The sequence below is a fragment of the Ovis canadensis genome, chromosome 5 (genome assembly GCF_042477335.2).
Source record: "Ovis canadensis isolate MfBH-ARS-UI-01 breed Bighorn chromosome 5, ARS-UI_OviCan_v2, whole genome shotgun sequence".
NCBI classification, from domain to species: domain Eukaryota; kingdom Metazoa; phylum Chordata; class Mammalia; order Artiodactyla; family Bovidae; genus Ovis; species Ovis canadensis.
In genome coordinates, this window is record NC_091249.1 from 12,937,082 (window position 1) to 13,008,113 (window position 71,032).

Here is a 71,032-nt window from a genome sequence, read left to right on the forward strand (position 1 = left end):
ACGTGATTTCCGGGTGGGGCCCACGTGATTTCCGGGTGGGGCCCACGTGATTTCCCCGTGGGGGCCACGTGATTTCCGGGTGGGGCCCACGTGATTTCCGGGTGGGGCCCACGTGATTTCCGGGTGGGGCCCACGTGATTTCCGGGTGGGGCCCACGTGATTTCCGGGTGGGGCCCACGTGATTTCCGGGTGGGGCCCACGTGATTTCCCCGTGGGGCACACGTGATTTCCGGGTGGGGCCCACGTGATTTCCGGGTGGTGCCCACGTGATTTCCGGGTGGGGCCCACGTGATTTCAGGGTGGGGCCCACGTGATTTCCTTGTGGGGCCCACGTGATTTCACCTGGGGGCCCACGTGATTTCCGGGTGGGGCCCACGTGATTTCCGGGTGGGGCCCACGTGATTTCCGGGTGGGCCCACGTGATTTCCGGGTGGGGCCCACGTGATTTCCGGGTGGGGCCCACGTGATTTCCGGGTGGGGCCCACGTGATTTCCGGGTGGGGCCCACGTGATTTCAGGGTGGGGCCCACGTGATTTCCGGGTGGGGCCCACGTGATTTCCGGGTGGGGCCCACGTGATTTCCGGGTGGGGCCCACGTGATTTCCGGGTGGGGCCCACGTGATTTCCCCGTGGGGCCCACGTGATTTCCGGGTGGGGCCCACGTGATTTCCGGGTGGGGCCCACGTGATTTCCGGGTGGGGCCCACGTGATTTCCGGGTGGGGCCCACGTGATTTCCGGGTGGGGCCCACGTGATTTCCGGGTGGGGCCCACGTGATTTCCGGGTGGGGCCCACGTGATTTCCGGGTGGGGCCCACGTGATTTCCGGGTGGGGCCCACGTGATTTCCCCTGGGGGCCCACGTGATTTCCGGGTGGGGCCCACGTGATTTCCGGGTGGGGCCCACGTGATTTCCCCGTGGGGCCCACGTTATTTCCGGGTGGGGCCCACGTGATTTCCGGGTGGGGCCCACGTGATATCCGGGTGGGGCCCACGTGATTTCCCCTGGGGGCCCACGTGATTTCCGGGTGGGGCCCACGTGATTTCCGGGTGGGGCCCACGTGATTTCCCCTGGGGGCCCACGTGATTTCCGGGTGGGGCCCACGTGATTTCCGGGTGGGGCCCACGTGATTTCCGGGTGGGGCCCACGTGATTTCCGGGTGGGCCCCACGTGATTTCCGGGTGGGGCCCACGTGATTTCCCCGTGGGGCCCACGTGATTTCCGGATGGGGCCCACGTGATTTCCGGGTGGGGCCCACGTGATTTCCGGGTGGGGCCCAAGTGATTTCCGGGTGGGGCCCACGTGATTTCCGGGTGGGGCCCACGTGATTTCCGGGTGGGGCCCACATGATTTCCCCTGGGGGCCCACGTGATTTCCGGGTGGGGCCCACGTGATTTCCGGGTGGGGCCCACTTGATTTCCGGGTGGGGCCCACGTGATTTCCCGGTGGGGCCCACGTGATTTCCGGGTGGGGCCCACGTGATTTCCGGGTGGGGCCCACGTTATTTCCGGGTGGGGCCCACGTGATTTCCGGGTGGGGCCCACGTGATTTCAGGGTGGGGCCCACGTGATTTCCCCTGGGGGCCCACGTGATTTCCGGGTGGGGCCCACGTGATTTCCAGGTGGGGCCCACGTGATTTCCGGGTTGGGCCCACGTGATTTCCGGGTGGGGCCCACGTGATTTCCGGGTGGGGCCCACGTGATTTCCGGGTGGGACCCACGTGATTTCCGGGTAGGGCCCACGTGATTTCCCCGTGGGGCCCACGTGATTTCCGGGTGGGGCCCACGTGATTTCCGGGTGGGGCCCACGTGATTTCCGGGTGGGGCCCACGTGATTTCCGGGTGGGGCCCACGTGATTTCCCCGTGGGGCCCACGTGATTTCCGGGTGGGGCCCACGTGATTTCCCCGTGGGGCCCACGTGATTTCTGCGTGGGGCCCACGTGATTTCCCCGTGGGGCCCACGTGATTTCCGGGTGGGGCCCACGTGATTTCCGTGTGGGGCCCACGTGATTTCCGTGTGGGGCCCACGTGATTTCCGGGTGGGGCCCACGTGATTTCCGGGTGGGGCCCACGTGATTTCCGGGTGGGGCCCACGTGATTTCCGGGTGGGGCCCACGTGATTTCCGGGTGGGGCCCACGTGATTTCCGGGTGGGGCCCACGTGATTTCCGGGTGGGGCCCACGTGATTTCCGGGTGGGGCCCACGTGATTTCCGGGTGGGGCCCACGTGATTTCCCCGTGGGGCCCACGTGATTTCCGGGTGGGGCCCACGTGATTTCCGGGTGGGGCCCACGTGATTTCCCCGTGGGGCCCACGTGATTTCCGGGTGGGGCTCACGTGATTTCCGGGTGGGGCCCACGTGATTTCCGGGTGGGGCCCACGTGATTTCCGGGTGGGGCCCACGTGATTTCCGGGTGGGGCCCACGTGATTTCCGGGTGGGGCCCACGTGATTTCCGGGTGGGGCCCACGTGATTTCCGGGTGGGGCCCACGTGATTTCCCCTGGGGGCCCACGTGATTTCCGGGTAGGGCCCACGTGATTTCCGGGTGGGGCCCACGTGATTTCCGGGTGGGGCCCACGTGATTTCCGGGTGGGGCCCACGTGATTTCCGGGTGGGGCCCACGTGATTTCCGGGTGGGGCCCACGTGATTTCCGGGTGGGGCCCACGTGATTTCCGGGTGGGGCCCACGTGATTTCCGGGTGGGGCCCACGTGATTTCCCCGTGGGGCCCACGTGATTTCCGGGTGGGCCCCACGTGATTTCCGGGTGGGGCCCACGTGATTTCCGGGTGGGGCCCACGTGATTTCCGGGTGGGGCCCACGTGATTTCCGGGTGGGGCCCACGTGATTTCCGGGTGGGGCCCACGTGATTTCCGGGTGGGGCCCACGTGATTTCCGGGTGGGGCCCACGTGATTTCCGGGTGGGGCCCACGTGATTTCCGGGTGGGGCCCACGTGATTTCCGGGTGGGGCCCACGTGATTTCCGGGTGGGGCCCACGTGATTTCCGGGTGGGGCCCACGTGATTTCCGTGTGGGGCCCACGTGATTTCCGGGTGGGGCCCACGTGATTTCCGGGTGGGGCCCACGTGATTTCCCCGTGGGGCCCACGTGATTTCCGGGTGGGGCCCACGTGATTTCCGGGTGGGGCCCACGTGATTTCCGGGTGGGGCCCACGTGATTTCCCCTGGGGGCCCACGTGATTTCCGGGTGGGGCCCACGTGATTTCCGGGTGGGGCCCACGTGATTTCCCCGTGGGGCCCACGTGATTTCCGGGTGGGGCCCACGTGATTTCCGGGTGGGGCCCACGTGATTTCCGGGTGGGGCCCACGTGATTTCCCCTGGGGGCCCACGTGATTTCCGGGTGGGGCCCACGTGATTTCCGGGTGGGGCCCACGTGATTTCCGGGTGGGGCCCACGTGATTTCCGGGTGGGGCCCACGTGATTTCCGGGTGGGGCCCACGTGATTTCCGGGTGGGGCCCACGTGATTTCCGGGTGGGGCCCACGTGATTTCCGGGTGGGGCCCACGTGATTTCCGGGTGGGGCCCACGTGATTTCCCCGTGGGGCCCACGTGATTTCCGGGTGGGGCCCACGTGATTTCCGGGTGGGGCCCACGTGATTTCCGGGTGGGGCCCACGTGATTTCCGGGTGGGGCCCACGTGATTTCCGGGTGGGACCCACGTGATTTCCCCGTGGGGCCCACGTGATTTCCGGGTGGGGCCCACGTGATTTCCCCGTGGGGCCCACGTGATTTCCGGGTGGGGCCCACGTGATTTCCGGGTGGGGCCCACGTGATTTCCGGGTGGGGCCCAAGTGATTTCCCCTGGGGGCCCACGTGATTTCCGGGTGGGGCCCACGTGATTTCCGGGTGGGGCCCACGTGATTTCCGGGTGGGGCCCACGTGATTTCCGGGTGGGGCCCACGTGATTTCCGGGTGGGGCCCACGTGATTTCCGGGTGGGGCCCACGTGATTTCCGGGTGGGGCCCACGTGATTTCCGGGTGGGGCCCACGTGATTTCCGGGTGGGGCCCACGTGATTTCCGGGTGGGGCCCACGTGATTTCCCCGTCGGGCCCACGTGATTTCCGGGTGGGGCCCACGTGATTTCCGGGTGGGGCCCACGTGATTTCCGGGTGGGGCCCACGTGATTTCCCCTGGGGGCCCACGTGATTTCCGGGTGGGGCCCACGTGATTTCCGGGTGGGGCCCACGTGATTTCCGGGTGGGGCCCACGTGATTTCCGGGTGGGGCCCACGTGATTTCCGGGTGGGGCCCACGTGATTTCCGGGTGGGGCCCACGTGATTTCCGGGTGGGGCCCACGTGATTTCCCCGTGGGGCCCACGTGATTTCCGGGTGGGGCCCACGTGATTTCCGGGTGGGGCCCACGTGATTTCCCCGTGGGGCCCACGTGATTTCCGGGTGGGGCTCACGTGATTTCCGGGTGGGGCCCACGTGATTTCCGGGTGGGGCCCACGTGATTTCCGGGTGGGGCCCACGTGATTTCCGGGTGGGGCCCACGTGATTTCCGGGTGGGGCCCACGTATTTTCCCCGTGGGGCCCACGTGATTTCCGGGTGGGGCCCACGTGATTTCCGGGTGGGCCCCACGTGATTTCCGGGTGGGGCCCACGTGATTTCCGGGTGGGGCCCACGTGATTTCCGGGTGGGGCCCACGTGATTTCCCCATGGTGCCCACGTGATTTCCGGGTGGGGCCCACGTGATTTCCGGGTGGGGCCCACGTGATTTCCGGGTGGGGCCCACGTGATTTCCGGGTGGGGCCCACGTGATTTCCGGGTGGGGCCCACGTGATTTCCGGGTGGGGCCCACGTGATTTCCGGGTGGGGCCCACGTGACTTCCGGGTGGGGCCCACGTGATTTCCGGGTGGGGCCCACGTGATTTCCGGGTGGGGCCCACGTGATTTCCCCGTGGGGCCCACGTGATTTCCGGGTGGGGCCCACGTGATTTCCGGGTGGGGCCCACGTGATTTCCGGGTGGGGCCCACGTGATTTCCGGGTGGGGCCCACGTGATTTCCGTGTGGGGCCCACGTGATTTCCGGGTGGGGCCCACGTGATTTCCGTGTGGGGCCCACGTGATTTCCGGGTGGTGCCCACGTGATTTCCGGGTGGGGCCCACGTGATTTCCCCGTGGGGCCCACGTGATTTCCGGGTGGGGCCCACGTGATTTCCGGGTGGGCCCCACGTGATTTCCCGGTGGGGCCCACGTGATTTCCGGGTGGGGCCCACGTGATTTCCGGGTGGGGCCCACGTGATTTCCCCGTGGGGCCCACGTGATTTCCGGGTGGGGCCCACGTGATTTCCCCGTGGTGCCCACGTGATTTCCGGGTGGGGCCCACCTGATTTCCCCGTGGGGCCCACGTGATTTCCGGGTGGGGCCCACGTGATTTCCGGGTGGGGCCCACGTGATTTCCGGGTGGGGCCCACGTGATTTCCGGGTGGGGCCCACGTGATTTCCGGGTGGGGCCCACGTGATTTCCCCGTGGGGCCCACGTGATTTCCGGGTGGGGCCCAAGTGATTTCCGGGTGGGGCCCACGTGATTTCCGGGTGGGGCCCACGTGATTTCCGGGTGGGGCCCACGTGATTTCCGGGTGGGGCCCACGTGATTTCCGGGTGGGGCCCACGTGATTTCCGGGTGGGGCCCACGTGATTTCCGGGTGGGGCCCACGTGATTTCCCCGTGGGGCCCACGTGATTTCCGGGTGGGGCCCACGTGATTTCCGGGTGGGGCCCACGTGATTTCCGGGTGGGGCCCACGTGATTTCCGGGTGGGGCCCACGTGATTTCCGGGTGGGGCCCACGTGATTTCCGGGTGGGGCCCACGTGATTTCCGGGTGGGGCCCACGTGATTTCCGGGTGGGGCCCACGTGATTTCCGGGTGGGGCCCACGTGATTTCCGGGTGGGGCCCACGTGATTTCCGGGTGGGGCCCACGTGATTTCCGGGTGGGGCCCACGTGATTTCCGGGTGGGGCCCACGTGATTTCCGGGTGGGGCCCACGTGATTTCCGGGTGGGGCCCACGTGATTTCCGGGTGGGGCCCACGTGATTTCCGGGTGGGGCCCACGTGATTTCCGGGTGGGGCCCACGTGATTTCCGGGTGGGGCCCACGTGATTTACTTGTGGGGCCCACGTGATTTCCCCTGGGGGCCCACGTGATTTCCGGGTGGGGCCCACGTGATTTCCGGGTGGGGCCCACGTGATTTCCGGGTGGGGCCCACGTGATTTCCGGGTGGGGCCCACGTGATTTCCGGGTAGGGCCCACGTGATTTCCGGGTGGGGCCCACGTGATTTCCGGGTGGGGCCCACGTGATTTCAGGGTGGGGCCCACGTGATTTCCGGGTGGGGCCCACGTGATTTCCGTGTGGGGCCCACGTGATTTCCGGGTGGGGCCCACGTGATTTCCGGGTGGGGCCCACGTGATTTCCGGGTGGGGCCCACGTGATTTCCGGGTGGGGCCCACGTGATTTCCGGGTGGGGCCCACGTGATTTCCGGGTGGGGCCCACGTGATTTCCGGGTGGGGCCCACGTGATTTCCGGGTGGGGCCCACGTGATTTCCGGGTGGGGCCCACGTGATTTCCGGGTGGGGCCCACGTGATTTCCGGGTGGGGCCCACGTGATTTCCCCTGGGGGCCCACGTGATTTCCGGGTGGGGCCCACGTGAATTCCGGGTGGGGCCCACGTGATTTCCGGGTGGGGCCCACGTGATTTCCGGGTGGGGCCCACGTGATTTCCGGGTGGGGCCCACGTGATTTCCCCGTGGGGCCCACGTGATTTCCGGGTGGGGCCCACGTGATTTCCGGGTGGGGCCCACGTGATTTCCGGGTGGGGCCCACGTGATTTCCGGGTGGGGCCCACGTGATTTACGGGTGGGGCCCACGTGATTTCCGGGTGGGACCCACGTGATTTCCCCGTGGGGCCCACGTGATTTCCGGGTGGGGCCCACGTGATTTCCGGGTGGGGCCCACGTGATATCCGGGTGGGGCCCACGTGATTTCCGGGTGGGGCCCACGTGATTTCCCCGTGGGGCCCACGTGATTTCCGGGTGGGGCCCACGTGATTTCCGGGTGGGGCCCACGTGATTTCCCCGTGGGGCCCACGTGATTTCCGGGTGGGGCCCACGTGATTTCCGGGTGGGGCCCACGTGATTTCCGGGTGGGGCCCAAGTGATTTCCCCTGGGGGCCCACGTGATTTCCGGGTGGGGCCCACGTGATTTCCGGGTGGGGCCCACGTGATTTCCGGGTGGGGCCCACGTGATTTCCGGGTGGGGCCCACGTGATTTCCGGGTGGGGCCCACGTGATTTCCGGGTGGGGCCCACGTGATTTCCGGGTGGGGCCCACGTGATTTCCGGGTGGGGCCCACGTGATTTCCGGGTGGGGCCCACGTGATTTCCGGGTGGGGCCCACGTGATTTCCCCGTCGGGCCCACGTGATTTCTGGGTGGGGCCCACGTGATTTCCGGTTGGGGCCCACGTGATTTCCGGGTGGGGCCCACGTGATTTCCGGGTGGGGCCCACGTGATTTCCGGGTGGGGCCCACGTGATTTCCCCGTGGGGCCCACGTGATTTCCGGGTGGGCCCCACGTGATTTCCGGGTGGGGCCCACGTGATTTCCGGGTGGGGCCCACGTGATTTCCGGGTGGGGCCCACGTGATTTCCCCGTGGGGCCCACGTGATTTCCGGGTGGGGCCCACGTGATTTCCGGGTGGGGCCCACGTGATTTCCGGGTGGGGCCCACGTGATTTCCGGGTGGGGCCCACGTGATTTCCCCTGGGGGCCCACGTGATTTCCGGGTGGGGCCCACGTGATTTCCGGGTGGGGCCCACGTGATTTCCGGGTGGGGCCCACGTGATTTCCGGGTGGGGCCCACGTGATTTCCGGGTGGGGCCCACGTGATTTCCGGGTGGGGCCCACGTGACTTCCGGGTGGGGCCCACGTGATTTCCGGGTGGGGCCCACGTGATTTCCGGGTGGGGCCCACGTGATTTCCCCGTGGGGCCCACGTGATTTCCGGGTGGGGCCCACGTGATTTCCGGGTGGGGCCCACGTGATTTCCGGGTGGGGCCCACGTGATTTCCGGGTGGGGCCCACGTGATTTCCGGGTGGGGCCCACGTGATTTCCGGGTGGGACCCACGTGATTTCCCCGTGGGGCCCACGTGATTTCCGGGTGGGGCCCACGTGATTTCCGGGTGGGGCCCACGTGATATCCGGGTGGGGCCCACGTGATTTCCCCTGGGGGCCCACGTGATTTCCGGGTGGGGCCCACGTGATTTCCCCTGGGGGCCCACGTGATTTCCGGGTAGGGCCCACGTGATTTCCGGGTGGGGCCCACGTGATTTCCGGGTGGGGCCCACGTGATTTCCGGGTGGGGCCCACGTGATTTCCGGGTGGGGCCCACGTGATTTCCGGGTGGGGCCCACGTGATTTCCGGGTGGGGCCCACGTGATTTCCGGGTGGGGCCCACGTGATTTCCCCGTGGGGCCCACGTGATTTCCCCGTGGGGCCCACGTGATTTCCGGGTGGGCCCCACGTGATTTCCGGGTGGGGCCCACGTGATTTCCCCGTGGGGCCCACGTGATTTCCGGGTGGGGCCCACGTGATTTCCGGGTGGGGCCCACGTGATTTCCGGGTGGGGCCCACGTGATTTCCGGGTGGGGCCCACGTGATTTCCGGGTGGGCCCCACGTGATTTCCGGGTGGGGCCCACGTGATTTCCCCTGGGGGCCCACGTGATTTCCGGGTGGGGCCCACGTGATTTCCGAGTGGGGCCCACGTGATTTCCGGGTGGGGCCCACGTGATTTCCGGGTGGGGCCCACGTGATTTCCGGGTGGGGCCCACGTGATTTCCGGGTGGGGCCCACGTGATTTCAGGGTGGGGCCCACGTGATTTCCGGGTGGGGCCCACGTGATTTCAGGGTGGGGCCCACGTGATTTCCGGGTGGGGCCCACGTGATTTCCGGGTGGGGCCCACGTGATTTCCGGGTGGGGCCCACGTGATTTCCGGGTGGGGCCCACGTGATTTCCCCTGGGGGCCCACGTGATTTCCGGGTGGGGCCCACGTGATTTCCGAGTGGGGCCCACGTGATTTCCGGGTGGGGCCCACGTGATTTCCGGGTGGGGCCCACGTGATTTCCGGGTGGGGCCCACGTGATTTCCGGGTGGGGCCCACGTGATTTCCGGGTGGGGCCCACGTGATTTCCGGGTGGGGCCCACGTGATTTCCGGGTGGGGCCCACGTGATTTCCGGGTGGGGCCCACGTGATTTCCGGGTGGGGCCCACGTGATTTCCGGGTGGGGCCCACGTGATTTCCCCTGGGGTCCCACGTGATTTCCGGGTGGGGCCCACGTGATTTCCGGGTGGGGCCCACGTGATTTCCCCTGGGGGCCCACGTGATTTCCGGGTGGGGCCCACGTGATTTCCGAGTGGGGCCCACGTGATTTCCGCGTGGGGCCCACGTGATTTCCGGGTGGGGCCCACGTGATTTCCGGGTGGGGCCCACGTGATTTCCGGGTGGGGCCCACGTGATTTCAGGGTGGGGCCCACGTGATTTCCGGGTGGGGCCACGTGATTTCCGGGTGGGGCCCACGTGATTTCCCCGTGGGGCCCACGTGATTTCCGGGTGGGGCCCACGTGATTTCCGGGTGGGCCCCACGTGATTTCCGGGTGGGGCCCACGTGATTTCCGGGTGGGGCCCACGTGATTTCCGGGTGGGGCCCACGTGATTTCCGGGTGGGGCCCACGTGATTTCCGGGTGGGGCCCACGTGATTTCCGGGTGGGGCCCACGTGATTTCCGGGTGGGGCCCACGTGATTTCCGGGTGGGGCCCACGTGATTTCCGGGTGGGGCCCACGTGATTTCCGGGTGGGGCCCACGTGATTTCCGGGTGGGGCCCACGTGATTTCCCCTGGGGTCCCACGTGATTTCCGGGTGGGGCCCACGTGATTTCCGGGTGGGGCCCACGTGATTTCCGGGTGGGGCCCACGTGATTTCCCCGTGGGGCCCACGTGATTTACGGGTGGGGCCCACGTGATTTCCGGGTGGGTCCCACGTGATTTCCGGGTGGGGCCCACGTGATTTCCGGGTGGGGCCCACGTGATTTCCGTGTGGGGCCTACGTGATTTCCGGGTGGGGCCCACGTGATTTCCGGGTGGGGCCCACGTGTTTTCCCCGTGGGGCCCACGTGATTTCCGGGTGGGGCCCACGTGATTTCCGGGTGGGCCCCACGTGATTTCCGGGTGGGGCCCACGTGATTTCCGGGTGGGGCCCACGTGATTTCCGGGTGGGGCCCACGTGATTTCCCCGTGGTGCCCACGTGATTTCCAGGTGGGGCCCACGTGATTTCCGGGTGGGGCCCACGTGATTTCCGGGTGGGGCCCACGTGATTTCCGGGTGGGGCCCACGTGATTTCCGGGTGGGGCCCACGTGATTTCCGGGTGGGGCCCACGTGATTTCCGGGTGGGGCCCACGTGACTTCCGGGTGGGGCCCACGTGATTTCCGGGTGGGGCCCACGTGATTTCCGGGTGGGGCCCACGTGATTTCCCCGTGGGGCCCACGTGATTTCCGGGTGGGGCCCACGTGATTTCCGGGTGGGGCCCACGTGATTTCCGAGTGGGGCCCACGTGATTTCCGGGTGGGGCCCACGTGATTTCCGTGTGGGGCCCACGTGATTTCCGGGTGGGGCCCACGTGATTTCCGTGTGGGGCCCACGTGATTTCCGAGTGGTGCCCACGTGATTTCCGGGTGGGGCCCACGTGATTTCCCCGTGGGGCCCACGTGATTTCCGGGTGGGGCCCACGTGATTTCCGGGTGGGCCCCACGTGATTTCGCGGTGGGGCCCACGTGATTTCCGGGTGGGGCCCACGTGATTTCCGGGTGGGGCCCACGTGATTTCCCCGTGGTGCCCACGTGATTTCCGGGTGGGGCCCACGTGATTTCCCCGTGGTGCCCACGTGATTTCCGGGTGGGGCCCACCTGATTTCCCCGTGGGGCCCACGTGATTTCCGGGTGGGGCCCACGTGATTTCCGGGTGGGGCCCACGTGATTTCCGGGTGGGGCCCACGTGATTTCCGGGTGGGGCCCACGTGATTTCCGGGTGGGGCCCACGTGATTTCCGTGTGGGGCCCACGTGATTTCCGGGTGGGGCCCACGTGATTTCCGGGTGGGGCCCACGTGATTTCCCCGTGGGGCCCACGTGATTTCCGGGTGGGGCCCACGTGATTTCCGGGTGGGGCCCACGTGATTTCCGGGTGGGGCCCACGTGATTTCCGGGTGGGGCCCACGTGATTTCCGGGTGGGGCCCACGTGATTTCCGGGTGGGGCCCACGTGATTTCCGGGTGGGGCCCACGTGATTTCCGGGTGGGGCCCACGTGATTTCCCCGTGGGGCCCACGTGATTTCCGGGTGGGGCCCACGTGATTTCCGGGTGGGGCCCACGTGATTTCCGGGTGGGGCCCACGTGATTTCCTTGTGGGGCCCACGTGATTTCCCCTGGGGGCCCACGTGATTTCCGGGTGGGGCCCACGTGATTTCCGGGTGGGGCCCACGTGATTTCCGGGTGGGGCCCACGTGATTTCCGGGTGGGGCCCACGTGATTTCCGGGTGGGGCCCACGTGATTTCAGGGTGGGGCCCACGTGATTTCCGGGTGGGGCCCACGTGATTTCCGGGTGGGGCCCACGTGATTTCCGGGTGGGGCCCACGTGATTTCCGGGTGGGGCCCACGTGATTTCCGGGTGGGGCCCACGTGATTTCCCCGTGGGGCCCACGTGATTTCCGGGTGGGGCCCACGTGATTTCCGGGTGGGGCCCACGTGATTTCCTTGTGGGGCCCACGTGATTTCCCCTGGGGGCCCACGTGATTTCCGGGTGGGGCCCACGTGATTTCCGGGTGGGGCCCACGTGATTTCCGGGTGGGGCCCACGTGATTTCCGGGTGGGGCCCACGTGATTTCCGGGTGGGGCCCACGTGATTTCCGGGTGGGGCCCACGTGATTTCAGGGTGGGGCCCACGTGATTTCCGGGTGGGGCCCACGTGATTTCCGTGTGGGGCCCACGTGATTTCCGGGTGGGGCCCACGTGATTTCCGGGTGGGGCCCACGTGATTTCCGGGTGGGGCCCACGTGATTTCCGGGTGGGCCCCACGTGATTTCCGGGTGGGGCCCACGTGATTTCCGGGTGGGGCCCACGTGATTTCCGGGTGGGGCCCACGTGATTTCCGGGTGGGGCCCACGTGATTTCCGGGTGGGGCCCACGTGATTTCCGGGTGGGGCCCACGTGATTTCCGGGTGGGGCCCACGTGATTTCCGGGTGGGGCCCACGTGATTTCCCCTGGGGGCCCACGTGATTTCCGGGTGGGGCCCACGTGATTTCCGGGTGGGGCCCACGTGATTTCCGGGTGGGGCCCACGTGATTTCCGGGTGGGGCCCACGTGATTTCCGGGTGGGTCCCACGTGATTTCCGGGTGGGGCCCACGTGATTTCCGGGTGGGGCCCACGTGATTTCCGGGGGGGCCCACGTGATTTCCGGGTGGGGCCCACGTGATTTCCGGGTGGGGCCCACGTGATTTCCTCGTGGTGCCCACGTGATTTCCGGGTGGGCCCCACGTGATTTCCGGGTGGGGCCCACGTGATTTCCCCGTGGGGCCCACGTGATTTCCGGGTGGGGCCCACGTGATTTCCGGGTGGGGCCCACGTGATTTCCGGGTGGGGCCCACGTGATTTCCGGGGGGGCCCACGTGATTTCCGGGTGGGGCCCACGTGATTTCCGGGTGGGGCCCACGTGATTTCCGGGTGGGGCCCACGTGATTTCCGGGTGGGGGCCACGTGATTTCCGGGTGGGGCCCACGTGATTTCCGGGTGGGGCCCACGTGATTTCCGGGTGGGGCCCACGTGATTTTCCCTGGGGGCCCACGTGATTTCCGGGTGGGGCCCACGTGATTTCCGGGTGGGGCCCACGTGATTTCCGGGTGGGGCCCACGTGATTTCCGGGTGGGGCCCACGTGATTTCCGGGTGGGGCCCACGTGATTTCCGGGTGGGGCCCACGTGATTTCCGGGTGGGGCCCACGTGATTTCCGGGTGGGGCCCACGTGATTTCCGGGTGGGGCCCACGTGATTTCCCCTGGGGGCCCACGTGATTTCCGGGTGGGGCCCACGTGATTTCCGGGTGGGGCCCACGTGATTTCCGGGTGGGGCCCACGTGATTTCCGGGTGGGGCCCACGTGATTTCCCCTGGGGGCCCACGTGATTTCCGGGTGGGGCCCACGTGATTTCCGGGTGGGGCCCACGTGATTTCCGGGTGGGGCCCACGTGATTTCCGGGTGGGGCCCACGTGATTTCCGGGTGGGGCCCACGTGATTTCCGGGTTGGGCCCACGTGATTTCCGGGTGGGACCCACGTGATTTCCTCGTGGGGCCCACGTGATTTCCGGGTGGGGCCCACGTGATTTCCGGGTGGGGCCCACGTGATATCCGGGTGGGGCCCACGTGATTTCCCCTGGGGGCCCACGTGATTTCCGGGAGGGGCCCACGTGATTTCCCCTGGGGGCCCACGTGATTTCCGGGTGGGGCCCACGTGATTTCCGGGTGGGGCCCACGTGATTTCCGGGTGGGGCCCACGTGATTTCCGGGTGGGGCCCACGTGATTTCCGGGTGGGGCCCACGTGATTTCCGGGTGGGGCCCACGTGATTTCCGGGTGGGGCCCACGTGATTTCCGGGTGGGGCCCACGTGATTTCCGGGTGGGGCCCACGTGACTTCCCCGTGGGGCCCACGTGATTTCCGGGTGGGCCCCACGTGATTTCCGGGTGGGGCCCACGTGATTTCCCCGTGGGGCCCACGTGATTTCCGGGTGGGGCCCACGTGATTTCCGGGTGGGGCCCACGTGATTTCCGGGTGGGGCCCACGTGATTTCCGGGGGGGCCCACGTGATTTCCGGGTGGGGCCCACGTGATTTCCGGGTGGGGCCCACGTGATTTCCGGGTGGGGCCCACGTGATTTCCGGGTGGGGCCCACGTGATTTCCGGGTGGGGCCCACGTGATTTCCGGGTGGGGCCCACGTGATTTCCGGGTGGGGCCCACGTGATTTCCGGGTGGGGCCCACGTGATTTCCGGGTGGGGCCCACGTGATTTCCGGGTGGGGCCCACGTGATTTCCGGGTGGGGCCCACGTGATTTCCGGGTGGGGCCCACGTGATTTCCTTGTGGGGCCCACGTGATTTCCCCTGGGGGCCCACGTGATTTCCGGGTGGGGCCCACGTGATTTCCGGGTGGGGCCCACGTGATTTCCGGGTGGGGCCCACGTGATTTCCGGGTGGGGCCCACGTGATTTCCGGGTGGGGCCCACGTGATTTCCGGGTGGGGCCCACGTGATTTCCGGGTGGGGCCCACGTGATTTCCGGGTGGGGCCCACGTGATTTCCGGGTGGGGCCCACGTGATTTCCGGGTGGGGCCCACGTGATTTCCGGGTGGGGCCCACGTGATTTCCCCGTCGGGCCCACGTGATTTCCGGGTGGGGCCCACGTGATTTCCGGGTGGGGCCCACGTGATTTCCGGGTGGGGCCCACGTGATTTCCGGGTGGGGCCCACGTGATTTCCCCGTGGGGCCCACGTGATTTCCCGGTGGGGCCCACGTGATTTCCGGGTGGGCCCCACGTGATTTCCGGGTGGGGCCCACGTGATTTCCGGGTGGGGCCCACGTGATTTCCGGGTGGGGCCCACGTGATTTCCGGGTGGGGCCCACGTGATTTCCGGGTGGGGCCCACGTGATTTCCCCGTGGGGCCCACGTGATTTCCGGGTGGGGCCCACGTGATTTCCGGGTGGGGCCCACGTGATTTCCGGGTGGGGCCCACGTGATTTCCCCTGGGGGCCCACGTGATTTCCGGGTGGGGCCCACGTGATTTCCGGGTGGGGCCCACGTGATTTCCGGGTGGGGCCCACGTGATTTCCGGGTGGGGCCCACGTGATTTCCGGGTGGGGCCCACGTGATTTCGGGGTGGGGCCCACGTGATTTCCGGGTGGGGCCCACGTGATTTCCGGGTGGGGCCCACGTGATTTCCAGGTGGGGCCCACGTGATTTCCCCATGGGGCCCACGTGATTTCCGGGTGGGGCCCACGTGATTTCCGGGTGGGGCCCACGTGATTTCCGGGTGGGGCCCACGTGATTTCCGGGTGGGGCCCACGTGATTTCCGGGTTGGGCCCACGTGATTTCCGGGTGGGACCCACGTGATTTCCTCGTGGGGCCCACGTGATTTCCGGGTGGGGCCCACGTGATTTCCGGGTGGGGCCCACGTGATATCCGGGTGGGGCCCACGTGATTTCCCCTGGGGGCCCACGTGATTTCCGGGAGGGGCCCACGTGATTTCCCCTGGGGGCCCACGTGATTTCCGGGTGGGGCCCACGTGATTTCCGGGTGGGGCCCACGTGATTTCCGGGTGGGGCCCACGTGATTTCCGGGTGGGGCCCACGTGATTTCCGGGTGGGGCCCACGTGATTTCCGGGTGGGGCCCACGTGATTTCCGGGTGGGGCCCACGTGATTTCCGGGTGGGGCCCACGTGACTTCCCCGTGGGGCCCACGTGATTTCCGGGTGGGCCCCACGTGATTTCCGGGTGGGGCCCACGTGATTTCCCCGTGGGGCCCACGTGATTTCCGGGTGGGGCCCACGTGATTTCCGGGTGGGGCCCACGTGATTTCCGGGTGGGGCCCACGTGATTTCCGGGGGGGCCCACGTGATTTCCGGGTGGGGCCCACGTGATTTCCGGGTGGGGCCCACGTGATTTCCGGGTGGGGCCCACGTGATTTCCGGGTGGGGCCCACGTGATTTCCGGGTGGGGCCCACGTGATTTCCGGGTGGGGCCCACGTGATTTCCGGGTGGGGCCCACGTGATTTCCGGGTGGGGCCCACGTGATTTCCGGGTGGGGCCCACGTGATTTCCGGGTGGGGCCCACGTGATTTCCGGGTGGGGCCCACGTGATTTCCCCTGGGGGCCCACGTGATTTCCGGGTGGGGCCCACGTGATTTCCGGGTGGGGCCCACGTGATTTCCGGGTGGGGCCCACGTGATTTCCGGGTGGGGCCCACGTGATTTCCGGGTGGGGCCCACGTGATTTCCGGGTGGGGCCCACGTGATTTCCGGGTGGGGCCCACGTGATTTCCGGGTGGGGCCCACGTGATTTCCGGGTGGGGCCCACGTGATTTCCGGGTGGGGCCCACGTGATTTCCGGGTGGGGCCCACGTGATTTCCGGGTGGGGCCCACGTGATTTCCGGGTGGGGCCCACGTGATTTCCGGGTGGGGCCCACGTGATTTCCGGGTGGGGCCCACGTGATTTCCGGGTGGGGCCCATGTGATTTCCCCTTGGGGCCCACGTGATTTCCGGGTGGGGCCCACGTGATTTCCGGGTGGGGCCCACGTGATTTCCGGGTGGGGCCCACGTGATTTCCGGGTGGGGCCCACGTGATTTCCGGGTGGGGCCCACGTGATTTCCTTGTGGGGCCCACGTGATTTCCCCTGGGGGCCCACGTGATTTCCGGGTGGGGCCCACGTTATTTCCGGGTGGGGCCCACGTGATTTCCGGGTGGGGCCCACGTGATTTCCGGGTGGGGCCCACGTGATTTCCGGGTGGGGCCCACGTGATTTCCGGGTGGGGCCCACGTGATTTCCGGGTGGGGCCCACGTGATTTCCCCTGGGGGCCCACGTGATTTCCGGGTGGGGCCCACGTGATTTCCGGGTGGGGCCCACGTGATTTCCGGGTGGGGCCCACGTGATTTCCGGGTGGGGCCCACGTGATTTCCGGGTGGGGCCCACGTGATTTCCCCTGGGGTCCCACGTGATTTCCGGGTGGGGCCCACGTGATTTCCGGGTGGGGCCCACGTGATTTCCGGGTGGGGCCCACGTGATTTCCCCGTGGGGCCCACGTGATTTCCGGGTGGGGCCCACGTGATTTCCGGGTGGGTCCCACGTGATTTCCGGGTGGGGCCCACGTGATTTCCGGGTGGGGCCCACGTGATTTCTGTGTGGGGCCTACGTGATTTCCGGGTGGGGCCCACGTGATTTCCGGGTGGGGCCCACGTGATTTCCCCGTGGGTCCCACGTGATTTCCGGGTGGGGCCCACGTGATTTCCGGGTGGGCCCCACGTGATTTCCGGGTGGGGCCCACGTGATTTCCGGGTGGGGCCCACGTGATTTCCGGGTGGGGCCCACGTGATTTCCCCGTGGTGCCCACGTGATTTCCGGGTGGGGCCCACGTGATTTCCGGGTGGGGCCCACGTGATTTCCGGGTGGGGCCCACGTGATTTCCGGGTGGGGCCCACGTGATTTCCGGGTGGGGCCCACGTGATTTCCGGGTGGGGCCCACGTGACTTCCGGGTGGGGCCCACGTGATTTCCGGGTGGGGCCCACGTGATTTCCGGGTGGGGCCCACGTGATTTCCCCGTGGGGCCCACGTGATTTCCGGGTGGGGCCCACGTGATTTCCGGGTGGGGCCCACGTGATTTCCGGGAGGGGCCCACGTGATTTCCGGGTGGGGCCCACGTGATTTCCGTGTGGGGCCCACGTGATTTCCGGGTGGGGCCCACGTGATTTCCGTGTGGGGCCCACGTGATTTCCGGGTGGTGCCCACGTGATTTCCGGGTGGGGCCCACGTGATTTCCCCGTGGGGCCCACGTGATTTCCGGGTGGGGCCCACGTGATTTCCGGGTGGGCCCCACGTGATTTCCGGGTGGGGCCCACGTGATTTCCGGGTGGGGCCCACGTGATTTCCGGGTGGGGCCCACGTGATTTCCCCGTGGTGCCCACGTGATTTCCGGGTGGGGCCCACGTGATTTCCCCGTGGTGCCCACGTGATTTCCGGGTGGGGCCCGCGTGATTTCCCCGTGGGGCCCACGTGATTTCCGGGTGGGGCCCACGTGATTTCCGGGTGGGGCCCACGTGATTTCCGGGTGGGGCCCACGTGATTTCCGGGTGGGGCCCACGTGATTTCCGGGTGGGGCCCACGTGATTTCCCCTTGGGGCCCACGTGATTTCCGGGTGGGGCCCACGTGATTTCCGGGTGGGGCCCACGTGATTTCCGGGTGGGGCCCACGTGATTTCCGGGTGGGGCCCACGTGATTTCCGGGTGGGGCCCACGTGATTTCCGGGTGGGGCCCACGTGATTTCCGGGTGGGGCCCACGTGATTTCCGGGTGGGGCCCACGTGATTTCCGGGTGGGGCCCACGTGATTTCCGGGTGGGGCCCACGTGATTTCCCCGTGGGGCCCACGTGATTTCCGGGTGGGGCCCACGTGATTTCCGGGTGGGGCCCACGTGATTTCCGGGTGGGGCCCACGTGATTTCCTTGTGGGGCCCACGTGATTTCCCCTGGGGGCCCACGTGATTTCCGGGTGGGGCCCACGTTATTTCCGGGTGGGGCCCACGTGATTTCCGGGTGGGGCCCACGTGATTTCCGGGTGGGGCCCACGTGATTTCCGGGTGGGGCCCACGTGATTTCCGGGTGGGGCCCACGTGATTTCCGGGTGGGGCCCACGTGATTTCAGGGTGGGGCCCACGTGATTTCCGGGTGGGGCCCACGTGATTTCCGTGTGGGGCCCACGTGATTTCCGGGTGGGGCCCACGTGATTTCCGGGTGGGGCCCACGTGATTTCCCCGTGGGGCCCACGTGATTTCCGGGTGGGCCCCACGTGATTTCCGGGTGGGGCCCACGTGATTTCCGGGTGGGGCCCACGTGATTTCCGGGTGGGGCCCACGTGATTTCCGGGTGGGGCCCACGTGATTTCCGGGTGGGGCCCACGTGATTTCCGGGTGGGGCCCACGTGATTTCCGGGTGGGGCCCACGTGATTTCCGGGTGGGGCCCACGTGATTTCCGGGTGGGGCCCACGTGATTTCCGGGTGGGGCCCACGTGATTTCCGGGTGGGGCCCACGTGATTTCCCCGTGGGGCCCACGTGATTTCCGGGTGGGGCCCACGTGATTTCCGGGTGGGGCCCACGTGATTTCCCCGTGGGGCCCACGTGATTTCCGGGTGGGGCCCACGTGATTTCCGGGTGGGCCCCACGTGATTTCCGGGTGGGGCCCACGTGATTTCCGGGTGGGGCCCACGTGATTTCCGGGTGGGGCCCACGTGATTTCCCCGTGGTGCCCACGTGATTTCCGGGTGGGGCCCACGTGATTTCCCCGTGGTGCCCACGTGATTTCCGGGTGGGGCCCGCGTGATTTCCCCGTGGGGCCCACGTGATTTCCGGGTGGGGCCCACGTGATTTCCGGGTGGGGCCCACGTGATTTCCGGGTGGGGCCCACGTGATTTCCGGGTGGGGCCCACGTGATTTCCGGGTGGGGCCCACGTGATTTCCCCTTGGGGCCCACGTGATTTCCGGGTGGGGCCCACGTGATTTCCGGGTGGGGCCCACGTGATTTCCGGGTGGGGCCCACGTGATTTCCGGGTGGGGCCCACGTGATTTCCGGGTGGGGCCCACGTGATTTCCGGGTGGGGCCCACGTGATTTCCGGGTGGGGCCCACGTGATTTCCGGGTGGGGCCCACGTGATTTCCGGGTGGGGCCCACGTGATTTCCGGGTGGGGCCCACGTGATTTCCGGGTGGGGCCCACGTGATTTCCCCGTGGGGCCCACGTGATTTCCGGGTGGGGCCCACGTGATTTCCGGGTGGGGCCCACGTGATTTCCGGGTGGGGCCCACGTGATTTCCTTGTGGGGCCCACGTGATTTCCCCTGGGGGCCCACGTGATTTCCGGGTGGGGCCCACGTTATTTCCGGGTGGGGCCCACGTGATTTCCGGGTGGGGCCCACGTGATTTCCGGGTGGGGCCCACGTGATTTCCGGGTGGGGCCCACGTGATTTCCGGGTGGGGCCCACGTGATTTCCGGGTGGGGCCCACGTGATTTCAGGGTGGGGCCCACGTGATTTCCGGGTGGGGCCCACGTGATTTCCGTGTGGGGCCCACGTGATTTCCGGGTGGGGCCCACGTGATTTCCGGGTGGGGCCCACGTGATTTCCCCGTGGGGCCCACGTGATTTCCGGGTGGGCCCCACGTGATTTCCGGGTGGGGCCCACGTGATTTCCGGGTGGGGCCCACGTGATTTCCGGGTGGGGCCCACGTGATTTCCGGGTGGGGCCCACGTGATTTCCGGGTGGGGCCCACGTGATTTCCGGGTGGGGCCCACGTGATTTCCGGGTGGGGCCCACGTGATTTCCGGGTGGGGCCCACGTGATTTCCGGGTGGGGCCCACGTGATTTCCGGGTGGGGCCCACGTGATTTCCGGGTGGGGCCCACGTGATTTCCCCGTGGGGCCCACGTGATTTCCGGGTGGGGCCCACGTGATTTCCGGGTGGGGCCCACGTGATTTCCGGGTGGGGCCCACGTGATTTCCCCTGGGGGCCCACGTGATTTCCGGGTGGGGCCCACGTGATTTCCTCTGGGGGCCCACGTGATTTCCGGGTAGGGCCCACGTGATTTCCGGGTGGGGCCCACGTAATTTCCGGGTGGGGCCCTCGTGATTTCCGGGTGGGGCCCACGTGATTTCCGGGTGGGGCCCACGTGATTTCCGGGTGGGGCCCACGTGATTTCCGGGTGGGGCCCACGTGATTTCCGGGTGGGGCCCACGTGATTTCCCCGTGGGGCCCACGTGATTTCCGGGTGGGGCCCACGTGATTTCCGGGTGGGGCCCACGTGATTTCCGGGTGGGGCCCACGTGATTTCCGGGTGGGGCCCACGTGATTTCCGGGTGGGGCCCACGTGATTTCCGGGTGGGGCCCACGTGATTTCCGGGTGGGGCCCACGTGATTTCCGGGTGGGGCCCACGTGATTTCCGGGTGGGGCCCACGTTATTTCCCCTGGGGGCCCACGTGATTTCCGGGTGGGGCCCACGTGATTTCCGGGTGGGGCCCACGTGATTTCCGGGTGGGGCCCACGTGATTTCCGGGTGGGGCTCACGTGATTTCCGGGTGGGGCCCACGTGATTTCCGGGTGGGGCCCACGTGATTTCCCCGTGGGGCCCACGTGATTTCCCCGTGGGGCCCACGTGATTTCCCCGTGGGGCCCACGTGATTTCCGGGTGGGGCCCACGTGATTTCCGGGTGGGGCCCACGTGATTTCCGGGTGGGGCCCACGTGATTTCCCCGTGGGGGCCACGTGATTTCCGGGTGGGGCCCACGTGATTTCCGGGTGGGGCCCACGTGATTTCCGGGTGGGGCCCACGTGATTTCCCCGTGGGGCACACGTGATTTCCCCGTGGGGCACACGTGATTTCCGGGTGGGGCCCACGTGATTTCCGGGTGGGGCCCACGTGATTTCAGGGTGGGGCCCACGTGATTTCCTTGTGGGGCCCACGTGATTTCACCTGGGGGCCCACGTGATTTCCGGGTGGGGCCCACGTGATTTCCGGGTGGGGCCCACGTGATTTCCGGGTGGGGCCCACGTGATTTCCGGGTGGGGCCCACGTGATTTCCGGGTGGGGCCCACGTGATTTCCGGGTGGGGCCCACGTGATTTCCGGGTGGGGCCCACGTGACTTCCGGGTGGGGCCCACGTGATTTCCGGGTGGGGCCCACGTGATTTCCGGGTGGGGCCCACGTGATTTCCCCGTGGGGCCCACGTGATTTCCGGGTGGGGCCCACGTGATTTCCGGGTGGGGCCCACGTGATTTCCGGGAGGGGCCCACGTGATTTCCGGGTGGGGCCCACGTGATTTCCGTGTGGGGCCCACGTGATTTCCGGGTGGGGCCCACGTGATTTCCGTGTGGGGCCCACGTGATTTCCGGGTGGTGCCCACGTGATTTCCGGGTGGGGCCCACGTGATTTCCCCGTGGGGCCCACGTGATTTCCGGGTGGGGCCCACGTGATTTCCGGGTGGGCCCCACGTGATTTCCGGGTGGGGCCCACGTGATTTCCGGGTGGGGCCCACGTGATTTCCGGGTGGGGCCCACGTGATTTCCCCGTGGTGCCCACGTGATTTCCGGGTGGGGCCCACGTGATTTCCCCGTGGTGCCCACGTGATTTCCGGGTGGGGCCCGCGTGATTTCCCCGTGGGGCCCACGTGATTTCCGGGTGGGGCCCACGTGATTTCCGGGTGGGGCCCACGTGATTTCCGGGTGGGGCCCACGTGATTTCCGGGTGGGGCCCACGTGATTTCCGGGTGGGGCCCACGTGATTTCCGGGTGGGGCCCACGTGATTTCCGGGTGGGGCCCACGTGATTTCCCCTTGGGGCCCACGTGATTTCCGGGTGGGGCCCACGTGATTTCCGGGTGGGGCCCACGTGATTTCCGGGTGGGGCCCACGTGATTTCCGGGTGGGGCCCACGTGATTTCCGGTTGGGGCCCACGTGATTTCCGGGTGGGGCCCACGTGATTTCCGGGTGGGGCCCACGTGATTTCCGGGTGGGGCCCACGTGATTTCCGGGTGGGGCCCACGTGATTTCCCCGTGGGGCCCACGTGATTTCCGGTTGGGGCCCACGTGATTTCCGGGTGGGGCCCACGTGATTTCCGGGTGGGGCCCACGTGATTTCCTTGTGGGGCCCACGTGATTTCCCCTGGGGGCCCACGTGATTTCCGGGTGGGGCCCACGTTATTTCCGGGTGGGGCCCACGTGATTTCCGGGTGGGGCCCACGTGATTTCCGGGTGGGGCCCACGTGATTTCCGGGTGGGGCCCACGTGATTTCCGGGTGGGGCCCACGTGATTTCCGGGTGGGGCCCACGTGATTTCAGGGTGGGGCCCACGTGATTTCCGGGTGGGGCCCACGTGATTTCCGTGTGGGGCCCACGTGATTTCCGGGTGGGGCCCACGTGATTTCCGGGTGGGGCCCACGTGATTTCCCCGTGGGGCCCACGTGATTTCCGGGTGGGCCCCACGTGATTTCCGGGTGGGGCCCACGTGATTTCCGGGTGGGGCCCACGTGATTTCCGGGTGGGGCCCACGTGATTTCCGGGTGGGGCCCACGTGATTTCCGGGTGGGGCCCACGTGATTTCCGGGTGGGGCCCACGTGATTTCCGGGTGGGGCCCACGTGATTTCCGGGTGGGGCCCACGTGATTTCCGGGTGGGGCCCACGTGATTTCCGGGTGGGGCCCACGTGATTTCCCCGTGGGGCCCACGTGATTTCCCCGTGGGGCCCACGTGATTTCCGGGTGGGGCCCACGTGATTTCCGGGTGGGGCCCACGTGATTTCCCCTGGGGGCCCACGTGATTTCCGGGTGGGGCCCACGTGATTTCCGGGTGGGGCCCACGTGATTTCCGGGTGGGGCCCATGTGATTTCCGGGTGGGGCTCACGTGATTTCCGGGTGGGGCCCACGTGATTTCCGGGTGGGGCCCACGTGATTTCCCCGTGGGGCCCACGTGATTTCCCCGTGGGGCCCACGTGATTTCCGGGTGGGGCCCACGTGATTTCCGGGTGGGGCCCACGTGATTTCCGGGTGGGGCCCACGTGATTTCCGGGTGGGGCCCACGTGATTTCCCCGTGGGGGCCACGTGATTTCCGGGTGGGGCCCACGTGATTTCCGGGTGGGGCCCACGTGATTTCCGGGTGGGGCCCACGTGATTTCCGGGTGGGGCCCACGTGATTTCCGGGTGGGGCCCACGTGATTTCCGGGTGGGGCCCACGTGATTTCCCCTTGGGGCACACGTGATTTCCGGGTGGGGCCCACGTGATTTCCGGGTGGGGCCCACGTGATTTCCGGGTGGGGCCCACGTGATTTCAGGGTGGGGCCCACGTGATTTCCTTGTGGGGCCCACGTGATTTCACCTGGGGGCCCACGTGATTTCCGGTGGGGCCCACGTGATTTCCGGGTGGGGCCCACGTGATTTCCGGGTGGGGCCCACGTGATTTCCCCTGGGGGCCCACGTGATTTCCGGGTGGGGCCCACGTGATTTCCTCTGGGGGCCCACGTGATTTCCGGGTAGGGCCCACGTGATTTCCGGGTGGGGCCCACGTAATTTCCGGGTGGGGCCCTCGTGATTTCCGGGTGGGGCCCACGTGATTTCCGGGTGGGGCCCACGTGATTTCCGGGTGGGGCCCACGTGATTTCCGGGTGGGGCCCACGTGATTTCCGGGTGGGGCCCACGTGATTTCCCCGTGGGGCCCACGTGATTTCCGGGTGGGGCCCACGTGATTTCCGGGTGGGGCCCACGTGATTTCCGGGTGGGGCCCACGTGATTTCCGGGTGGGGCCCACGTGATTTCCGGGTGGGGCCCACGTGATTTCCGGGTGGGGCCCACGTGATTTCCGGGTGGGGCCCACGTGATTTCCGGGTGGGGCCCACGTGATTTCCCCTGGGGGCCCACGTGATTTCCGGGTGGGGCCCACGTGATTTCCGGGTGGGGCCCACGTGATTTCCGGGTGGGGCCCACGTGATTTCCGGGTGGGGCTCACGTGATTTCCGGGTGGGGCCCACGTGATTTCCGGGTGGGGCCCACGTGATTTCCCCGTGGGGCCCACGTGATTTCCCCGTGGGGCCCACGTGATTTCCGGGTGGGGCCCACGTGATTTCCGGGTGGGGCCCACGTGATTTCCGGGTGGGGCCCACGTGATTTCCGGGTGGGGCCCACGTGATTTCCCCGTGGGGGCCACGTGATTTCCGGGTGGGGCCCACGTGATTTCCGGGTGGGGCCCACGTGATTTCCGGGTGGGGCCCACGTGATTTCCCCGTGGGGCACACGTGATTTCCGGGTGGGGCCCACGTGATTTCCGGGTGGGGCCCACGTGATTTCCGGGTGGGGCCCACGTGATTTCAGGGTGGGGCCCACGTGATTTCCTTGTGGGGCCCACGTGATTTCACCTGGGGGCCCACGTGATTTCCGGGTGGGGCCCACGTGATTTCCGGGTGGGGCCCACGTGATTTCCGGGTGGGGCCCACGTGATTTCCGGGTGGGGCCCACGTGATTTCCGGGTGGGGCCCACGTGATTTCCGGGTGGGGCCCACGTGATTTCCGGGTGGGGCCCACGTGACTTCCGGGTGGGGCCCACGTGATTTCCGGGTGGGGCCCACGTGATTTCCAGGTGGGGCCCACGTGATTTCCCCGTGGGGCCCACGTGATTTCCGGGTGGGGCCCACGTGATTTCCGGGTGGGGCCCACGTGATTTCCGGGAGGGGCCCACGTGATTTCCGGGTGGGGCCCACGTGATTTCCGTGTGGGGCCCACGTGATTTCCGGGTGGGGCCCACGTGATTTCCGTGTGGGGCCCACGTGATTTCCGGGTGGTGCCCACGTGATTTCCGGGTGGGGCCCACGTGATTTCCCCGTGGGGCCCACGTGATTTCCGGGTGGGGCCCACGTGATTTCCGGGTGGGCCCCACGTGATTTCCGGGTGGGGCCCACGTGATTTCCGGGTGGGGCCCACGTGATTTCCGGGTGGGGCCCACGTGATTTCCCCGTGGTGCCCACGTGATTTCCGGGTGGGGCCCACGTGATTTCCCCGTGGTGCCCACGTGATTTCCGGGTGGGGCCCGCGTGATTTCCCCGTGGGGCCCACGTGATTTCCGGGTGGGGCCCACGTGATTTCCGGGTGGGGCCCACGTGATTTCCGGGTGGGGCCCACGTGATTTCCGGGTGGGGCCCACGTGATTTCCGGGTGGGGCCCACGTGATTTCCGGGTGGGGCCCACGTGATTTCCGGGTGGGGCCCACGTGATTTCCCCTTGGGGCCCACGTGATTTCCGGGTGGGGCCCACGTGATTTCCGGGTGGGGCCCACGTGATTTCCGGGTGGGGCCCACGTGATTTCCGGGTGGGGCCCACGTGATTTCCGGTTGGGGCCCACGTGATTTCCGGGTGGGGCCCACGTGATTTCCGGGTGGGGCCCACGTGATTTCCGGGTGGGGCCCACGTGATTTCCGGGTGGGGCCCACGTGATTTCCCCGTGGGGACCACGTGATTTCCGGTTGGGGCCCACGTGATTTCCGGGTGGGGCCCACGTGATTTCCGGGTGGGGCCCACGTGATTTCCTTGTGGGGCCCACGTGATTTCCCCTGGGGGCCCACGTGATTTCCGGGTGGGGCCCACGTTATTTCCGGGTGGGGCCCACGTGATTTCCGGGTGGGGCCCACGTGATTTCCGGGTGGGGCCCACGTGATTTCCGGGTGGGGCCCACGTGATTTCCGGGTGGGGCCCACGTGATTTCCGGGTGGGGCCCACGTGATTTCAGGGTGGGGCCCACGTGATTTCCGGGTGGGGCCCACGTGATTTCCGGGTGGGGCCCACGTGATTTCCGGGTGGGGCCCACGTGATTTCCGGGTGGGGCCCACGTGATTTCCCCGTGGGGCCCACGTGATTTCCGGGTGGGCCCCACGTGATTTCCGGGTGGGGCCCACGTGATTTCCGGGTGGGGCCCACGTGATTTCCGGGTGGGGCCCACGTGATTTCCGGGTGGGGCCCACGTGATTTCCGGGTGGGGCCCACGTGATTTCCGGGTGGGGCCCACGTGATTTCCGGGTGGGGCCCACGTGATTTCCGGGTGGGGCCCACGTGATTTCCGGGTGGGGCCCACGTGATTTCCGGGTGGGGCCCACGTGATTTCCGGGTGGGGCCCACGTGATTTCCCCGTGGGGCCCACGTGATTTCCGGGTGGGGCCCACGTGATTTCCGGGTGGGGCCCACGTGATTTCCGGGTGGGGCCCACGTGATTTCCCCTGGGGGCCCACGTGATTTCCGGGTGGGGCCCACGTGATTTCCTCTGGGGGCCCACGTGATTTCCGGGTAGGGCCCACGTGATTTCCGGGTGGGGCCCACGTAATTTCCGGGTGGGGCCCTCGTGATTTCCGGGTGGGGCCCACGTGATTTCCGGGTGGGGCCCACGTGATTTCCGGGTGGGGCCCACGTGATTTCCGGGTGGGGCCCACGTGATTTCCGGGTGGGGCCCACGTGATTTCCGGGTGGGGCCCACGTGATTTCCGGGTGGGGCCCACGTGATTTCCGGGTGGGGCCCACGTGATTTCCGGGTGGGGCCCACGTGATTTCCCCTGGGGGCCCACGTGATTTCCGGGTGGGGCCCACGTGATTTCCGGGTGGGGCCCACGTGATTTCCGGGTGGGGCCCATGTGATTTCCGGGTGGGGCTCACGTGATTTCCGGGTGGGGCCCACCTGATTTCCGGGTGGGGCCCACGTGATTTCCCCGTGGGGCCCACGTGATTTCCCCGTGGGGCCCACGTGATTTCCGGGTGGGGCCCACGTGATTTCCGGGTGGGGCCCACGTGATTTCCGGGTGGGGCCCACGTGATTTCCGGGTGGGGCCCACGTGATTTCCCCGTGGGGGCCACGTGATTTCCGGGTGAGGCCCACGTGATTTCTGGGTGGGGCCCACGTGATTTCCGGGTGGGGCCCACGTGATTTCCGGGTGGGGCCCACGTGATTTCCGGGTGGGGCCCACGTGATTTCCGGGTGGGGCCCACGTGATTTCCCCGTGGGGCATACGTGACTTCCGGGTGGGGCCCACGTGATTTCCGGGTGGGGCCCACGTGATTTCCGGGTGGGGCCCACGTGATTTCAGGGTGGGGCCCACGTGATTTCCTTGTGGGGCCCACGTGATTTCACCTGGGGGCCCACGTGATTTCCGGTGGGGCCCACGTGATTTCCGGGTGGGGCCCACGTGATTTCCGGGTGGGGCCCACGTGATTTCCGGGTGGGGCCCACGTGATTTCCGGGTGGGGCCCACGTGATTTCCGGGTGGGGCCCACGTGATTTCCGGGTGGGGCCCACGTGACTTCCGGGTGGGGCCCACGTGATTTCCGGGTGGGGCCCACGTGATTTCCGGGTGGGGCCCACGTGATTTCCCCGTGGGGCCCACGTGATTTCCGGGTGGGGCCCACGTGATTTCCGGGTGGGGCCCACGTGATTTCCTGGAGGGGCCCACGTGATTTCCGGGTGGGGCCCACGTAATTTCCGTGTGGGGCCCACGTGATTTCCGGGTGGGGCCCACGTGATTTCCGTGTGGGGCCCACGTGATTTCCGGGTGGTGCCCACGTGATTTCCGGGTGGGGCCCACGTGATTTCCCCGTGGGGCCCACGTGATTTCCGGGTGGGGCCCACGTGATTTCCGGGTGGGCCCCACGTGATTTCCGGGTGGGGCCCACGTGATTTCCGGGTGGGGCCCACGTGATTTCCGGGTGGGGCCCACGTGATTTCCCCGTGGTGCCCACGTGATTTCCGGGTGGGGCCCACGTGATTTCCCCGTGGTGCCCACGTGATTTCCGGGTGGGGCCCGCGTGATTTCCCCGTGGGGCCCACGTGATTTCCGGGTGGGGCCCACGTGATTTCCGGGTGGGGCCCACGTGATTTCCGGGTGGGGCCCACGTGATTTCCGGGTGGGGCCCACGTGATTTCCGGGTGGGGCCCACGTGATTTCCGGGTGGGGCCCACGTGATTTCCCCTTGGGGCCCACGTGATTTCCGGGTGGGGCCCACGTGATTTCCGGGTGGGGCCCACGTGATTTCCGGGTGGGGCCCACGTGATTTCCGGGTGGGGCCCACGTGATTTCCGGGTGGGGCCCACGTGATTTCCGGGTGGGGCCCACGTGATTTCCGGGTGGGGCCCACGTGATTTCCGGGTGGGGCCCACGTGATTTCCGGGTGGGGCCCACGTGATTTCCCCGTGGGGCCCACGTGATTTCCGGGTGGGGCCCACGTGATTTCCGGGTGGGGCCCACGTGATTTCCGGGTGGGGCCCACGTGATTTCCTTGTGGGGCCCACGTGATTTCCCCTGGGGGCCCACGTGATTTCCGGGTGGGGCCCACGATATTTCCGGGTGGGGCCCACGTGATTTCCGGGTGGGGCCCACGTGATTTCCGGGTGGGGCCCACGTGATTTCCGGGTGGGGCCCACGTGATTTCCGGGTGGGGCCCACGTGATTTCCGGGTGGGGCCCACGTGATTTCAGGGTGGGGCCCACGTGATTTCCGGGTGGGGCCCACGTGATTTCCGTGTGGGGCCCACGTGATTTCCGGGTGGGGCCCACGTGATTTCCGGGTGGGGCCCACGTGATTTCCCCGTGGGGCCCACGTGATTTCCGGGTGGGCCCCACGTGATTTCCGGGTGGGGCCCACGTGATTTCCGGGTGGGGCCCACGTGATTTCCGGGTGGGGCCCACGTGATTTCCGGGTGGGGCCCACGTGATTTCCGGGTGGGGCCCACGTGATTTCCGGGTGGGGCCCACGTGATTTCCGGGTGGGGCCCACGTGATTTCCGGGTGGGGCCCACGTGATTTCCGGGTGGGGCCCACGTGATTTCCGGGTGGGGCCCACGTGATTTCCGGGTGGGGCAAACGTGATTTCCCCGTGGGGCCCACGTGATTTCCGGGTGGGGCCCACGTGATTTCCGGGTGGGGCCCACGTGATTTCCGGGTGGGGCCCACGTGATTTCCGGGTGGGGCCCACGTGATTTCCGGGTGGGGCCCACGTGATTTCCTCTGGGGGCCCACGTGATTTCCGGGTAGGGCCCACGTGATTTCCGGGTGGGGCCCACGTGATTTCCGGGTGGGGCCCACGTGATTTCCGGGTGGGGCCCACGTGATTTCCGGGTGGGGCCCACGTGATTTCCGGGTGGGGCCCACGTGATTTCCGGGTGGGGCCCACGTGATTTCCGGGTGGGGCCCACGTGATTTCCGGGTGGGGCCCACGTGATTTCCGGGTGGGGCCCACGTGATTTCCCCGTGGGGCCCACGTGATTTCCGGGTGGGGCCCACGTGATTTCCGGGTGGGGCCCACGTGATTTCCGGGTGGGGCCCACGTGATTTCCGGGTGGGGCCCACGTGATTTCCGGGTGGGACCCACGTGATTTCCCCGTGGGGCCCACGTGATTTCCGGGTGGGGCCCACGTGATTTCCCCGTGGGGCCCACGTGATTTCCGGGTGGGGCCCACGTGATTTCCGGGTGGGGCCCACGTGATTTCCGGGTGGGGCCCAAGTGATTTCCCCTTGGGGCCCACGTGATTTCCGGGTGGGGCCCACGTGATTTCCGGGTGGGGCCCACGTGATTTCCGGGTGGGGCCCACGTGATTTCCGGGTGGGGCCCACGTGATTTCCGGGTGGGGCCCACGTGATTTCCGGGTGGGGCCCACGTGATTTCCGGGTGGGGCCCACGTGATTTCCGGGTGGGGCCCACGTGATTTCCGGGTGGGGCCCACGTGATTTCCGGGTGGGGCCCACGTGATTTCCGGGTGGGGCCCACGTGATTTCCCCGTCGGGCCCACGTGATTTCCGGGTGGGGCCCACGTGATTTCCGGGTGGGGCCCACGTGATTTCCGGGTGGAGCCCACGTGATTTCCCCTGGGGGCCCACGTGATTTCCGGGTGGGGCCCACGTGATTTCCGGGTGGGGCCCACGTGATTTCCGGGTGGGGCCCACGTGATTTCCGGGTGGGGCCCACGTGATTTCCGGGTGGGGCCCAAGTGATTTCCGGGTGGGGCCCACGTGATTTCCGGGTGGGGCCCACGTGATTTCCCCGTGGGGCCCACGTGATTTCCGGGTGGGGCCCACGTGATTTCCGGGTGGGGCCCACGTGATTTCCCCGTGGGGCCCACGTGATTTCCGGGTGGGGCCCACGTGATTTCCGGGTGGGGCCCACGTGATTTCCGGGTGGGGCCCACGTGATTTCCGGGTGGGGCCCACGTGATTTCCGGGTGGGGCCCACGTGATTTCCGGGTGGGGCCCACGTGATTTCCGGGTGGGGCCCACGTGATTTCCGGGTGGGGCCCACGTGATTTCCCCTGGGGGCCCACGTGATTTCCGGGTAGGGCCCACGTGATTTCCGGGTGGGGCCCACGTGATTTCCGGGTGGGGCCCACGTGATTTCCGGGTGGGGCCCACGTGATTTCCCCTGGGGGCCCACGTGATTTCCGGGTAGGGCCCACGTGATTTCCGGGTGGGGCCCACGTGATTTCCGGGTGGGGCCCACGTGATTTCCGGGTGGGGCCCACGTGATTTCCGGGTGGGGCCCACGTGATTTCCGGGTGGGGCCCACGTGATTTCCGGGTGGGGCCCACGTGATTTCCGGGTGGGGCCCACGTGATTTCCCCGTGGGGCCCACGTGATTTCCGGGTGGGCCCCACGTGATTTCCGGGTGGGGCCCACGTGATTTCCGGGTGGGGCCCACGTGATTTCCGGGTGGGGCCCACGTGATTTCCGGGTGGGGCCCACGTGATTTCCGGGTGGGGCCCACGTGATTTCCGGGTGGGGCCCACGTGATTTCCGGGTGGGGCCCACGTGATTTCCGGGTGGGGCCCACGTGATTTCCGGGTGGGGCCCACGTGATTTCCGGGTGGGGCCCACGTGATTTCCCCGTGGGGCCCACGTGATTTCCCCGTGGGGCCCACGTGATTTCCGGGTGGGGCCCACGTGATTTCCGGGTGGGGCCCACGTGATTTCCGGGTGGGGCCCACGTGATTTCCGGGTGTGGCCCACGTGATTTCCCCGTGGGGCCCACGTGATTTCCCCGTGGGGCCCACGTGATTTCCGGGTGGGGCCCACGTGATTTCCGGGTGGGGCCCACGTGATTTCCGGGTGGGGCCCACGTGATTTTCTTGTGGGGCCCACGTGATTTCCCCTGGGGGCCCACGTGATTTCCGGGTGGGGCCCACGTGATTTCCGGGTGGGGCCCACGTGATTTCCGGGTGGGGCCCACGTGATTTCCGGGTGGGGCCCACGTGATTTCCGGGTGGGGCCCACGTGATTTCCGGGTGGGGCCCACGTGATTTCCGGGTGGGGCCCACGTGATTTCCGGGTGGGGCCCACGTGATTTCCGGGTGGGGCCCACGTGATTTCCGGGTGGGGCCCACGTGATTTCCGGGTGGGGCCCACGTGATTTCCGGGTGGGGCCCACGTGATTTCCGGGTGGGGCCCACGTGATTTCCGGGTGGGGCCCACGTGATTTCCGGGTGGGGCCCACGTGATTTCCGGGTGGGGCCCACGTGATTTCCCCGTGGGGCCCACGTGATTTCCGGGTGGGCCCCACGTGATTTCCGGGTGGGGCCCACGTGATTTCCCCGTGGGGCCCACGTGATTTCCGGATGGGGCCCACGTGATTTCCGGGTGGGGCCCACGTGATTTCCGGGTGGGGCCCACGTGATTTCCGGGTGGGGCCCACGTGATTTCCGGGTGGGGCCCACGTGATTTCCGGGTGGGGCCCACGTGATTTCCGGGTGGGGCCCACGTGATTTCCCCGTGGGGCCCACGTGATTTCCGGGTGGGCCCCACGTGATTTCCGGGTGGGGCCCACGTGATTTCCCCGTGGGGCCCACGTGATTTCCGGATGGGGCCCACGTGATTTCCGGGTGGGGCCCACGTGATTTCCGGGTGGGGCCCACGTGATTTCCGGGTGGGGACCACGTGATTTCCGGGTGGGGCCCACGTGATTTCCGGGTGGGGCCCACGTGATTTCCGGGTGGGGCCCACGTGATTTCCGGGTGGGGCCCACGTGATTTCCGGGTGGGGACCACGTGATTTCAGGGTGGGGCCCACGTGATTTCCGGGTGGGGCCCACGTGATTTCCGGGTGGGGCCCACGTGATTTCCGGGTGGGGCCCACGTGATTTCCGGGTGGGGCCCACGTGATTTCCCCGTGGGGCCCACGTGATTTCCGGGTGGGCCCCACGTGATTTCCGGGTGGGGCCCACGTGATTTCCGGGTGGGGTCCACGTGATTTCCGGGTGGGGCCCACGTGATTTCCGGGTGGGGCCCACGTGATTTCCGGGTGGGGCCCACGTGATTTCCGGGTGGGGCCCACGTGATTTCCGGGTGGGGCCCACGTGATTTCCGGGTGGGGCCCACGTGATTTCCGGGTGGGGCCCACGTGATTTCCGGGTGGGGCCCACGTGATTTCCGGGTGGGGCCCACGTGATTTCCGGGTGGGGCCCACGTGATTTCCGGGTGGGGCCCACGTGATTTCCCCTGGGGGCCCACGTGATTTCCGGGTGGGGCCCACGTGATTTCCGGGTGGGGCCCACGTGATTTCCGGGTGGGGCCCACGTGATTTCCGGGTGGGGCCCACGTGATTTCCAGGTGGGGCCCACGTGATTTCCCCGTGGGGCCCACGTGATTTCCGGGTGGGGCCCACGTGATTTCCGGGTGGGGCCCACGTGATTTCCGGGTGGGGCCCACGTGATTTCCGGGTGGGGCCCACGTGATTTACGGGTGGGGCCCACGTGATTTCCGGGTGGGACCCACGTGATTTCCCCGTGGGGCCCACGTGATTTCCGGGTGGGGCCCACGTGATTTCCGGGTGGGGCCCACGTGATATCCGGGTGGGGCCCACGTGATTTCCGGGTGGGGCCCACGTGATTTCCCCGTGGGGCCCACGTGATTTCCGGGTGGGGCCCACGTGATTTCCGGGTGGGGCCCACGTGATTTCCCCGTGGGGCCCACGTGATTTCCGGGTGGGGCCCACGTGATTTCCGGGTGGGGCCCACGTGATTTCCGGGTGGGGCCCAAGTGATTTCCCCTGGGGGCCCACGTGATTTCCGGGTGGGGCCCACGTGATTTCCCCGTCGGGCCCACGTGATTTCCGGGTGGGGCCCACGTGATTTCCGGGTGGGGCCCACGTGATTTCCCCTGGGGGCCCACGTGATTTCCGGGTGGGGCCCACGTGATTTCCGGGTGGGGCCCACGTGATTTCCGGGTGGGGCCCACGTGATTTCCGGGTGGGGCCCACGTGATTTCCGGGTGGGGCCCACGTGATTTCCGGGTGGGGCCCACGTGATTTCCGGGTGGGGCCCACGTGATTTCCGGGTGGGGCCCACGTGATTTCCCCGTGGGGCCCACGTGATTTCCGGGTGGGCCCCACGTGATTTCCGGGTGGGGCCCACGTGATTTCCCCGTGGGGCCCACGTGATTTCCGGGTGGGGCCCACGTGATTTCCGGGTGGGGCCCACGTGATTTCCGGGTGGGGCCCACGTGATTTCCGGGTGGGGCCCACGTGATTTCCGGGTGGGGCCCACGTGATTTCCGGGTGGGGCCCACGTGATTTCCCCTGGGGGCCCACGTGATTTCCGGGTGGGGCCCACGTGATTTCCGAGTGGGGCCCACGTGATTTCCGGGTGGGGCCCACGTGATTTCCGGGTGGGGCCCACGTGATTTCCGGGTGGGGCCCACGTGATTTCCGGGTGGGGCCCACGTGATTTCAGGGTGGGGCCCACGTGATTTCCGGGTGGGGCCCACGTGATTTCAGGGTGGGGCCCACGTGATTTCCGGGTGGGGCCCAGTGATTTCCGGGTGGGGCCCACGTGATTTCCGGGTGGGGCCCACGTGATTTCCGGGTGGGGCCCACGTGATTTCCCCTGGGGGCCCACGTGATTTCCGGGTGGGGCCCACGTGATTTCCGAGTGGGGCCCACGTGATTTCCGGGTGGGGCCCACCTGATTTCCGGGTGGGGCCCACGTGATTTCCGGGTGGGGCCCACGTGATTTCCGGGTGGGGCCCACGTGATTTCAGGGTGGGGCCCACGTGATTTCCGGGTGGGGCCCACGTGATTTCCGGGTGGGGCCCACGTGATTTCCGGGTGGGGCCAACGTGATTTCCGGGTGGGGCCCACGTGATTTCCGGGTGGGCCCCACGTGCTTTCCGGGTGGGGCCCACGTGATTTCCGGGTGGGGCCCACGTGATTTCCGGGTGGGGCCCACGTGATTTCCGGGTGGGGCCCACGTGATTTCCGGGTGGGGCCCACGTGATTTCCGGGTGGGGCCCACGTGATTTCCGGGTGGGGCCCACGTGATTTCCGGGTGGGGCCCACGTGATTTCCGGGTGGGGCCCACGTGATTTCCGGGTGGGGCCCACGTGATTTCCCCTGGGGTCCCACGTGATTTCCGGGTGGGGCCCACGTGATTTCCGGGTGGGGCCCACGTGATTTCCCCTGGGGGCCCACGTGATTTCCGGGTGGGGCCCACGTGATTTCCGAGTGGGGCCCACGTGATTTCCGGGTGGGGCCCACGTGATTTCCGGGTGGGGCCCACGTGATTTCCGGGTGGGGCCCACGTGATTTCCGGGTGGGGCCCACGTGATTTCAGGGTGGGGCCCACGTGATTTCCGGGTGGGGCCCACGTGATTTCCGGGTGGGGCCCACGTGATTTCCGGGTGGGGCCCACGTGATTTCCGGGTGGGGCCCACGTGATTTCCGGGTGGGGCCCACGTGATTTCCCCTGGGGGCCCACGTGATTTCCGGGTGGGGCCCACGTGATTTCCGAGTGGGGCCCACGTGATTTCCGGGTGGGGCCCACGTGATTTCCGGGTGGGGCCCACGTGATTTCCGGGTGGGGCCCACGTGATTTCCGGGTGGGGCCCACGTGATTTCAGGGTGGGGCCCACGTGATTTCCGGGTGGGGCCCACGTGATTTCAGGGTGGGGCCCACGTGATTTCCGGGTGGGGCCCAGTGATTTCCGGGTGGGGCCCACGTGATTTCCGGGTGGGGCCCACGTGATTTCCGGGTGGGGCCCACGTGATTTCCCCTGGGGGCCCACGTGATTTCCGGGTGGGGCCCACGTGATTTCCGAGTGGGGCCCACGTGATTTCCGGGTGGGGCCCACCTGATTTCCGGGTGGGGCCCACGTGATTTCCGGGTGGGGCCCACGTGATTTCCGGGTGGGGCCCACGTGATTTCAGGGTGGGGCCCACGTGATTTCCGGGTGGGGCCCACGTGATTTCCGGGTGGGGCCCACGTGATTTCCGGGTGGGGCCAACGTGATTTCCGGGTGGGGCCCACGTGATTTCCGGGTGGGCCCCACGTGCTTTCCGGGTGGGGCCCACGTGATTTCCGGGTGGGGCCCACGTGATTTCCGGGTGGGGCCCACGTGATTTCCGGGTGGGGCCCACGTGATTTCCGGGTGGGGCCCACGTGATTTCCGGGTGGGGCCCACGTGATTTCCGGGTGGGGCCCACGTGATTTCCGGGTGGGGCCCACGTGATTTCCGGGTGGGGCCCACGTGATTTCCGGGTGGGGCCCACGTGATTTCCCCTGGGGTCCCACGTGATTTCCGGGTGGGGCCCACGTGATTTCCGGGTGGGGCCCACGTGATTTCCGGGTGGGGCCCACGTGATTTCCGGGTGGGGCCCACGTGATTTCCGGGTGGGGCCCACGTGATTTCCGGGTGGGGCCCACGTGATTTCCGGGTGGGGCCCACGTGATTTCCGGGTGGGGCCCACGTGATTTCCGGGTGGGGCCCACGTGATTTCCGGGTGGGGCCCACGTGATTTCCCCTGGGGTCCCACGTGATTTCCGGGTGGGGCCCACGTGATTTCCGGGTGGGGCCCACGTGATTTCCCCTGGGGGCCCACGTGATTTCCGGGTGGGGCCCACGTGATTTCCGAGTGGGGCCCACGTGATTTCCGGGTGGGGCCCACGTGATTTCCGGGTGGGGCCCACGTGATTTCCGGGTGGGGCCCACGTGATTTCAGGGTGGGGCCCACGTGATTTCAGGGTGGGGCCCACGTGATTTCCGGGTGGGGCCCACGTGATTTCCGGGTGGGGCCCACGTGATTTCCGGGTGGGGCCCACGTGATTTCCGGGTGGGGCCCACGTGATTTCCGGGTGGGGCCCACGTGATTTCCCCTGGGGGCCCACGTGATTTCCGGGTGGGGCCCACGTGATTTCCGAGTGGGGCCCACGTGATTTCCGGGTGGGGCCCACGTGATTTCCGGGTGGGGCCCACGTGATTTCCGGGTGGGGCCCACGTGATTTCCGGGTGGGGCCCACGTGATTTCAGGGTGGGGCCCACGTGATTTCCGGGTGGGGCCCACGTGATTTCAGGGTGGGGCCCACGTGATTTCCGGGTGGGGCCCAGTGATTTCCGGGTGGGGCCCACGTGATTTCCGGGTGGGGCCCACGTGATTTCCGGGTGGGGCCCACGTGATTTCCCCTGGGGGCCCACGTGATTTCCGGGTGGGGCCCACGTGATTTCCGAGTGGGGCCCACGTGATTTCCGGGTGGGGCCCACCTGATTTCCGGGTGGGGCCCACGTGATTTCCGGGTGGGGCCCACGTGATTTCCGGGTGGGGCCCACGTGATTTCAGGGTGGGGCCCACGTGATTTCCGGGTGGGGCCCACGTGATTTCCGGGTGGGGCCCACGTGATTTCCGGGTGGGGCCAACGTGATTTCCGGGTGGGGCCCACGTGATTTCCGGGTGGGCCCCACGTGCTTTCCGGGTGGGGCCCACGTGATTTCCGGGTGGGGCCCACGTGATTTCCGGGTGGGGCCCACGTGATTTCCGGGTGGGGCCCACGTGATTTCCGGGTGGGGCCCACGTGATTTCCGGGTGGGGCCCACGTGATTTCCGGGTGGGGCCCACGTGATTTCCGGGTGGGGCCCACGTGATTTCCGGGTGGGGCCCACGTGATTTCCGGGTGGGGCCCACGTGATTTCCCCTGGGGTCCCACGTGATTTCCGGGTGGGGCCCACGTGATTTCCGGGTGGGGCCCACGTGATTTCCCCTGGGGGCCCACGTGATTTCCGGGTGGGGCCCACGTGATTTCCGAGTGGGGCCCACGTGATTTCCGGGTGGGGCCCACGTGATTTCCGGGTGGGGCCCACGTGATTTCCGGGTGGGGCCCACGTGATTTCCGGGTGGGGCCCACGTGATTTCAGGGTGGGGCCCACGTGATTTCCGGGTGGGGCCCACGTGATTTCCGGGTGGGGCCCACGTGATTTCCGGGTGGGGCCCACGTGATTTCCGGGTGGGGCCCACGTGATTTCCGGGTGGGGCCCACGTGATTTCCGGGTGGGGCCCACGTGATTTCCGGGTGGGGCCCACGTGATTTCCGGGTGGGGCCCACGTGATTTCCGGGTGGGGCCCACGTGATTTCCGGGTGGGGCCCACGTGATTTCCCCGTGGGGCCCACGTGATTTCCCCGTGGGGCCCACGTGATTTCCGGGTGGGGCCCACGTGATTTCCTGGTGGGGCCCACGTGATTTCCGGGTGGGGCCCACGTGATTTCCGGGTGGGGCCCACGTGATTTCCCCGTGGGGGCCACGTGATTTCCGGGTGGGGCCCACGTGATTTCCGGGTGGGGCCCACGTGATTTCCGGGTGGGGCCCACGTGATTTCCGGGTGGGGCCCACGTGATTTCCGGGTGGGGCCCACGTGATTTCCGGGTGGGGCCCACGTGATTTCCCCGTGGGGCACACGTGATTTCCGGGTGGGGCCCACGTGATTTCCGGGTGGGGCCCACGTGATTTCCGGGTGGGGCCCACGTGATTTCAGGGTGGGGCCCACGTGATTTCCTTGTGGGGCCCACGTGATTTCACCTGGGGGCCCACGTGATTTCCGGGTGGGGCCCACGTGATTTCCGGGTGGGGCCCACGTGATTTCCGGGTGGGGCCCACGTGATTTCCGGGTGGGGCCCACGTGATTTCCGGGTGGGGCCCACGTGATTTCCGGGTGGGGCCCACGTGATTTCCGGGTGGGGCCCACGTGATTTCAGGGTGGGGCCCACGTGATTTCCGGGTGGGGCCCACGTGATTTCCGGGTGGGGCCCACGTGATTTCCGGGTGGGGCCCACGTGATTTCCGGGTGGGGCCCACGTGATTTCCGGGTGGGGCCCACGTGATTTCCGGGTGGGGCCCACGTGATTTCCGGGTGGGGCCCACTTGATTTCCGGGTGGGGCCCACGTGATTTCCGGGTGGGGCCCACGTGATTTCCGGGTGGGGCCCACGTGATTTCCGGGTGGGGCCCACGTGATTTCCCCTGGGGGCCCACGTGATTTCCGGGTGGGGCCCACGTGATTTCCGGGTGGGGCCCACGTGATTTCCCCGTGGGGCCCACGTTATTTCCGGGTGGGGCCCACGTGATTTCCGGGTGGGGCCCACGTGATATCCGGGTGGGGCCCACGTGATTTCCCCTGGGGGCCCACGTGATTTCCGGGTGGGGCCCACGTGATTTCCGGGTGGGGCCCACGTGATTTCCCCTGGGGGCCCACGTGATTTCCGGGTGGGGCCCACGTGATTTCCGGGTGGGGCCCACGTGATTTCCGGGTGGGGCCCACGTGATTTCCGGGTGGGCCCCACGTGATTTCCGGGTGGGGCCCACGTGATTTCCCCGTGGGGCCCACGTGATTTCCGGATGGGGCCCACGTGATTTCCGGGTGGGGCCCACGTGATTTCCGGGTGGGGCCCAAGTGATTTCCGGGTGGGGCCCACGTGATTTCCGGGTGGGGCCCACGTGATTTCCGGGTGGGGCCCACATGATTTCCCCTGGGGGCCCACGTGATTTCCGGGTGGGGCCCACGTGATTTCCGGGTGGGGCCCACTTGATTTCCGGGTGGGGCACACGTGATTTCCGGGTGGGGCCCACGTGATTTCTGGGTGGGGCCCACGTGATTTCCGGGTGGGGCCCACGTTATTTCCGGGTGGGGCCCACGTGATTTCCGGGTGGGGCCCACGTGATTTCAGGGTGGGGCCCACGTGATTTCCCCTGGGGGCCCACGTGATTTCCGGGTGGGGCCCACGTGATTTCCAGGTGGGGCCCACGTGATTTCCGGGTTGGGCCCACGTGATTTCCGGGTGGGGCCCACGTGATTTCCGGGTGGGGCCCACGTGATTTCCGGGTGGGACCCACGTGATTTCCGGGTGGGGCCCACGTGATTTCCCCGTGGGGCCCACGTGATTTCCGGGTGGGGCCCACGTGATTTCCGGGTGGGGCCCACGTGATTTCCGGGTGGGGCCCACGTGATTTCCGGGTGGGGCCCACGTGATTTCCCCGTGGGGCCCACGTGATTTCCGGGTGGGGCCCACGTGATTTCCCCGTGGGGCCCACGTGATTTCCGGGTGGGGCCCACGTGATATCCGGGTGGGGCCCACGTGATTTCCCCTGGGGGCCCACGTGATTTCCGGGTGGGGCCCACGTGATTTCCGGGTGGGGCCCACGTGATTTCCCCTGGGGGCCCACGTGATTTCCGGGTGGGGCCCACGTGATTTCCGGGTGGGGCCCACGTGATTTCCGGGTGGGGCCCACGTGATTTCCGGGTGGGCCCCACGTGATTTCCGGGTGGGGCCCACGTGATTTCCCCGTGGGGCCCACGTGATTTCCGGATGGGGCCCACGTGATTTCCGGGTGGGGCCCACGTGATTTCCGGGTGGGGCCCAAGTGATTTCCGGGTGGGGCCCACGTGATTTCCGGGTGGGGCCCACGTGATTTCCGGGTGGGGCCCACATGATTTCCCCTGGGGGCCCACGTGATTTCCGGGTGGGGCCCACGTGATTTCCGGGTGGGGCCCACTTGATTTCCGGGTGGGGCCCACGTGATTTCCGGGTGGGGCCCACGTGATTTCTGGGTGGGGCCCACGTGATTTCCGGGTGGGGCCCACGTTATTTCCGGGTGGGGCCCACGTGATTTCCGGGTGGGGCCCACGTGATTTCAGGGTGGGGCCCACGTGATTTCCCCTGGGGGCCCACGTGATTTCCGGGTGGGGCCCACGTGATTTCCAGGTGGGGCCCACGTGATTTCCGGGTTGGGCCCACGTGATTTCCGGGTGGGGCCCACGTGATTTCCGGGTGGGGCCCACGTGATTTCCGGGTGGGACCCACGTGATTTCCGGGTGGGGCCCACGTGATTTCCCCGTGGGGCCCACGTGATTTCCGGGTGGGGCCCACGTGATTTCCGGGTGGGGCCCACGTGATTTCCGGGTGGGGCCCACGTGATTTCCGGGTGGGGCCCACGTGATTTCCCCGTGGGGCCCACGTGATTTCCGGGTGGGGCCCACGTGATTTCCCCGTGGGGCCCACGTGATTTCCGCGTGGGGCCCACGTGATTTCCGCGTGGGGCCCACGTGATTTCCGGGTGGGGCCCACGTGATTTCCGTGTGGGGCCCACGTGATTTCCGGGTGGGGCCCACGTGATTTCCGGGTGGGGCCCACGTGATTTCCGGGTGGGGCCCACGTGATTTCCGGGTGGGGCCCACGTGATTTCCGGGTGGGGCCCACGTGATTTCCGGGTGGGGCCCACGTGATTTCCGGGTGGGGCCCACGTGATTTCCGGGTGGGGCCCACGTGATTTCCGGGTGGGGCCCACGTGATTTCCGGGTGGGGCCCACGTGATTTCCGGGTGGGGCCCACGTGATTTCCGGGTGGGGCCCACGTGATTTCCGGGTGGGGCCCACGTGATTTCCGGGTGGGGCCCACGTGATTTCCGGGTGGGGCCCACGTGATTTCCCCTGGGGGCCCACGTGATTTCCGGGTAGGGCCCACGATATTTCCGGGTGGGGCCCACGTGATTTCCGGGTGGGGCCCACGTGATTTCCGGGTGGGGCCCACGTGATTTCCGGGTGGGGCCCACGTGATTTCCGGGTGGGGCCCACGTGATTTCCGGGTGGGGCCCACGTGATTTCCGGGTGGGGCCCACGTGATTTCCGGGTGGGGCCCACGTGATTTCCCCGTGGGGCCCACGTGATTTCCGGGTGGGCCCCACGTGATTTCCGGGTGGGGCCCACGTGATTTCCGGGTGGGGCCCACGTGATTTCCGGGTGGGGCCCACGTGATTTCCGGGTGGGTCCCACGTGATTTCCGGGTGGGGCCCACGTGATTTCCGGGTGGGGCCCACGTGATTTCCGGGTGGGGCCCACGTGATTTCCGGGTGGGGCCCACGTGATTTCCGGGTGGGGCCCACGTGATTTCCGGGTGGGGCCCACGTGATTTCCGGGTGGGGCCCACGTGATTTCCGGGTGGGGCCCACGTGATTTCCGGGTGGGGCCCACGTGATTTCCGGGTGGGGCCCACGTGATTTCCGGGTGGGGCCCACGTGATTTCCGGGTGGGGCCCACGTGATTTCCGGGTGGGGCCCACGTGATTTCCGGGTGGGGCCCACGTGATTTCCCCTGGGGGCCCACGTGATTTCCGGGTGGGGCCCACGTGATTTCCGGGTGGGGCCCACGTGATTTCCCCGTGGGGCCCACGTGATTTCCGGGTGGGGCCCACGTGATTTCCGGGTGGGGCCCACGTGATTTCCGGGTGGGGCCCACGTGATTTCCCCTGGGGGCCCACGTGATTTCCGGGTGGGGCCCACGTGATTTCCGGGTGGGGCCCACGTGATTTCCGGGTGGGGCCCACGTGATTTCCGGGTGGGGCCCACGTGATTTCCGGGTGGGGCCCACGTGATTTCCGGGTGGGGCCCACGTGATTTCCGGGTGGGGCCCACGTGATTTCCGGGTGGGGCCCACGTGATTTCCGGGTGGGGCCCACGTGATTTCCCCGTGGGGCCCACGTGATTTCCGGGTGGGGCCCACGTGATTTCCGGGTGGGGCCCACGTGATTTCCGGGTGGGGCCCACGTGATTTCCGGGTGGGGCCCACGTGATTTCCGGGTGGGACCCACGTGATTTCCCCGTGGGGCCCACGTGATTTCCGGGTGGGGCCCACGTGATTTCCCCGTGGGGCCCACGTGATTTCCGGGTGGGGCCCACGTGATTTCCGGGTGGGGCCCACGTGATTTCCGGGTGGGGCCCAAGTGATTTCCCCTTGGGGCCCACGTGATTTCCGGGTGGGGCCCACGTGATTTCCGGGTGGGGCCCACGTGATTTCCGGGTGGGGCCCACGTGATTTCCGGGTGGGGCCCACGTGATTTCCGGGTGGGGCCCACGTGATTTCCGGGTGGGGCCCACGTGATTTCCGGGTGGGGCCCACGTGATTTCCGGGTGGGGCCCACGTGATTTCCGGGTGGGGCCCACGTGATTTCCGGGTGGGGCCCACGTGATTTCCGGGTGGGGCCCACGTGATTTCCCCGTCGGGCCCACGTGATTTCCGGGTGGGGCCCACGTGATTTCCGGGTGGGGCCCACGTGATTTCCGGGTGGAGCCCACGTGATTTCCCCTGGGGGCCCACGTGATTTCCGGGTGGGGCCCACGTGATTTCCGGGTGGGGCCCACGTGATTTCCGGGTGGGGCCCACGTGATTTCCGGGTGGGGCCCACGTGATTTCCGGGTGGGGCCCAAGTGATTTCCGGGTGGGGCCCACGTGATTTCCGGGTGGGGCCCACGTGATTTCCCCGTGGGGCCCACGTGATTTCCGGGTGGGGCCCACGTGATTTCCGGGTGGGGCCCACGTGATTTCCCCGTGGGGCCCACGTGATTTCCGGGTGGGGCTCACGTGATTTCCGGGTGGGGCCCACGTGATTTCCGGGTGGGGCCCACGTGATTTCCGGGTGGGGCCCACGTGATTTCCGGGTGGGGCCCACGTGATTTCCGGGTGGGGCCCACGTGATTTCCGGGTGGGGCCCACGTGATTTCCGGGTGGGGCCCACGTGATTTCCCCTGGGGGCCCACGTGATTTCCGGGTAGGGCCCACGTGATTTCCGGGTGGGGCCCACGTGATTTCCGGGTGGGGCCCACGTGATTTCCGGGTGGGGCCCACGTGATTTCCCCTGGGGGCCCACGTGATTTCCGGGTAGGGCCCACGTGATTTCCGGGTGGGGCCCACGTGATTTCCGGGTGGGGCCCACGTGATTTCCGGGTGGGGCCCACGTGATTTCCGGGTGGGGCCCACGTGATTTCCGGGTGGGGCCCACGTGATTTCCGGGTGGGGCCCACGTGATTTCCGGGTGGGGCCCACGTGATTTCCCCGTGGGGCCCACGTGATTTCCGGGTGGGCCCCACGTGATTTCCGGGTGGGGCCCACGTGATTTCCGGGTGGGGCCCACGTGATTTCCGGGTGGGGCCCACGTGATTTCCGGGTGGGGCCCACGTGATTTCCGGGTGGGGCCCACGTGATTTCCGGGTGGGGCCCACGTGATTTCCGGGTGGGGCCCACGTGATTTCCGGGTGGGGCCCACGTGATTTCCGGGTGGGGCCCACGTGATTTCCGGGTGGGGCCCACGTGATTTCCCCGTGGGGCCCACGTGATTTCCCCGTGGGGCCCACGTGATTTCCGGGTGGGGCCCACGTGATTTCCGGGTGGGGCCCACGTGATTTCCGGGTGGGGCCCACGTGATTTCCGGGTGTGGCCCACGTGATTTCCCCGTGGGGCCCACGTGATTTCCCCGTGGGGCCCACGTGATTTCCGGGTGGGGCCCACGTGATTTCCGGGTGGGGCCCACGTGATTTCCGGGTGGGGCCCACGTGATTTTCTTGTGGGGCCCACGTGATTTCCCCTGGGGGCCCACGTGATTTCCGGGTGGGGCCCACGTGATTTCCGGGTGGGGCCCACGTGATTTCCGGGTGGGGCCCACGTGATTTCCGGGTGGGGCCCACGTGATTTCCGGGTGGGGCCCACGTGATTTCCGGGTGGGGCCCACGTGATTTCCGGGTGGGGCCCACGTGATTTCCGGGTGGGGCCCACGTGATTTCCCCGTGGGGCCCACGTGATTTCCGGGTGGGGCCCACGTGATTTCCGGGTGGGGCCCACGTGATTTCCGGGTGGGGCCCACGTGATTTCCGGGTGGGGCCCACGTGATTTCCGGGTGGGGCCCACGTGATTTCCGGGTGGGGCCCACGTGATTTCCGGGTGGGGCCCACGTGATTTCCGGGTGGGGCCCACGTGATTTCCCCGTGGGGCCCACGTGATTTCCGGGTGGGCCCCACGTGATTTCCGGGTGGGGCCCACGTGATTTCCCCGTGGGGCCCACGTGATTTCCGGATGGGGCCCACGTGATTTCCGGGTGGGGCCCACGTGATTTCCGGGTGGGGCCCACGTGATTTCCGGGTGGGGCCCACGTGATTTCCGGGTGGGGCCCACGTGATTTCCGGGTGGGGCCCACGTGATTTCCGGGTGGGGCCCACGTGATTTCCCCGTGGGGCCCACGTGATTTCCGGGTGGGCCCCACGTGATTTCCGGGTGGGGCCCACGTGATTTCCCCGTGGGGCCCACGTGATTTCCGGATGGGGCCCACGTGATTTCCGGGTGGGGCCCACGTGATTTCCGGGTGGGGCCCACGTGATTTCCGGGTGGGGACCACGTGATTTCCGGGTGGGGCCCACGTGATTTCCGGGTGGGGCCCACGTGATTTCCGGGTGGGGCCCACGTGATTTCCGGGTGGGGCCCACGTGATTTCCGGGTGGGGACCACGTGATTTCAGGGTGGGGCCCACGTGATTTCCGGGTGGGGCCCACGTGATTTCCGGGTGGGGCCCACGTGATTTCCGGGTGGGGCCCACGTGATTTCCGGGTGGGGCCCACGTGATTTCCCCGTGGGGCCCACGTGATTTCCGGGTGGGCCCCACGTGATTTCCGGGTGGGGCCCACGTGATTTCCGGGTGGGGTCCACGTGATTTCCGGGTGGGGCCCACGTGATTTCCGGGTGGGGCCCACGTGATTTCCGGGTGGGGCCCACGTGATTTCCGGGTGGGGCCCACGTGATTTCCGGGTGGGGCCCACGTGATTTCCGGGTGGGGCCCACGTGATTTCCGGGTGGGGCCCACGTGATTTCCGGGTGGGGCCCACGTGATTTCCGGGTGGGGCCCACGTGATTTCCGGGTGGGGCCCACGTGATTTCCGGGTGGGGCCCACGTGATTTCCGGGTGGGGCCCACGTGATTTCCCCTGGGGGCCCACGTGATTTCCGGGTGGGGCCCACGTGATTTCCAGGTGGGGCCCACGTGATTTCCCCGTGGGGCCCACGTGATTTCCGGGTGGGGCCCACGTGATTTCCGGGTGGGGCCAACGTGATTTCCGGGTGGGGCCCACGTGATTTACGGGTGGGGCCCACGTGATTTACGGGTGGGGCCCACGTGATTTCCGGGTGGGACCCACGTGATTTCCCCGTGGGGCCCACGTGATTTCCGGGTGGGGCCCACGTGATTTCCGGGTGGGGCCCACGTGATATCCGGGTGGGGCCCACGTGATTTCCGGGTGGGGCCCACGTGATTTCCCCGTGGGGCCCACGTGATTTCCGGGTGGGGCCCACGTGATTTCCGGGTGGGGCCCACGTGATTTCCCCGTGGGGCCCACGTGATTTCCGGGTGGGGCCCACGTGATTTCCGGGTGGGGCCCACGTGATTTCCGGGTGGGGCCCAAGTGATTTCCCCTGGGGGCCCACGTGATTTCCGGGTGGGGCCCACGTGATTTCCCCGTCGGGCCCACGTGATTTCCGGGTGGGGCCCACGTGATTTCCGGGTGGGGCCCACGTGATTTCCCCTGGGGGCCCACGTGATTTCCGGGTGGGGCCCACGTGATTTCCGGGTGGGGCCCACGTGATTTCCGGGTGGGGCCCACGTGATTTCCGGGTGGGGCCCACGTGATTTCCGGGTGGGGCCCACGTGATTTCCGGGTGGGGCCCACGTGATTTCCGGGTGGGGCCCACGTGATTTCCGGGTGGGGCCCACGTGATTTCCCCGTGGGGCCCACGTGATTTCCGGGTGGGCCCCACGTGATTTCCGGGTGGGGCCCACGTGATTTCCCCGTGGGGCCCACGTGATTTCCGGGTGGGGCCCACGTGATTTCCGGGTGGGGCCCACGTGATTTCCGGGTGGGGCCCACGTGATTTCCGGGTGGGGCCCACGTGATTTCCGGGTGGGGCCCACGTGATTTCCGGGTGGGGCCCACGTGATTTCCCCTGGGGGCCCACGTGATTTCCGGGTGGGGCCCACGTGATTTCCGAGTGGGGCCCACGTGATTTCCGGGTGGGGCCCACGTGATTTCCGGGTGGGGCCCACGTGATTTCCGGGTGGGGCCCACGTGATTTCCGGGTGGGGCCCACGTGATTTCAGGGTGGGGCCCACGTGATTTCCGGGTGGGGCCCACGTGATTTCAGGGTGGGGCCCACGTGATTTCCGGGTGGGGCCCAGTGATTTCCGGGTGGGGCCCACGTGATTTCCGGGTGGGGCCCACGTGATTTCCGGGTGGGGCCCACGTGATTTCCCCTGGGGGCCCACGTGATTTCCGGGTGGGGCCCACGTGATTTCCGAGTGGGGCCCACGTGATTTCCGGGTGGGGCCCACCTGATTTCCGGGTGGGGCCCACGTGATTTCCGGGTGGGGCCCACGTGATTTCCGGGTGGGGCCCACGTGATTTCAGGGTGGGGCCCACGTGATTTCCGGGTGGGGCCCACGTGATTTCCGGGTGGGGCCCACGTGATTTCCGGGTGGGGCCAACGTGATTTCCGGGTGGGGCCCACGTGATTTCCGGGTGGGCCCCACGTGCTTTCCGGGTGGGGCCCACGTGATTTCCGGGTGGGGCCCACGTGATTTCCGGGTGGGGCCCACGTGATTTCCGGGTGGGGCCCACGTGATTTCCGGGTGGGGCCCACGTGATTTCCCCGTGGGGCCCACGTGATTTCCGGGTGGGGCCCACGTGATTTCCGGGTGGGGCCCACGTGATTTCCGGGTGGGGCCCACGTGATTTCCGGGTGGGGCCCACGTGATTTCCGGGTGGGGCCCACGTGATTTCCCCTGGGGTCCCACGTGATTTCCGGGTGGGGCCCACGTGATTTCCGGGTGGGGCCCACGTGATTTCCCCTGGGGGCCCACGTGATTTCCGGGTGGGGCCCACGTGATTTCCGAGTGGGGCCCACGTGATTTCCGGGTGGGGCCCACGTGATTTCCGGGTGGGGCCCACGTGATTTCCGGGTGGGGCCCACGTGATTTCCGGGTGGGGCCCACGTGATTTCAGGGTGGGGCCCACGTGATTTCCGGGTGGGGCCACGTGATTTCCGGGTGGGGCCCACGTGATTTCCCCGTGGGGCCCACGTGATTTCCGTGTGGGGCCCACGTGATTTCCGGGTGGGGCCCACGTGATTTCCGTGTGGGGCCCACGTGATTTCCGGGTGGTGCCCACGTGATTTCCGGGTGGGGCCCACGTGATTTCCCCGTGGGGCCCACGTGATTTCCGGGTGGGGCCCACGTGATTTCCGGGTGGGCCCCACGTGATTTCCGGGTGGGGCCCACGTGATTTCCGGGTGGGGCCCACGTGATTTCCGGGTGGGGCCCACGTGATTTCCCCGTGGTGCCCACGTGATTTCCGGGTGGGGCCCACGTGATTTCCCCGTGGTGCCCACGTGATTTCCGGGTGGGGCCCGCGTGATTTCCCCGTGGGGCCCACGTGATTTCCGGGTGGGGCCCACGTGATTTCCGGGTGGGGCCCACGTGATTTCCGGGTGGGGCCCACGTGATTTCCGGGTGGGGCCCACGTGATTTCCGGGTGGGGCCCACGTGATTTCCCCTTGGGGCCCACGTGATTTCCGGGTGGGGCCCACGTGATTTCCGGGTGGGGCCCACGTGATTTCCGGGTGGGGCCCACGTGATTTCCGGGTGGGGCCCACGTGATTTCCGGGTGGGGCCCACGTGATTTCCGGGTGGGGCCCACGTGATTTCCGGGTGGGGCCCACGTGATTTCCGGGTGGGGCCCACGTGATTTCCGGGTGGGGCCCACGTGATTTCAGGGTGGGGCCCACGTGATTTCCGGGTGGGGCCCAGTGATTTCCGGGTGGGGCCCACGTGATTTCCGGGTGGGGCCCACGTGATTTCCGGGTGGGGCCCACGTGATTTCCCCTGGGGGCCCACGTGATTTCCGGGTGGGGCCCACGTGATTTCCGAGTGGGGCCCACGTGATTTCCGGGTGGGGCCCACCTGATTTCCGGGTGGGGCCCACGTGATTTCCGGGTGGGGCCCACGTGATTTCCGGGTGGGGCCCACGTGATTTCCGGGTGGGGCCCACGTGATTTCCGGGTGGGGCCCACGTGATTTCCCCGTGGGGCCCACGTGATTTCCGGGTGGGCCCCACGTGATTTCCGGGTGGGGCCCACGTGATTTCCGGGTGGGGCCCACGTGATTTCCGGGTGGGGCCCACGTGATTTCCGGGTGGGGCCCACGTGATTTCCGGGTGGGGCCCACGTGATTTCCGGGTGGGGCCCACGTGATTTCCGGGTGGGGCCCACGTGATTTCCGGGTGGGGCCCACGTGATTTCCGGGTGGGGCCCACGTGATTTCCGGGTGGGGCCCACGTGATTTCCGGGTGGGGCCCACGTGATTTCCCCGTGGGGCCCACGTGATTTCCGGGTGGGGCCCACGTGATTTCCGGGTGGGGCCCACGTGATTTCCGGGTGGGGCCCACGTGATTTCCCCTGGGGGCCCACGTGATTTCCGGGTGGGGCCCACGTGATTTCCTCTGGGGGCCCACGTGATTTCCGGGTAGGGCCCACGTGATTTCCGGGTGGGGCCCACGTAATTTCCGGGTGGGGCCCTCGTGATTTCCGGGTGGGGCCCACGTGATTTCCGGGTGGGGCCCACGTGATTTCCGGGTGGGGCCCACGTGATTTCCGGGTGGGGCCCACGTGATTTCCGGGTGGGGCCCACGTGATTTCCCCGTGGGGCCCACGTGATTTCCGGGTGGGGCCCACGTGATTTCCGGGTGGGGCCCACGTGATTTCCGGGTGGGGCCCACGTGATTTCCGGGTGGGGCCCACGTGATTTCCGGGTGGGGCCCACGTGATTTCCGGGTGGGGCCCACGTGATTTCCGGGTGGGGCCCACGTGATTTCCGGGTGGGGCCCACGTGATTTCCGGGTGGGGCCCACGTGATTTCCCCTGGGGGCCCACGTGATTTCCGGGTGGGGCCCACGTGATTTCCGGGTGGGGCCCACGTGATTTCCGGGTGGGGCCCATGTGATTTCCGGGTGGGGCTCACGTGATTTCCGGGTGGGGCCCACGTGATTTCCGGGTGGGGCCCACGTGATTTCCCCGTGGGGCCCACGTGATTTCCCCGTGGGGCCCACGTGATTTCCGGGTGGGGCCCACGTGATTTCCGGGTGGGGCCCACGTGATTTCCGGGTGGGGCCCACGTGATTTCCGGGTGGGGCCCACGTGATTTCCCCGTGGGGGCCACGTGATTTCCGGGTGGGGCCCACGTGATTTCCGGGTGGGGCCCACGTGATTTCCGGGTGGGGCCCACGTGATTTCCGGGTGGGGCCCACGTGATTTCCGGGTGGGGCCCACGTGATTTCCGGGTGGGGCCCACGTGATTTCCCCGTGGGGCACACGTGATTTCCGGGTGGGGCCCACGTGATTTCCGGGTGGGGCCCACGTGATTTCCGGGTGGGGCCCACGTGATTTCAGGGTGGGGCCCACGTGATTTCCTTGTGGGGCCCACGTGATTTCACCTGGGGGCCCACGTGATTTCCGGGTGGGGCCCACGTGATTTCCGGGTGGGGCCCACGTGATTTCCGGGTGGGGCCCACGTGATTTCCGGGTGGGGCCCACGTGATTTCCGGGTGGGGCCCACGTGATTTCCGGGTGGGGCCCACGTGATTTCCGGGTGGGGCCCACGTGACTTCCGGGTGGGGCCCACGTGATTTCCGGGTGGGGCCCACGTGATTTCCGGGTGGGGCCCACGTGATTTCCCCGTGGGGCCCACGTGATTTCCGGGTGGGGCCCACGTGATTTCCGGGTGGGGCCCACGTGATTTCCGGGAGGGGCCCACGTGATTTCCGGGTGGGGCCCACGTGATTTCCGTGTGGGGCCCACGTGATTTCCGGGTGGGGCCCACGTGATTTCCGTGTGGGGCCCACGTGATTTCCGGGTGGTGCCCACGTGATTTCCGGGTGGGGCCCACGTGATTTCCCCGTGGGGCCCACGTGATTTCCGGGTGGGGCCCACGTGATTTCCGGGTGGGCCCCACGTGATTTCCGGGTGGGGCCCACGTGATTTCCGGGTGGGGCCCACGTGATTTCCGGGTGGGGCCCACGTGATTTCCCCGTGGTGCCCACGTGATTTCCGGGTGGGGCCCACGTGATTTCCCCGTGGTGCCCACGTGATTTCCGGGTGGGGCCCGCGTGATTTCCCCGTGGGGCCCACGTGATTTCCGGGTGGGGCCCACGTGATTTCCGGGTGGGGCCCACGTGATTTCCGGGTGGGGCCCACGTGATTTCCGGGTGGGGCCCACGTGATTTCCGGGTGGGGCCCACGTGATTTCCGGGTGGGGCCCACGTGATTTCCGGGTGGGGCCCACGTGATTTCCCCTTGGGGCCCACGTGATTTCCGGGTGGGGCCCACGTGATTTCCGGGTGGGGCCCACGTGATTTCCGGGTGGGGCCCACGTGATTTCCGGGTGGGGCCCACGTGATTTCCGGTTGGGGCCCACGTGATTTCCGGGTGGGGCCCACGTGATTTCCGGGTGGGGCCCACGTGATTTCCGGGTGGGGCCCACGTGATTTCCGGGTGGGGCCCACGTGATTTCCCCGTGGGGCCCACGTGATTTCCGGGTGGGGCCCACGTGATTTCCGGGTGGGGCCCACGTGATTTCCGGGTGGGGCCCACGTGATTTCCTTGTGGGGCCCACGTGATTTCCCCTGGGGGCCCACGTGATTTCCGGGTGGGGCCCACGTTATTTCCGGGTGGGGCCCACGTGATTTCCGGGTGGGGCCCACGTGATTTCCGGGTGGGGCCCACGTGATTTCCGGGTGGGGCCCACGTGATTTCCGGGTGGGGCCCACGTGATTTCCGGGTGGGGCCCACGTGATTTCAGGGTGGGGCCCACGTGATTTCCGGGTGGGGCCCACGTGATTTCCGTGTGGGGCCCACGTGATTTCCGGGTGGGGCCCACGTGATTTCCGGGTGGGGCCCACGTGATTTCCGGGTGGGGCCCACGTGATTTCCGGGTGGGGCCCACGTGATTTCCCCTGGGGGCCCACGTGATTTCCGGGTGGGGCCCACGTGATTTCCGGGTGGGGCCCACGTGATTTCCGGGTGGGGCCCATGTGATTTCCGGGTGGGGCTCACGTGATTTCCGGGTAGGGCCCACGTGATTTCCGGGTGGGGCCCACGTGATTTCCCCGTGGGGCCCACGTGATTTCCCCGTGGGGCCCACGTGATTTCCGGGTGGGGCCCACGTGATTTCCGGGTGGGGCCCACGTGATTTCCGGGTGGGGCCCACGTGATTTCCGGGTGGGGCCCACGTGATTTCCCCGTGGGGGCCACGTGATTTCCGGGTGGGGCCCACGTGATTTCCGGGTGGGGCCCACGTGATTTCCGGGTGGGGCCCACGTGATTTCCGGGTGGGGCCCACGTGATTTCCGGGTGGGGCCCACGTGATTTCCGGGTGGGGCCCACGTGATTTCCCCGTGGGGCACACGTGATTTCCGGGTGGGGCCCACGTGATTTCCGGGTGGGGCCCACGTGATTTCCGGGTGGGGCCCACGTGATTTCAGGGTGGGGCCCACGTGATTTCCTTGTGGGGCCCACGTGATTTCACCTGGGGGCCCACGTGATTTCCGGTGGGGCCCACGTGATTTCCGGGTGGGGCCCACGTGATTTCCGGGTGGGGCCCACGTGATTTCCGGGTGGGGCCCACGTGATTTCCGGGTGGGGCCCACGTGATTTCCGGGTGGGGCCCACGTGATTTCCGGGTGGGGCCCACGTGACTTCCGGGTGGGGCCCACGTGATTTCCGGGTGGGGCCCACGTGATTTCCGGGTGGGGCCCACGTGATTTCCCCGTGGGGCCCACGTGATTTCCGGGTGGGGCCCACGTGATTTCCGGGTGGGGCCCACGTGATTTCCGGGAGGGGCCCACGTGATTTCCGGGTGGGGCCCACGTGATTTCCGTGTGGGGCCCACGTGATTTCCGGGTGGGGCCCACGTGATTTCCGTGTGGGGCCCACGTGATTTCCGGGTGGTGCCCACGTGATTTCCGGGTGGGGCCCACGTGATTTCCCCGTGGGGCCCACGTGATTTCCGGGTGGGGCCCACGTGATTTCCGGGTGGGCCCCACGTGATTTCCGGGTGGGGCCCACGTGATTTCCGGGTGGGGCCCACGTGATTTCCGGGTGGGGCCCACGTGATTTCCCCGTGGTGCCCACGTGATTTCCGGGTGGGGCCCACGTGATTTCCCCGTGGTGCCCACGTGATTTCCGGGTGGGGCCCGCGTGATTTCCCCGTGGGGCCCACGTGATTTCCGGGTGGGGCCCACGTGATTTCCGGGTGGGGCCCACGTGATTTCCGGGTGGGGCCCACGTGATTTCCGGGTGGGGCCCACGTGATTTCCGGGTGGGGCCCACGTGATTTCCGGGTGGGGCCCACGTGATTTCCGGGTGGGGCCCACGTGATTTCCGGGTGGGGCCCACGTGATTTCCGGGTGGGGCCCACGTGATTTCCGGGTGGGGCCCACGTGATTTCCGGGTGGGGCCAACGTGATTTCCGGGTGGGGCCCACGTGATTTCCCCGTGGGGCCCACGTGATTTCCGGGTGGGGCCCACGTGATTTCCGGGTGGGGCCCACGTGATTTCCGGGTGGGGCCCACGTGATTTCCTTGTGGGGCCCACGTGATTTCCCCTGGGGGCCCACGTGATTTCCGGGTGGGGCCCACGTTATTTCCGGGTGGGGCCCACGTGATTTCCGGGTGGGGCCCACGTGATTTCCGGGTGGGGCCCACGTGATTTCCGGGTGGGGCCCACGTGATTTCCGGGTGGGGCCCACGTGATTTCCGGGTGGGGCCCACGTGATTTCCGGGTGGGGCCCACGTGATTTCCGGGTGGGGCCCACGTGATTTCAGGGTGGGGCCCACGTGATTTCCGGGTGGGGCCCACGTGATTTCCGTGTGGGGCCCACGTGATTTCCGGGTGGGGCCCACGTGATTTCCGGGTGGGGCCCACGTGATTTCCCCGTGGGGCCCACGTGATTTCCGGGTGGGCCCCACGTGATTTCCGGGTGGGGCCCACGTGATTTCCGGGTGGGGCCCACGTGATTTCCGGGTGGGGCCCACGTGATTTCCGGGTGGGGCCCACGTGATTTCCGGGTGGGGCCCACGTGATTTCCGGGTGGGGCCCACGTGATTTCCGGGTGGGGCCCACGTGATTTCCGGGTGGGGCCCACGTGATTTCCGGGTGGGGCCCACGTGATTTCCGGGTGGGGCCCACGTGATTTCCGGGTGGGGCCCACGTGATTTCCCCGTGGGGCCCACGTGATTTCCGGGTGGGGCCCACGTGATTTCCGGGTGGGGCCCACGTGATTTCCGGGTGGGGCCCACGTGATTTCCGGGTGGGGCCCACGTGATTTCCGGGTGGGGCCCACGTGATTTCCGGGTGGGGCCCACGTGATTTCCTCTGGGGGCCCACGTGATTTCCGGGTAGGGCCCACGTGATTTCCGGGTGGGGCCCACGTGATTTCCGGGTGGGGCCCACGTGATTTCCGGGTGGGGCCCACGTGATTTCCGGGTGGGGCCCACGTGATTTCCCCTGGGGGCCCACGTGATTTCCGGGTGGGGCCCTCGTGATTTCCGGGTGGGGCCCACGTGATTTCCGGGTGGGGCCCACGTGATTTCCGGGTGGGGCTCACGTGATTTCCGGGTGGGGCCCACGTGATTTCCGGGTGGGGCCCACGTGATTTCCCCGTGGGGCCCACGTGATTTCCCCGTGGGGCCCACGTGATTTCCGGGTGGGGCCCACGTGATTTCCTGGTGGGGCCCACGTGATTTCCGGGTGGGGCCCACGTGATTTCCGGGTGGGGCCCACGTGATTTCCCCGTGGGGGCCACGTGATTTCCGGGTGGGGCCCACGTGATTTCCGGGTGGGGCCCACGTGATTTCCGGGTGGGGCCCACGTGATTTCCGGGTGGGGCCCACGTGATTTCCGGGTGGGGCCCACGTGATTTCCGGGTGGGGCCCACGTGATTTCCCCGTGGGGCACACGTGATTTCCGGGTGGGGCCCACGTGATTTCCGGGTGGGGCCCACGTGATTTCCGGGTGGGGCACACGTGATTTCAGGGTGGGGCCCACGTGATTTCCTTGTGGGGCCCACGTGATTTCACCTGGGGGCCCACGTGATTTCCGGGTGGGGCCCACGTGATTTCCGGGTGGGGCCCACGTGATTTCCGGGTGGGGCCCACGTGATTTCCGGGTGGGGCCCACGTGATTTCCGGGTGGGGCCCACGTGATTTCCGGGTGGGGCCCACGTGATTTCCGGGTGGGGCCCACGTGATTTCAGGGTGGGGCCCACGTGATTTCAGGGTGGGGCCCACGTGATTTCCGGGTGGGGCCCACGTGATTTCCGGGTGGGGCCCACGTGATTTCCGGGTGGGGCCCACGTGATTTCCGGGTGGGGCCCACGTGATTTCCGGGTGGGGCCCACGTGATTTCCGGGTGGGGCCCACGTGATTTCCGGGTGGGGCCCACGTGATTTCCGGGTGGGGCCCACGTGATTTCCGGGTGGGGCCCACGTGATTTCCGGGTGGGGCCAACGTGATTTCCGGGTGGGGCCCACGTGATTTCCCCGTGGGGCCCACGTGATTTCCGGGTGGGGCCCACGTGATTTCCGGGTGGGGCCCACGTGATTTCCGGGTGGGGCCCACGTGATTTCCTTGTGGGGCCCACGTGATTTCCCCTGGGGGCCCACGTGATTTCCGGGTGGGGCCCACGTTATTTCCGGGTGGGGCCCACGTGATTTCCGGGTGGGGCCCACGTGATTTCCGGGTGGGGCCCACGTGATTTCCGGGTGGGGCCCACGTGATTTCCGGGTGGGGCCCACGTGATTTCCGGGTGGGGCCCACGTGATTTCCGGGTGGGGCCCACGTGATTTCCGGGTGGGGCCCACGTGATTTCAGGGTGGGGCCCACGTGATTTCCGGGTGGGGCCCACGTGATTTCCGTGTGGGGCCCACGTGATTTCCGGGTGGGGCCCACGTGATTTCCGGGTGGGGCCCACGTGATTTCCCCGTGGGGCCCACGTGATTTCCGGGTGGGCCCCACGTGATTTCCGGGTGGGGCCCACGTGATTTCCGGGTGGGGCCCACGTGATTTCCGGGTGGGGCCCACGTGATTTCCGGGTGGGGCCCACGTGATTTCCGGGTGGGGCCCACGTGATTTCCGGGTGGGGCCCACGTGATTTCCGGGTGGGGCCCACGTGATTTCCGGGTGGGGCCCACGTGATTTCCGGGTGGGGCCCACGTGATTTCCGGGTGGGGCCCACGTGATTTCCGGGTGGGGCCCACGTGATTTCCCCGTGGGGCCCACGTGATTTCCGGGTGGGGCCCACGTGATTTCCGGGTGGGGCCCACGTGATTTCCGGGTGGGGCCCACGTGATTTCCGGGTGGGGCCCACGTGATTTCCGGGTGGGGCCCACGTGATTTCCGGGTGGGGCCCACGTGATTTCCTCTGGGGGCCCACGTGATTTCCGGGTAGGGCCCACGTGATTTCCGGGTGGGGCCCACGTGATTTCCGGGTGGGGCCCACGTGATTTCCGGGTGGGGCCCACGTGATTTCCGGGTGGGGCCCACGTGATTTCCCCTGGGGGCCCACGTGATTTCCGGGTGGGGCCCTCGTGATTTCCGGGTGGGGCCCACGTGATTTCCGGGTGGGGCCCACGTGATTTCCGGGTGGGGCTCACGTGATTTCCGGGTGGGGCCCACGTGATTTCCGGGTGGGGCCCACGTGATTTCCCCGTGGGGCCCACGTGATTTCCCCGTGGGGCCCACGTGATTTCCGGGTGGGGCCCACGTGATTTCCTGGTGGGGCCCACGTGATTTCCGGGTGGGGCCCACGTGATTTCCGGGTGGGGCCCACGTGATTTCCCCGTGGGGGCCACGTGATTTCCGGGTGGGGCCCACGTGATTTCCGGGTGGGGCCCACGTGATTTCCGGGTGGGGCCCACGTGATTTCCGGGTGGGGCCCACGTGATTTCCGGGTGGGGCCCACGTGATTTCCGGGTGGGGCCCACGTGATTTCCCCGTGGGGCACACGTGATTTCCGGGTGGGGCCCACGTGATTTCCGGGTGGGGCCCACGTGATTTCCGGGTGGGGCACACGTGATTTCAGGGTGGGGCCCACGTGATTTCCTTGTGGGGCCCACGTGATTTCACCTGGGGGCCCACGTGATTTCCGGGTGGGGCCCACGTGATTTCCGGGTGGGGCCCACGTGATTTCCGGGTGGGGCCCACGTGATTTCCGGGTGGGGCCCACGTGATTTCCGGGTGGGGCCCACGTGATTTCCGGGTGGGGCCCACGTGATTTCCGGGTGGGGCCCACGTGATTTCAGGGTGGGGCCCACGTGATTTCAGGGTGGGGCCCACGTGATTTCCGGGTGGGGCCCACGTGATTTCCGGGTGGGGCCCACGTGATTTCCGGGTGGGGCCCACGTGATTTCCGGGTGGGGCCCACGTGATTTCCGGGTGGGGCCCACGTGATTTCCGGGTGGGGCCCACGTGATTTCCGGGTGGGGCCCACGTGATTTCCGGGTGGGGCCCACGTGATTTCCGGGTGGGGCCCACGTGATTTCCCCTGGGGGCCCACGTGATTTCCGGGTGGGGCCCACGTGATTTCCGGGTGGGGCCCACGTGATTTCCCCGTGGGGCCCACGTTATTTCCGGGTGGGGCCCACGTGATTTCCGGGTGGGGCCCACGTGATATCCGGGTGGGGCCCACGTGATTTCCCCTGGGGGCCCACGTGATTTCCGGGTGGGGCCCACGTGATTTCCGGGTGGGGCCCACGTGATTTCCCCTGGGGGCCCACGTGATTTCCGGGTGGGGCCCACGTGATTTCCGGGTGGGGCCCACGTGATTTCCGGGTGGGGCCCACGTGATTTCCGGGTGGGCCCCACGTGATTTCCGGGTGGGGCCCACGTGATTTCCCCGTGGGGCCCACGTGATTTCCGGATGGGGCCCACGTGATTTCCGGGTGGGGCCCACGTGATTTCCGGGTGGGGCCCAAGTGATTTCCGGGTGGGGCCCACGTGATTTCCGGGTGGGGCCCACGTGATTTCCGGGTGGGGCCCACATGATTTCCCCTGGGGGCCCACGTGATTTCCGGGTGGGGCCCACGTGATTTCTGGGTGGGGCCCACTTGATTTCCGGGTGGGGCCCACGTGATTTCCGGGTGGGGCCCACGTGATTTCTGGGTGGGGCCCACGTGATTTCCGGGTGGGGCCCACGTTATTTCCGGGTGGGGCCCACGTGATTTCCGGGTGGGGCCCACGTGATTTCAGGGTGGGGCCCACGTGATTTCCCCTGGGGGCCCACGTGATTTCCGGGTGGGGCCCACGTGATTTCCAGGTGGGGCCCACGTGATTTCCGGGTTGGGCCCACGTGATTTCCGGGTGGGGCCCACGTGATTTCCGGGTGGGGCCCACGTGATTTCCGGGTGGGACCCACGTGATTTCCGGGTGGGGCCCACGTGATTTCCCCGTGGGGCCCACGTGATTTCCGGGTGGGGCCCACGTGATTTCCGGGTGGGGCCCACGTGATTTCCGGGTGGGGCCCACGTGATTTCCGGGTGGGGCCCACGTGATTTCCCCGTGGGGCCCACATGATTTCCGGGTGGGGCCCACGTGATTTCCCCGTGGGGCCCACGTGATTTCCGCGTGGGGCCCACGTGATTTCCCCGTGGGGCCCACGTGATTTCCGGGTGGGGCCCACGTGATTTCCGTGTGGGGCCCACGTGATTTCCGTGTGGGGCCCACGTGATTTCCGGGTGGGGCCCACGTGATTTCCGGGTGGGGCCCACGTGATTTCCGGGTGGGGCCCACGTGATTTCCGGGTGGGGCCCACGTGATTTCCGGGTGGGGCCCACGTGATTTCCGGGTGGGGCCCACGTGATTTCCGGGTGGGGCCCACGTGATTTCCGGGTGGGGCCCACGTGATTTCCGGGTGGGGCCCACGTGATTTCCCCGTGGGGCCCACGTGATTTCCAGGTGGGGCCCACGTGATTTCCGGGTGGGGCCCACGTGATTTCCCCGTGGGGCCCACGTGATTTCCGGGTGGGGCTCACGTGATTTCCGGGTGGGGCCCACGTGATTTCCGGGTGGGGCCCACGTGATTTCCGGGTGGGGCCCACGTGATTTCCGGGTGGGGCCCACGTGATTTCCGGGTGGGGCCCACGTGATTTCCGGGTGGGGCCCACGTGATTTCCGGGTGGGGCCCACGTGATTTCCCCTGGGGGCCCACGTGATTTCCGGGTAGGGCCCACGTGATTTCCGGGTGGGGCCCACGTGATTTCCGGGTGGGGCCCACGTGATTTCCGGGTGGGGCCCACGTGATTTCCGGGTGGGGCCCACGTGATTTCCGGGTGGGGCCCACGTGATTTCCGGGTGGGGCCCACGTGATTTCCGGGTGGGGCCCACGTGATTTCCGGGTGGGGCCCACGTGATTTCCCCGTGGGGCCCACGTGATTTCCGGGTGGGCCCCACGTGATTTCCGGGTGGGGCCCACGTGATTTCCGGGTGGGGCCCACGTGATTTCCGGGTGGGGCCCACGTGATTTCCGGGTGGGGCCCACGTGATTTCCGGGTGGGGCCCACGTGATTTCCGGGTGGGGCCCACGTGATTTCCGGGTGGGGCCCACGTGATTTCCGGGTGGGGCCCACGTGATTTCCGGGTGGGGCCCACGTGATTTCCGGGTGGGGCCCACGTGATTTCCGGGTGGGGCCCACGTGATTTCCGGGTGGGGCCCACGTGATTTCCGGGTGGGGCCCACGTGATTTCCGGGTGGGGCCCACGTGATTTCCGGGTGGGGCCCACGTGATTTCCGGGTGGGGCCCACGTGATTTCCGGGTGGGGCCCACGTGATTTCCCCTGGGGGCCCACGTGATTTCCGGGTGGGGCCCACGTGATTTCCGGGTGGGGCCCACGTGATTTCCCCGTGGGGCCCACGTGATTTCCGGGTGGGGCCCACGTGATTTCCGGGTGGGGCCCACGTGATTTCCGGGTGGGGCCCACGTGATTTCCCCTGGGGGCCCACGTGATTTCCGGGTGGGGCCCACGTGATTTCCGGGTGGGGCCCACGTGATTTCCGGGTGGGGCCCACGTGATTTCCGGGTGGGGCCCACGTGATTTCCGGGTGGGGCCCACGTGATTTCCGGGTGGGGCCCACGTGATTTCCGGGTGGGGCCCACGTGATTTCCGGGTGGGGCCCACGTGATTTCCGGGTGGGGCCCACGTGATTTCCCCGTGGGGCCCACGTGATTTCCGGGTGGGGCCCACGTGATTTCCGGGTGGGGCCCACGTGATTTCCGGGTGGGGCCCACGTGATTTCCGGGTGGGGCCCACGTGATTTCCGGGTGGGACCCACGTGATTTCCCCGTGGGGCCCACGTGATTTCCGGGTGGGGCCCACGTGATTTCCCCGTGGGCCCCACGTGATTTCCGGGTGGGGCCCACGTGATTTCCGGGTGGGGCCCACGTGATTTCCGGGTGGGGCCCAAGTGATTTCCCCTGGGGGCCCACGTGATTTCCGGGTGGGGCCCACGTGATTTCCGGGTGGGGCCCACGTGATTTCCGGGTGGGGCCCACGTGATTTCCGGGTGGGGCCCACGTGATTTCCGGGTGGGGCCCACGTGATTTCCGGGTGGGGCCCACGTGATTTCCGGGTGGGGCCCACGTGATTTCCGGGTGGGGCCCACGTGATTTCCGGGTGGGGCCCACGTGATTTCCGGGTGGGGCCCACGTGATTTCCGGGTGGGGCCCACGTGATTTCCCCGTCGGGCCCACGTGATTTCCGGGTGGGGCCCACGTGATTTCCGGGTGGGGCCCACGTGATTTCCGGGTGGAGCCCACGTGATTTCCCCTGGGGGCCCACGTGATTTCCGGGTGGGGCCCACGTGATTTCCGGGTGGGGCCCACGTGATTTCCGGGTGGGGCCCACGTGATTTCCGGGTGGGGCCCACGTGATTTCCGGGTGGGGCCCACGTGATTTCCGGGTGGGGCCCACGTGATTTCCGGGTGGGGCCCACGTGATTTCCCCGTGGGGCCCACGTGATTTCCGGGTGGGGCCCACGTGATTTCCGGGTGGGGCCCACGTGATTTCCCCGTGGGGCCCACGTGATTTCCGGGTGGGGCTCACGTGATTTCCGGGTGGGGCCCACGTGATTTCCGGGTGGGGCCCACGTGATTTCCGGGTGGGGCCCACGTGATTTCCGGGTGGGGCCCACGTGATTTCCGGGTGGGGCCCACGTGATTTCCGGGTGGGGCCCACGTGATTTCCGGGTGGGGCCCACGTGATTTCCCCTGGGGGCCCACGTGATTTCCGGGTAGGGCCCACGTGATTTCCGGGTGGGGCCCACGTGATTTCCGGGTGGGGCCCACGTGATTTCCGGGTGGGGCCCACGTGATTTCCCCTGGGGGCCCACGTGATTTCCGGGTAGGGCCCACGTGATTTCCGGGTGGGGCCCACGTGATTTCCGGGTGGGGCCCACGTGATTTCCGGGTGGGGCCCACGTGATTTCCGGGTGGGGCCCACGTGATTTCCGGGTGGGGCCCACGTGATTTCCGGGTGGGGCCCACGTGATTTCCGGGTGGGGCCCACGTGATTTCCCCGTGGGGCCCACGTGATTTCCGGGTGGGCCCCACGTGATTTCCGGGTGGGGCCCACGTGATTTCCGGGTGGGGCCCACGTGATTTCCGGGTGGGGCCCACGTGATTTCCGGGTGGGGCCCACGTGATTTCCGGGTGGGGCCCACGTGATTTCCGGGTGGGGCCCACGTGATTTCCGGGTGGGGCCCACGTGATTTCCGGGTGGGGCCCACGTGATTTCCGGGTGGGGCCCACGTGATTTCCGGGTGGGGCCCACGTGATTTCCGGGTGGGGCCCACGTGATTTCCGGGTGGGGCCCACGTGATTTCCCCGTGGGGCCCACGTGATTTCCCCGTGGGGCCCACGTGATTTCCGGGTGGGGCCCACGTGATTTCCGGGTGGGGCCCACGTGATTTCCGGGTGGGGCCCACGTGATTTCCGGGTGTGGCCCACGTGATTTCCCCGTGGGGCCCACGTGATTTCCCCGTGGGGCCCACGTGATTTCCGGGTGGGGCCCACGTGATTTCCGGGTGGGGCCCACGTGATTTCCGGGTGGGGCCCACGTGATTTTCTTGTGGGGCCCACGTGATTTCCCCTGGGGGCCCACGTGATTTCCGGGTGGGGCCCACGTGATTGCCGGGTGGGGCCCACGTGATTTCCGGGTGGGGCCCACGTGATTTCCGGGTGGGGCCCACGTGATTTCCGGGTGGGGCCCACGTGATTTCCGGGTGGGGCCCACGTGATTTCCGGGTGGGGCCCACGTGATTTCCGGGTGGGGCCCACGTGATTTCCCCGTGGGGCCCACGTGATTTCCGGGTGGGGCCCACGTGATTTCCGGGTGGGGCCCACGTGATTTCCGGGTGGGGCCCACGTGATTTCCCCGTGGGGCCCACGTGATTTCCGGGTGGGCCCCACGTGATTTCCGGGTGGGGCCCACGTGATTTCCGGGTGGGGTCCACGTGATTTCCGGGTGGGGCCCACGTGATTTCCGGGTGGGGCCCACGTGATTTCCCCGTGGGGCCCACGTGATTTCCGGGTGGGGCCCACGTGATTTCCGGGTGGGGCCCACGTGATTTCCGGGTGGGGCCCACGTGATTTCCGGGTGGGGCCCACGTGATTTCCGGGTGGGGCCCACGTGATTTCCGGGTGGGGCCCACGTGATTTCCGGGTGGGGCCCACGTGATTTCCCCTGGGGGCCCACGTGATTTCCGGGTGGGGCCCACGTGATTTCCGGGTGGGGCCCACGTGATTTCCGGGTGGGGCCCACGTGATTTCCGGGTGGGGCCCACGTGATTTCCGGGTGGGGCCCACGTGATTTCCCCGTGGGGCCCACGTGATTTCCGGGTGGGGCCCACGTGATTTCCGGGTGGGGCCCACGTGATTTCCGGGTGGGGCCCACGTGATTTCCGGGTGGGGCCCACGTGATTTACGGGTGGGGCCCACGTGATTTCCGGGTGGGACCCACGTGATTTCCCCGTGGGGCCCACGTGATTTCCGGGTGGGGCCCACGTGATTTCCGGGTGGGGCCCACGTGATATCCGGGTGGGGCCCACGTGATTTCCGGGTGGGGCCCACGTGATTTCCCCGTGGGGCCCACGTGATTTCCGGGTGGGGCCCACGTGATTTCCGGGTGGGGCCCACGTGATTTCCCCGTGGGGCCCACGTGATTTCCGGGTGGGGCCCACGTGATTTCCGGGTGGGGCCCACGTGATTTCCGGGTGGGGCCCAAGTGATTTCCCCTGGGGGCCCACGTGATTTCCGGGTGGGGCCCACGTGATTTCCCCGTCGGGCCCACGTGATTTCCGGGTGGGGCCCACGTGATTTCCGGGTGGGGCCCACGTGATTTCCCCTGGGGGCCCACGTGATTTCCGGGTGGGGCCCACGTGATTTCCGGGTGGGGCCCACGTGATTTCCGGGTGGGGCCCACGTGATTTCCGGGTGGGGCCCAAGTGATTTCCGGGTGGGGCCCACGTGATTTCCGGGTGGGGCCCACGTGATTTCCGGGTGGGGCCCACGTGATTTCCGGGTGGGGCCCACGTGATTTCCGGGTGGGGCCCACGTGATTTCCCCGTGGGGCCCACGTGATTTCCGGGTGGGCCCCACGTGATTTCCGGGTGGGACCCACGTGATTTCCCCGTGGGGCCCACGTGATTTCCGGGTGGGGCCCACGTGATTTCCGGGTGGGGCCCACGTGATTTCCGGGTGGGGCCCACGTGATTTCCGGGTGGGGCCCACGTGATTTCCGGGTGGGGCCCACGTGATTTCCGGGTGGGGCCCACGTGATTTCCCCTGGGGGCCCACGTGATTTCCGGGTGGGGCCCACGTGATTTCCGAGTGGGGCCCACGTGATTTCCGGGTGGGGCCCACGTGATTTCCGGGTGGGGCCCACGTGATTTCCGGGTGGGGCCCACGTGATTTCCGGGTGGGGCCCACGTGATTTCAGGGTGGGGCCCACGTGATTTCCGGGTGGGGCCCACGTGATTTCAGGGTGGGGCCCACGTGATTTCCGGGTGGGGCCCAGTGATTTCCGGGTGGGGCCCACGTGATTTCCGGGTGGGGCCCACGTGATTTCCGGGTGGGGCCCACGTGATTTCCCCTGGGGGCCCACGTGATTTCCGGGTGGGGCCCACGTGATTTCCGAGTGGGGCCCACGTGATTTCCGGGTGGGGCCCACCTGATTTCCGGGTGGGGCCCACGTGATTTCCGGGTGGGGCCCACGTGATTTCCGGGTGGGGCCCACGTGATTTCAGGGTGGGGCCCACGTGATTTCCGGGTGGGGCCCACGTGATTTCCGGGTGGGGCCCACGTGATTTCCGGGTGGGGCCAACGTGATTTCCGGGTGGGGCCCACGTGATTTCCGGGTGGGCCCCACGTGCTTTCCGGGTGGGGCCCACGTGATTTCCGGGTGGGGCCCACGTGATTTCCGGGTGGGGCCCACGTGATTTCCGGGTGGGGCCCACGTGATTTCCGGGTGGGGCCCACGTGATTTCCGGGTGGGGCCCACGTGATTTCCGGGTGGGGCCCACGTGATTTCCGGGTGGGGCCCACGTGATTTCCGGGTGGGGCCCACGTGATTTCCGGGTGGGGCCCACGTGATTTCCGGGTGGGGCCCACGTGATTTCCCCTGGGGTCCCACGTGATTTCCGGGTGGGGCCCACGTGATTTCCGGGTGGGGCCCACGTGATTTCCCCTGGGGGCCCACGTGATTTCCGGGTGGGGCCCACGTGATTTCCGAGTGGGGCCCACGTGATTTCCGGGTGGGGCCCACGTGATTTCCGGGTGGGGCCCACGTGATTTCCGGGTGGGGCCCACGTGATTTCCGGGTGGGGCCCACGTGATTTCAGGGTGGGGCCCACGTGATTTCCGGGTGGGGCCACGTGATTTCCGGGTGGGGCCCACGTGATTTCCCCGTGGGGCCCACGTGATTTCCGGGTGGGGCCCACGTGATTTCCGGGTGGGCCCCACGTGATTTCCGGGTGGGGCCCACGTGATTTCCGGGTGGGGCCCACGTGATTTCCGGGTGGGGCCCACGTGATTTCCGGGTGGGGCCCACGTGATTTCCGGGTGGGGCCCACGTGATTTCCGGGTGGGGCCCACGTGATTTCAGGGTGGGGCCCACGTGATTTCCGGGTGGGGCCCACGTGATTTCAGGGTGGGGCCCACGTGATTTCCGGGTGGGGCCCACGTGATTTCCGGGTGGGGCCCACGTGATTTCCCCTGGGGTCCCACGTGATTTCCGGGTGGGGCCCACGTGATTTCCGGGTGGGGCCCACGTGATTTCCGGGTGGGGCCCACGTGATTTCCCCGTGGGGCCCACGTGATTTCCGGGTGGGGCCCACGTGATTTCCGGGTGGGTCCCACGTGATTTCCGGGTGGGGCCCACGTGATTTCCGGGTGGGGCCCACGTGATTTCCGTGTGGGGCCTACGTGATTTCCGGGTGGGGCCCACGTGATTTCCGGGTGGGGCCCACGTGTTTTCCCCGTGGGGCCCACGTGATTTCCGGGTGGGGCCCACGTGATTTCCGGGTGGGGCCCACGTGATTTCCCCGTGGGGCCCACGTGATTTCCGGGTGGGGCCCACGTGATTTCCGGGTGGGTCCCACGTGATTTCCGGGTGGGGCCCACGTGATTTCCGGGTGGGGCCCACGTGATTTCCGGGTGGGGCCCACGTGATTTCCGGGTGGGGCCCACGTGACTTCCGGGTGGGGCCCACGTGATTTCCGGGTGGGGCCCACGTGATTTCCGGGTGGGGCCCACGTGATTTCCGGGTGGGGCCCACGTGATTTCCGGGTGGGGCCCACGTGATTTCCGGGTGGGGCCCACGTGATTTCCGAGTGGGGCCCACGTGATTTCCGGGTGGGGCCCACGTGATTTCCGTGTGGGGCCCACGTGATTTCCGGGTGGGGCCCACGTGATTTCCGTGTGGGGCCCACGTGATTTCCGGGTGGTGCCCACGTGATTTCCGGGTGGGGCCCACGTGATTTCCCCGTGGGGCCCACGTGATTTCCGGGTGGGGCCCACGTGATTTCCGGGTGGGCCCCACGTGATTTCCGGGTGGGGCCCACGTGATTTCCGGGTGGGGCCCACGTGATTTCCGGGTGGGGCCCACGTGATTTCCCCGTGGTGCCCACGTGATTTCCGGGTGGGGCCCACGTGATTTCCCCGTGGTGCCCACGTGATTTCCGGGTGGGGCCCACCTGATTTCCCCGTGGGGCCCACGTGATTTCCGGGTGGGGCCCACGTGATTTCCGGGTGGGGCCCACGTGATTTCCGTGTGGGGCCCACGTGATTTCCGGGTGGGGCCCACGTGATTTCCGGGTGGGGCCCACGTGATTTCCGGGTGGTGCCCACGTGATTTCCGGGTGGGGCCCACGTGATTTCCGTGTGGGGCCCACGTGATTTCCGGGTGGGGCCCACGTGATTTCCGGGTGGGGCCCACGTGATTTCCCCGTGGGGCCCACGTGATTTCCGGGTGGGGCCCACGTGATTTCCGGGTGGGGCCCACGTGATTTCCGGGTGGGGCCCACGTGATTTCCGGGTGGGGCCCACGTGATTTCCGGGTGGGGCCCACGTGATTTCCGGGTGGGGCCCACGTGATTTCCGGGTGGGGCCCACGTGATTTCCGGGTGGGGCCCACGTGATTTCCCCGTGGGGCCCACGTGATTTCCGGGTGGGGCCCACGTGATTTCCGGGTGGGGCCCATGTGATTTCCGGGTGGGGCCCACGTGATTTCCTTGTGGGGCCCACGTGATTTCCCCTGGGGGCCCACGTGATTTCCGGGTGGGGCCCACGTGATTTCCGGGTGGGGCCCACGTGATTTCCGGGTGGGGCCCACGTGATTTCCGGGTGGGGCCCACGTGATTTCCGGGTGGGGCCCACGTGATTTCCGGGTGGGGCCCACGTGATTTCCGGGTGGGGCCCACGTGATTTCCGGGTGGGGCCCACGTGATTTCCGGGTGGGGCCCACGTGATTTCCGGGTGGGGCCCACGTGATTTCCGGGTGGGGCCCACCTGATTTCCGGGTGGGGCCCACGTGATTTCCGGGTGGGGCCCACGTGATTTCCGGGTGGGGCCCACGTGATTTCCCCTGGGGTCCCACGTGATTTCCGGGTGGGGCCCACGTGATTTCCGGGTGGGGCCCACGTGATTTCCGGGTGGGGCCCACGTGATTTCCCCGTGGGGCCCACGTGATTTCCGGGTGGGGCCCACGTGATTTCCGGGTGGGTCCCACGTGATTTCCGGGTGGGGCCCACGTGATTTCCGGGTGGGGCCCACGTGATTTCCGTGTGGGGCCTACGTGATTTCCGTGTGGGGCCCACGTGATTTCCGGGTGGGGCCCACGTGTTTTCCCCGTGGGGCCCACGTGATTTCCGGGTGGGGCCCACGTGATTTCCGGGTGGGCCCCACGTGATTTCCGGGTGGGGCCCACGTGATTTCCGGGTGGGGCCCACGTGATTTCCGGGTGGGGCCCACGTGATTTCCCCGTGGTGCCCACGTGATTTCCGGGTGGGGCCCACGTGATTTCCGGGTGGGGCCCACGTGATTTCCGGGTGGTGCCCACGTGATTTCCGGGTGGGGCCCACGTGATTTCCGGGTGGGGCCCACGTGATTTCCGGGTGGGGCCCACGTGATTTCCGGGTGGGGCCCACGTGACTTCCGGGTGGGGCCCACGTGATTTCCGGGTGGGGCCCACGTGATTTCCGGGTGGGGCCCACGTGATTTCCCCGTGGGGCCCACGTGATTTCCGGGTGGGGCCCACGTGATTTCCGGGTGGGGCCCACGTGATTTCCGGGTGGGGCCCACGTGATTTCCGGGTGGGGCCCACGTGATTTCCGTGTGGGGCCCACGTGATTTCCGGGTGGGGCCCACGTGATTTCCGTGTGGGGCCCACGTGATTTCCGGGTGGTGCCCACGTGATTTCCGGGTGGGGCCCACGTGATTTCCCCGTGGGGCCCACGTGATTTCCGGGTGGGGCCCACGTGATTTCCGGGTGGGCCCCACGTGATTTCCCGGTGGGGCCCACGTGATTTCCGGGTGGGGCCCACGTGATTTCCGGGTGGGGCCCACGTGATTTCCCCGTGGTGCCCACGTGATTTCCGGGTGGGGCCCACGTGATTTCCCCGTGGTGCCCACGTGATTTCCGGGTGGGGCCCACGTGATTTCCCCGTGGTGCCCACGTGATTTCCGGGTGGGGCCCACGTGATTTCCGGGTGGGGCCCACGTGATTTCCGTGTGGGGCCTACGTGATTTCCGGGTGGGGCCCACGTGATTTCCGGGTGGGGCCCACGTGTTTTCCCCGTGGGGCCCACGTGATTTCCGGGTGGGGCCCACGTGATTTCCGGGTGGGCCCCACGTGATTTCCGGGTGGGGCCCACGTGATTTCCGGGTGGGGCCCACGTGATTTCCGGGTGGGGCCCACGTGATTTCCCCGTGGTGCCCACGTGATTTCCGGGTGGGGCCCACGTGATTTCCGGGTGGGGCCCACGTGATTTCCGGGTGGGTCCCACGTGATTTCCGGGTGGGGCCCACGTGATTTCCGGGTGGGGCCCACGTGATTTCCGGGTGGGGCCCACGTGATTTCCGGGTGGGGCCCACGTGACTTCCGGGTGGGGCCCACGTGATTTCCGGGTGGGGCCCACGTGATTTCCGGGTGGGGCCCACGTGATTTCCCCGTGGGGCCCACGTGATTTCCGGGTGGGGCCCACGTGATTTCCGGGTGGGGCCCACGTGATTTCCGAGTGGGGCCCACGTGATTTCCGGGTGGGGCCCACGTGATTTCCGTGTGGGGCCCACGTGATTTCCGGGTGGGGCCCACGTGATTTCCGTGTGGGGCCCACGTGATTTCCGGGTGGTGCCCACGTGATTTCCGGGTGGGGCCCACGTGATTTCCCCGTGGGGCCCACGTGATTTCCGGGTGGGGCCCACGTGATTTCCGGGTGGGCCCCACGTGATTTCCGGGTGGGGCCCACGTGATTTCCGGGTGGGGCCCACGTGATTTCCGGGTGGGGCCCACGTGATTTCCCCGTGGTGCCCACGTGATTTCCGGGTGGGGCCCACGTGATTTCCCCGTGGTGCCCACGTGATTTCCGGGTGGGGCCCACCTGATTTCCCCGTGGGGCCCACGTGATTTCCGGGTGGGGCCCACGTGATTTCCGGGTGGGGCCCACGTGATTTCCGTGTGGGGCCCACGTGATTTCCGGGTGGGGCCCACGTGATTTCCGGGTGGGGCCCACGTGATTTCCGGGTGGGGCCCACGTGATTTCCGGGTGGGGCCCACGTGATTTCCGTGTGGGGCCCACGTGATTTCCGGGTGGGGCCCACGTGATTTCCGGGTGGGGCCCACGTGATTTCCCCGTGGGGCCCACGTGATTTCCGGGTGGGGCCCACGTGATTTCCGGGTGGGGCCCACGTGATTTCCGGGTGGGGCCCACGTGATTTCCGGGTGGGGCCCACGTGATTTCCGGGTGGGGCCCACGTGATTTCCGGGTGGGGCCCACGTGATTTCCGGGTGGGGCCCACGTGATTTCCGGGTGGGGCCCACGTGATTTCCCCGTGGGGCCCACGTGATTTCCGGGTGGGGCCCACGTGATTTCCGGGTGGGGCCCACGTGATTTCCGGGTGGGGCCCACGTGATTTCCTTGTGGGGCCCACGTGATTTCCCCTGGGGGCCCACGTGATTTCCGGGTGGGGCCCACGTGATTTCCGGGTGGGGCCCACGTGATTTCCGGGTGGGGCCCACGTGATTTCCGGGTGGGGCCCACGTGATTTCCGGGTGGGGCCCACGTGATTTCCGGGTGGGGCCCACGTGATTTCCGGGTGGGGCCCACGTGATTTCCGGGTGGGGCCCACGTGATTTCCGGGTGGGGCCCACGTGATTTCCGGGTGGGGCCCACGTGATTTCCGGGTGGGGCCCACCTGATTTCCGGGTGGGGCCCACGTGATTTCCGGGTGGGGCCCACGTGATTTCCGGGTGGGGCCCACGTGATTTCCCCTGGGGTCCCACGTGATTTCCGGGTGGGGCCCACGTGATTTCCGGGTGGGGCCCACGTGATTTCCGGGTGGGGCCCACGTGATTTCCCCGTGGGGCCCACGTGATTTCCGGGTGGGGCCCACGTGATTTCCGGGTGGGTCCCACGTGATTTCCGGGTGGGGCCCACGTGATTTCCGGGTGGGGCCCACGTGATTTCCGTGTGGGGCCTACGTGATTTCCGTGTGGGGCCCACGTGATTTCCGGGTGGGGCCCACGTGTTTTCCCCGTGGGGCCCACGTGATTTCCGGGTGGGGCCCACGTGATTTCCGGGTGGGCCCCACGTGATTTCCGGGTGGGGCCCACGTGATTTCCGGGTGGGGCCCACGTGATTTCCGGGTGGGGCCCACGTGATTTCCCCGTGGTGCCCACGTGATTTCCGGGTGGGGCCCACGTGATTTCCGGGTGGGGCCCACGTGATTTCCGGGTGGTGCCCACGTGATTTCCGGGTGAGGCCCACGTGATTTCCGGGTGGGGCCCACGTGATTTCCGGGTGGGGCCCACGTGATTTCCGGGTGGGGCCCACGTGACTTCCGGGTGGGGCCCACGTGATTTCCGGGTGGGGCCCACGTGATTTCCGGGTGGGGCCCACGTGATTTCCCCGTGGGGCCCACGTGATTTCCGGGTGGGGCCCACGTGATTTCCGGGTGGGGCCCACGTGATTTCCGGGTGGGGCCCACATGATTTCCCCTGGGGGCCCACGTGATTTCCGGGTGGGGCCCACGTGATTTCTGGGTGGGGCCCACTTGATTTCCGGGTGGGGCCCACGTGATTTCCGGGTGGGGCCCACGTGATTTCTGGGTGGGGCCCACGTGATTTCCGGGTGGGGCCCACGTTATTTCCGGGTGGGGCCCACGTGATTTCCGGGTGGGGCCCACGTGATTTCAGGGTGGGGCCCACGTGATTTCCCCTGGGGGCCCACGTGATTTCCGGGTGGGGCCCACGTGATTTCCAGGTGGGGCCCACGTGATTTCCGGGTTGGGCCCACGTGATTTCCGGGTGGGGCCCACGTGATTTCCGGGTGGGGCCCACGTGATTTCCGGGTGGGACCCACGTGATTTCCGGGTGGGGCCCACGTGATTTCCCCGTGGGGCCCACGTGATTTCCGGGTGGGGCCCACGTGATTTCCGGGTGGGGCCCACGTGATTTCCGGGTGGGGCCCACGTGATTTCCGGGTGGGGCCCACGTGATTTCCCCGTGGGGCCCACATGATTTCCGGGTGGGGCCCACGTGATTTCCCCGTGGGGCCCACGTGATTTCCGCGTGGGGCCCACGTGATTTCCCCGTGGGGCCCACGTGATTTCCGGGTGGGGCCCACGTGATTTCCGTGTGGGGCCCACGTGATTTCCGTGTGGGGCCCACGTGATTTCCGGGTGGGGCCCACGTGATTTCCGGGTGGGGCCCACGTGATTTCC